At 35.1% G+C, this 72,089-nt stretch overlaps 1 protein-coding gene across 1 annotated transcript; it reads right to left on the bottom strand.

Moving 5' to 3' along the window:
• Positions 1-14,376: 14,376 nt before the first annotated feature.
• On the bottom strand, positions 14,377-68,469 carry LOC127545762 (collagen and calcium-binding EGF domain-containing protein 1-like). The gene is made up of 10 exons (XM_051973250.1): positions 68,465-68,469; positions 66,605-66,657; positions 50,844-50,978; positions 47,202-47,339; positions 39,652-39,755; positions 27,616-27,736; positions 22,762-22,901; positions 22,634-22,669; positions 21,845-21,880; positions 14,377-20,171 (listed from the first exon to the last, which is right to left on the bottom strand). Exons 1-10 carry the CDS (start codon positions 68,467-68,469, stop codon positions 19,938-19,940), a joined length of 1,002 nt encoding a protein of 333 aa, XP_051829210.1. The 3' UTR covers positions 14,377-19,937.
• Between the last annotated feature and the right edge of the window lie 3,620 nt (positions 68,470-72,089).

Below are 72,089 nucleotides of genomic sequence, written 5' to 3'. Positions count from 1 at the left end.
ATCCTCTCCTGGGGTACAATTTTGCATTTTTGGAAAGAACTGGAGCTTACATATTGGGACCAAAAGGAGTCTCAACTTTGAGATCTACCACCTGTTAGTCAGGTTCCTATCTCCAGGGGCCAAAATTTTGATTCCCCTCACTAATACATCTTAACTTGGCCACTACACTTTCCTTCAAATGGCATGTAGTTCAGGTGGGGAGAGAAGAAAAGAAATCTCCCTCTATTAGTCCTACAGCATGTTCTAAGAAACACAAGGAAAAAGGAAAGCAAGTCCTTAAGAGCTTCTTCATGAATTGAATTTTTCCTCTTTTCTTGACTGCTTGATTTAGATTTAAATGTAGTCCACAGGAGGCGTAGCCAAGATGGCGGAGAGCAGACATGACTTTCTCTGACCTCCTCTAACCTTCTCTCAAACCAACAGCAAATTAAGCCTATAAATTGGTTTTGAAGTCAAAGAATCCCCAAATATTTGGAGTACAACACATTCCCAGAAGAAGATACCTTGGAAGAATTTCAGAACAGGTCTGTTTCAAGCTGGCAAGGTGACGGTTTGCTGAGCCCAGATTGCAGCACAGGGAAACAGGGGCAAGGAGCTAGGGTGAAGAGTCAGAGTGTTGCAGCTTCCACACACCTGGAATCTTTTGTAAACCTCTTAGGCTATTCTGTTTTGGTTGCAAGCAGTCAGTTTGGCAGATTTGCTACAAAAGGCAAATTGTAAACCACTGAGTCCCAGAAGAATGCTGGACCTAGTCATGATTACCCAGCACCGAAAATCAATCAGTAGAACTGCCCCAGGGCAAATTAAAGCACCTGCAGCTCCTTTGCATTGAACAGACCTCAAGCCTTAAAAAATGAGTAAAAAACCAAAAAGAACTCTTACCATAGACACCTTTTATGGAGAAAGAGAAGAATAGATCTCACATCCTGAGGTTCCTAAATGCAAAGCAACTCCAGATGAGACTCTAAAGGGAGATATAAGCTGGTCCTTATTTCACAAGACTTTCTTGGAAGATTGCATAAAGATCTTAAAAGAGAGTTAGAAAAAAAATGGGGAAAGGAAATGAGATCATTGCAAGAAGGAATAGAAAAAGCATATAATGACCTACAAAATAGATATGAAAAAGACAACAATTCACTGAAAAACAAAATTTGCAAAATGGAAAAAAATGCAATGAACAAAACTATTCAATTGGCCAATTACAAAAGCAGCTTTAAAAGGTAACTGAAGAAAATAATAACTAAAAATTAGAATTGAATCAATGGAAGTGAATGACTCATTAAGACTTCAAGAATCAGTCAAACAAAAACAAAAAAAGAAAAAATAGAAGAAAATATGAAATACTTCTTAACTAAAACAACTGACCTGGAAAATAGATCTAGGAAAGACAATCTAAGGATTATTGTACTTCCTGAAAGCCATGATAAAAGAAAGAACCTAAACATTATCTTACAGAAAATCATAAAGGAAAACTGCCCTGATATCTTAGACTCAGAAGGTAAAATAGCCATTAAAAGAATTCACAGATCATCTCCTGAAAGAGATCCTGAATTAAATCCCCAAGAATTTATCATGACTAAATTTCAGAACTATTGCAACAAGGAAAAGATATTGCAAGCAGCCAGAAAGAAACAATTTAAATACCAAGGAACCACAATTAGGATTATCCAGGACCTAACATCTTCCACCTTAAAGGATCTAAGGGACTGGAATCTGATATCCCAAAAGGCAAAGAATCCAAAATTCTTGGATTACAGCCTAGAATAAGCTATCTAGATAAAATGAGCATTATCTTTCAGAGAAGAAGATGGATATTCAATAATATAGGTGAATTTCACCTGTTTCTGATGTAAAGACCAAAACTGAACAAAAAATTTGATCTCCAAACACAGAACTCAAGAGAAACATAAAAAGGTAAAAAGTAAAGAACTCTTGAGAATTATATTTCTGTTATGGATATACTTAGAGAGTGCTGGTATAATTTGATTTTATTACAAAATTGTGAAAAAGAAACTAGAGGTGGAAAGGTGGAAAAAGAGGGAAAGGGAGGTAAAGTAAAGGAAATTACATCTCATGAAGAGACAAAGAAGACCTATTATAATTGAGGGAAAGAAGGGAGGGGGTGAGCATTGTGTGAATCTTACTCTCATCAGATCTGGCTCAAAGAAAGAATATCAGACATATTTGGTTTCACAGAGAAACTTGTCTCACCTTATCGGGAAGTGAGAGGGAAAGAGGGAAAAGAAAGGAAAAGACTAATAGAAGAGAAAACAGAAGTATTAGGGGAAAGGTGTAAAAAGGGGGAGGGGCTCTAAAGAGGAAGGACAATTTGAGGGAAGTGGTCATCAAAAGCAAAATACTGGGGAGGAAGAAAGGGGGATAGGAAAGATAAAAGCTTAATGTAGGGTAAATAAGATGGCAGGAAATACAGAATTATTTTAAACTGTGGATGTGAATGGGATGAACTCCCCCATAAAATGGAAGATAGCAGACTGTATTAAAATCTAGAATCCTACAATATGTTGTTTACAAGAAATACATTTAAAGCAGAGTGATACATCCAGAGTGAATGTAAAGGGCTGGAGCAGAATCTGCTATGCTTCAAGTGAAGAAAAAAAAAAAAAAAGCAGAGGTAACAATCCTGATCTCAGATCAAATAAAAGCAAAGATAGATCTAATTAAAAGAGATAAGGAAGGAAACTATATCTTATTAAAAGGTACCATAGATAATGAAGCAATATCAATACTAAAAATATATGCACCAAGTGGAAATTCCTAGAGAAGTTGAGAGATGCAAAAAGAAAAAGACCACAAATCTATACTAGTGGGGGACCACAAAATAAGAAAGAAGTTAAAGAGGTAAACAAAATATTAGAAAAGTTAGGTATGATAGCTTTTTGGAGAAAATTGAATGGAGACAGAAAGTAGCTTACTTTTTTCTGAGCAATTCATGGAACTTATACAAAAATTGACCATGTGTTAGGGCATAAAACCTCAAAATCAAATGCAGAAAGGCAGAAATAGTAAATGCATTTTTTCAGATTGTGATGCAATAAAAATCACATGCAATATAAGACAAGGAGAAAATAGACCAAAAATTAATTGGAAATTAAATAACCTAATTCTAAAGAATGAATGGATGAAACAGCAAATCACAGACACAATCAGTAATTTCATCCAAGAGAATGATAATAATGAGACAACATACCAAAATTTGTGGGATGCAGCCAAAGCGGTAAAAAGGGGGAATTTTATATCGCTAGATGCTTGCTTGTATAAAATAGAGAAAGAGAAGATCAATGAGTTGGGATTACAACTAAAAAAAGCTAGAAAAAGAATAAATTAAAAACCCAGAATTAAATACCACATTTGAAATTCTGAAAATAAAAGGGGAGATTAATAAAATTGAAAATAAGAAAACTATTGAATTATTAAATACAACTAAGAGTTGATTTTATGAAAAAACCTAACAACATAGATAAATCTTTAGTTAATTTGATTAGAAAAAGGAAAGAAAATCAAATTGTTAGTTTCAAAAATGAAAAGGGAGAACTTTCCACCAATGAAGAGGAAATTAGAGCAATAATTAGGAGTTATTTTGCCCAACTATATGCCAAATAAACTTGATAATCTTAAGGAAATGGAGGAATATCTACAAAAATATAGATTGCCCAAGTTAACAGAAGAGGAAATAAATTATTTAAATAATCCCATTTTAGAAAAAGAAATAGAACTAGCTATTAATCAACTTCCTAAGAAAAAATCTCCAGGGCCAGATGGATTTACATATGAATTCTACCAAACATTCAGAGAACAATTAATTCTACTACTATATAAGCTATTTTAAAAATTAGGGAAAAAAGGAGTCCTACCAAATTTCTTTTATGACACAAATACAATGCTGAGAGCTAAGCCAGGTAGTGAAATAGAAAAGCACCCCAAATGGGACTGTGAGAAACATAATCTTGAATCTTTGTAGTTAGAAGTTTATTACTAGTTCTTCACTTCCTAATGCAGATGATATTTTTAACAACCCAGATGTACTGTCCTGAAAGTCCTGAAACCTTGACAACCTGATAAGCTTAAGAAATACTGCTTACTGCTTCCTGAGAATGACTTCCTTAGAGTGATAACTTTTTTTGCCTCTTGTTTAGAATAGAAATTCCTTTATTATGACAAATGTATCAAGAAACATTTTGATGTCTCTCTCTTCTTTCTATAAATATATGTCCCTGAGGCCACTCATTACAGGCAGTCCCCAGGTGATTCCCCAAAGGAGGAGATCGGCTGTTCCTCAGCACAGATGAACCTCATAGAAGTGATTAAAAAGGCTCTCACAAGGGAGCTAGAAGAAAAATGGGAAAAGAGTCTGGAGAAAGTTAAAGAGAGAGTGGATAAAGAAGTAAAATCCTTGAAAAATAGGATTAGTGAACTGGAAACAGAAAACAGCTCTCTAAAAAACAAAATTGGCGAAATGGAAAAAAATTCCACAGAACAAAAGAACTCAATTGGACAATTAGAGAAAGATTTTAAAAAAGTGAGTGAAGAGAATACTTCACTGAAAATCAGAATTGAACAAGTGGAATTGAATGACTCGAGGAGACAAGAAGAATCAGTCAAGCAAATCCAAAAAAATCAAACAATGGAGAAAAATGTGAAATACCTTCTGGGGAAGACAACAGACCTGGAAAACAGATCCAGGAGAGACAATCTGAGAATCATTGGACTCCCAGAAAAACATGATGAAAAAAAGAGCCTGGACACTGTCTTCCAGGAAATTATCAAAGAGAACTGCCCAGAAGTCATAGGAACAGAGGAAAAAATAAACATTGAAAGGATTCATCGATCACCCACTGAAAGGGATCCTAAAATCAAAACACCAAGGAATATAGTGGCCAAATGCCAGAACCCTCAGGTGAAAGAAAAAATATTGCAAGCGGCTAGAAAAACCCAATTCAAGTATCAAGGAGCCACAATAAGGATCACCCAGGATCTGGCAGCATCCACATTAAAAGATCGAAGGGCCTGGAATATGATATTCCGAAAAGCTAAGGAACTTGGTATGCAACCAAAAATAACTTACCCAGCGAGAATGAGCATCTTTTTCCAGGGAAGAAGATGGACATTCAACGAAGTAAGCGAATTCCATCTATTTCTGATGAAAAAACCAGAACTTAACAAAAAGTTTGATCTACAAATATAGAACTCAAGAGAAATCTAAAAAGGTAAAGATTAATCTTGGGAACTATATTTTGACTATATAGATGTATAAAGAATACATGTATACCTTGTTCTAGAAATTGATGTGGAAAGGACATTGTACCAGAAAAAGGGTAAAGTGGGGGTAGTACATCTCATGAAGAGGCATAGGAAACCTATTATATCTGAGAGAAAGAATGGAGGGGGATGAATATAGTGGGTATCTTACTGCCTTCAGAATTGGCTTTAAGTGAAAAATCTTAAGACATATTCAATCTATGGTGAAACTTCTCCCATCTCATTGAAAAGTGAGAAGGGAAAAGTGGAAAGGGAAGGAATAAGCTAAGGGAAGGGAATACGGGAACTGGGAGGGAAAGGGGTAAGATAGGGGGAGGAACTCTAAGGAGGGGGGAGGGATACTAAAAAGGGAGGGCTGTGAGAAGCAAGGGGTGCTCACAAGCTTAATACTTGGAAGGGGGGGAAAGGGGAAAGAAGGGAGGAAAGCATAAACCGGGGTTAACAAGATGGCAAGTAATACAGAATTGGTCATTCTAACCATAAACGTGAACGGGGTAAACTCCCCCATAAAGAGAAAGCGGTTAGCAGAATGGATTAAAAGCCAGAATCCTACAATATGTTGTTTACAGGAAACACACCTGAAGCGGGGAGATACATGCAGGTTAAAGGTAAAAGGTTGGAGCAAAATCTACTATGCTTCAGGTGAAGTCAAAAAAGCAGGGGTAGCCATCCTGATCTCAGATCAAGCTAAAGCAAAAATTGACCTAATTAAAAGAGATAAGGAAGGACACTATATCTTGCTAAAGGGTAGCATGGATAATGAAGCACTATCTATATTAAACATATATGCACCAAGTGGGGTAGCATCTAAATTCTTAAAAGAGAAACTAAGAGAGCTGCAAGAAGAAATAGACAGTAAAACTATAATAGTGGGAGATCTTAACCTTGCACTCTCAGAATTAGATAAATCAAACCAGAAAATAAATAAGAAAGAAGTCAAAGAGGTAAACAGAATACTAGAAAAGCTAGATATGATAGATCTCTGGAGAAAATGTAATGGAGACAGAAAGGAATACACTTTCTTTTCAGCAGTTCATGGAACCTATACAAAAATTGACCATATATTAGGACATAAAAACCTCAAACTCAAATGTAGTAAGGCAGAAATAGTAAATGCATCCTTTTCAGACCACGATGCAATGAAAATTACATTCAACAAAAAAGCAGGGGGAAGTAGACCAAAAAATAATTGGAAACTAAATAATCTCATACTAAAGAATGATTGGGTAAAACAGCAAATCATAGACATAATTAATAACTTCACCCAAGAAAACGATAATAATGAGACATCATACCAAAATGTATGGGATGCAGCCAAAGCGGTAATAAGGGGAAATTTCATATCTCTAGAGGCCTATTTGTATAAAATAGAGAAAGAGAAGGTCAATGAATTGGGTTTGCAACTAAAAATGCTAGAAAAGGAACAAATTAAAAAACCCCCAGTCAAACACTAAACTTGAAATTCTAAAAGTAAAAGGTGAGATCAATAAAATTGAAAGTAAAAAAACTATTGAATTGATTAATAAAACTAAGAGTTGGTTCTATGAAAAAACCAACAAAATAGACAAACCCTTAGTAAATCTGATTAAAAAAAGGAAAGAGGAAAATCAAATTGTTAGTCTTAAAAATGAAAAGGGAGAACTCACCACTAACGAAGAGGAAATTAGAGCAATAATTAGGAGTTACTTTGCCCAACTTTATGCCAATAAATTCGACAACTTAAATGAAATAGAAAAATACCTCCAAAAATACAGCTTGCCCAAACTAACAGAGGAAGAAGTAAATATCCTAAACAGTCCCATCTCAGAAAAAGAAATAGAACAAACTATCAATCAACTCCCTAAGAAAAAATCCCCAGGACCAGATGGATTTACATGTGAATTCTACCAAACATTTAAAGAACAATTAACTCCAATGTTATATAAACTATTTGAAAAAATAGGGATTGAAGGAGTCCTACCAAACTCCTTTTATGACACAGATATGGTACTGATACCTAAACCAGGTAGGCTGAAAACAGAGAAAGAAAATTATAGACCAATCTCCCTAATGAATATTGATGCTAAAATCTTAAATAAAATATTAGCAAAAAGATTACAGAAAATTGTCACCAGGATAATACACTATGACCAAGTAGGATTTATACCAGGAATGCAGGGCTGGTTCAATATTAGGAAAACTATTAGCATAATTGACTATATCAATAACCAAACAAACAAAAACCACATGATCATCTCAATAGATGCAGAAAAAGCATTTGATAAAATCCAACATCCATTCCTAATAAAAACACTTGAGAGCATAGGAATAAATGGACTTTTCCTTAAAATAGTCAGGAGCATATATTTAAAACCATCAGTAAGCATCATATGCAATGGGGAAAAACTGGAACCTTTCCCAGTAAGATCTGGAGTGAAGCAAGGTTGCCCACTATCACCATTATTATTTAATATCGTATTAGAAACACTAGCCTCGGCAATAAGAGTCGAGAAAGATATAAAAGGAATTAGAGTAGGCAATGAGGAAACCAAACTATCACTCTTTGCAGATGATATGATGGTATACCTAGAGAACCCCAGAGATTCTACCAAAAAGCTATTGGAAATAATTCATAATTTTAGCAAAGTAGCTGGCTACAAAATAAATCCCCATAAATCCTCAGCATTTTTATACATCACCAACAAAACCCAACAGCAAGAGATACAAAGAGAAATTCCATTCAGAATAACTGTTGATACCATAAAATATTTGGGAATCTATCTACCAAAGGAAAGTCAGGAATTATATGAGCAAAATTATAAAAAAGTCTCCACACAAATAAAGTCAGACTTAAATAATTGGAAAAATATTAAGTGCTCTTGGATCGGCCGAGCGAACATAATAAAGATGACAATACTCCCTAAACTAATCTATTTATTTAGTGCTATACCAATCAGACTTCCAAGAAAATATTTTATTGATCTAGAAAAAATAACAACAAAATTCATATGGAACAATAAAAAGTCGAGAATCTCAAGGGAATTAATGAAAAAAAAATCAAATGAAGGTGGCCTAGCTGTACCTGATCTAAAATTATATTATAAAGCAGCAGTCACCAAAACCATTTGGTATTGGCTAAGAAATAGATTAGTGGATCAGTGGAAAAGGCTAGGCTCACAAGACAGAATAGTCAACTATAGCAATCTAGTGTTTGACAAACCCAAAGCCCCTAACTTCTGGGAAAAGAATTCATTATTTGATAAAAACTGCTGGGATAATTGGAAATTAAATAACCTAATTCTAAAGAATGAATGGATGAAACAGCAAATCACAGACACAATCAGTAATTTCATCCAAGAGAATGATAATAATGAGACAACATACCAAAATTTGTGGGATGCAGCCAAAGCGGTAAAAAGGGGGAATTTTATATCGCTAGATGCTTGCTTGTATAAAATAGAGAAAGAGAAGATCAATGAGTTGGGATTACAACTAAAAAAAGCTAGAAAAAGAATAAATTAAAAACCCAGAATTAAATACCACATTTGAAATTCTGAAAATAAAAGGGGAGATTAATAAAATTGAAAATAAGAAAACTATTGAATTATTAAATACAACTAAGAGTTGATTTTATGAAAAAACCTAACAACATAGATAAATCTTTAGTTAATTTGATTAGAAAAAGGAAAGAAAATCAAATTGTTAGTTTCAAAAATGAAAAGGGAGAACTTTCCACCAATGAAGAGGAAATTAGAGCAATAATTAGGAGTTATTTTGCCCAACTATATGCCAAATAAACTTGATAATCTTAAGGAAATGGAGGAATATCTACAAAAATATAGATTGCCCAAGTTAACAGAAGAGGAAATAAATTATTTAAATAATCCCATTTTAGAAAAAGAAATAGAACTAGCTATTAATCAACTTCCTAAGAAAAAATCTCCAGGGCCAGATGGATTTACATATGAATTCTACCAAACATTCAGAGAACAATTAATTCTACTACTATATAAGCTATTTTAAAAATTAGGGAAAAAAGGAGTCCTACCAAATTTCTTTTATGACACAAATACAATGCTGAGAGCTAAGCCAGGTAGTGAAATAGAAAAGCACCCCAAATGGGACTGTGAGAAACATAATCTTGAATCTTTGTAGTTAGAAGTTTATTACTAGTTCTTCACTTCCTAATGGAGATGATATTTTTAACAACCCAGATGTACTGTCCTGAGAGTCCTGAAACCTTGACAACTTGATAAGCTTAAGAAATACTGCTTACTGCTTCCTGAGAATGACTTCCTTAGACAAACATTTATTGAGCACTTACTATATGCTAAGCACTATGTCAAGTGCCAGGGATATAAAAAAAAGTCAAAAATGAAACAGTCATTGTTCTCACGGAGTTTACATTCTGGTAGGGCAGACAACATCCTATAAGTATATGCAAAATACAAAGGCCTTTTTGGGGGGGCTCTCACTCTGCTTTGTAGAGCATTCTCCTTCCTGTCATTGCAGAGCAGTTGAGAAGAAAACTCCATAGTGATCATTCAGTCAGATCTCCTCATTTTAATGACACAGAGGAAGGGAAATAATGATGAATGTTGGAGGGGATGCGGGAAAACTGGGACACTAATGCATTGTTGGTGGAGTTGTGAACGAATCCAACCATTCTGGAGAGCAATCTGGAATTATGCCAAAAAATTATCAAAATGTGCATATCCTTTGATCCAGCAGTGTTTCTATTGGGCTTATATCCCAAAGAAATACTAAAGAAGGGAAAGGGACCTGTATGTGCCAAAATGTTTGTAGCAGCCCTGTTTGTAGTGGCTAGAAACTGGAAAATGAATGGATGCCCATCAATTGGAGAATGGCTGGGTAAATTGTGGTATATGAATGTTATGGAATATTATTGTTCTGTAAGAAATGACCAGCAGGATGAATACAGAGAGGCTTGGAGAGACCTACATGAACTGATGCTAAGTGAAATGAGCAGAACCAGGAGATCATTATACACTTCGACAACGATATTGTATGAGGACATATTTTGATGGAAGTGGATTTCTTTGACAAAGAGACCTGAGTTTCAATTGATAAATGACGGACAAAAGCAGCTACACCCAAAGAAAGAACACTGGGAAACGAATGTGAACTATCTGCATTTTTGTTTCTCTTCCCGGATTATTTATATCTTCTGAATCCAATTCTCCCTATGCAACAAGAGAACTGTTCGGTTCTGCAAACATATATTGTATCTAGGATATACTGCAACATATCCAACATATAAAGGACTGCTTGCCATCTAGGGGAGGGGGTGGAGGGAGGGAGGGGAAAAAAATCAGAACAGAAATGAGTGTAAATATAATGTAATTATTAAATAAAAAAATTAAAAATAAAAAAAAAAAAAAAAAAAAAAAAAAAAAAAAGAAATGAAGGAATACCTACAAAAATATAGATTGCCCAGGTTAACAGAAGAGGAAATAAATTATTTAAATAATCCCATTTTAGAAAAAGAAATAGAACAAGCTATTAATCAACTTCCTAAGAAAAAATCTCCAGGGCCAGATGGATTTACATATGAATTCTACCAAACATTCAAAGAACAATTAATTCTACTACTATATAAGCTATTTTAAAAATTAGGGAAAAAAGGAGTCCTACCAAATTTCTTTTATGACACAAATACAATGCTGAGAGCTAAGCCAGGTAGTGAAGTAGAAAAGCACCCCAAATGGGACTGTGAGAAACATAATCTTGAATCTTTGTAGTTAGAAGTTTATTACTAGTTCTTCACTTCCTAATGGAGATGATATTTTTAACAACCCAGATGTACTGTCCTGAAAGTCCTGAAACCTTGACAACCTGATAAGCTTAAGAAATACTGCTTACTGCTTCCTGAGAATGACTTCCTTAGAGTGATAACTTTTTTTGCCTCTTGTTTAGAATAGAAATTCCTTTATTATGACAAATGTATCAAGAAACATTTTGATGTCTCTCTCTTCTTTCTATAAATATATGTCCCTGAGGCCACTCATTACTTACTCCTCCAGTCTTGGTGTTGGGGTTCAGTTGCTAGCTAGCAATAAATGCTCTTAAACTTCATTATTTTGGCTGCCCTGTTTTTCTCTCACCTGGGCACTTCAGTAGGGTGAAAACAGAGAAAAAAAATTACAGACCAATTTCCCTAATGAATATTGATGCTAAAATCTTAAATAAAATATTAGCAACATGATTACAGAAAGTCATACCCAAAATAATGCACTATGACCAAGTAGGATTTATACCAGTAATGCAGGGCTGGTTCAATATTAGGAAAACTATTAGCACAATCAACTATATCAATAACCAAACTAACAAAAATCATATGATTATCTCAATAGAGTCAGAAAAAGCATTTGATAAAATCCAACACCCACCCATTCCTATTAAAACACTAGAGAATATAGGAATAAATGGATATTTCCTTAAAATGATCAGTAGCATCTATTTAAAACTATCAGCAAGCATCATATGTAATGGGGACAAAACTAGAACTATTCCCAATAAGATCAGGAATGAAACAAGCTGTCCACTATCATGATTACTATTCAATATTGTATTAGAAATGCTAGCTTTGGCAATAAGAGAAGAAAAAGAGATTAAAGAAATTAGAGTAGGTCATGAGGAAACCAAATTATCACTCTTTGCAGATGATATGATGGTATACTTAGAGAACCCTAGAGAATCAACTAAAAAACTACTAGAAACAATTCACAACTTTAACAAAGTTGCAGGATACAAAACAAATCCACATATATCATCAGCATTTTTATATATTACCAACAAAGTCCAGCAGCAAGAGATACAAAAAGAAATTCCATTCAAAATAACTGTTGATAGTATGAAATATTTGGGGATCTACCTGCCAAGGGAAAGTCAGGAATTATATGAACACAACTACAAGACACTTTCCACACAAATCAAGTCAGATCTGCAAGTGCTCATGGGTAGGCTGAGCGAATATCATAAAAATGACAATACTACCTAAATTGATCTACTTATTTACTGCCATTCCAATCAAACTCCCAAGAAACTATTTTATAGATGTAGAAAAAATAGTAACAAAGTTCATCTGGAAGAACAAAAGGTCAAGGATTTCAAGGGAATTAATGAAAAAAATGCTAATAAAAGTAGCCTAGCTGTGCCAGACCTAAAACTATATTATAAAGCAGTGGTCATCAAAACCATTTGGTACTGGCTAAGAAATAGAGCAGTTGATCAGTTAGGTTAGGTTAGATTAGGTTAGGTTACGATCACAGGACAAAATCATCAATAATGATAGCAATCTAGTGTTTAACAAACTCCCAAAGCCCAGCTTTTAGATAAGAACTCATTATTTGACAAAAACTGCTGGGATAATTGGAAACTAGTATGGAAGAAATTAGGGCTTGACCCACACCCAACACTGTATTCCAAGATCAGGTTGAAATGGGTTCATGATCTACACATAAAGAATGATATTATAAACAAATTAGAAGACCATAGGATAGTTTACCTCTCAGATCTGTGGAGTAGGAAGGAATTTGTGACCAAAGAGGAATTAGAGATCATTATTGATCACAAAATAGATAATTTTGATTATATTAAGTTAAGAAGTTTTTGTACAAACAAAATTAATGCAGACAAGATTAGAAGGGAAGCAATAAATTGGGAAATCATTTTTATGTTTAAGGGTTTTGATAAAAGCCTCATTTCTAAAATATATAGAGTATTGGCTCAAATTTATAAGAATTCAAGCTGTTCTCCAGTTGATAAATGGTCAAAAGATATGAACAGACAATTTTCAGATGAAGAAATTAAAACTATTTCTAATCACATGAGGAGGTGATCTAAATCACTATTGATCATAGAAATGTAAATTAAGACAATTCTGAGATACTATTACACACCTCTCAGATTGACTAAGATGACAGGAAAATACAAGGAAGAATGTTGGAGGGGATCTGGGAAAACTGGGACACTGATACGTTGTTGGTGGAACAGTGAACGAATCCAGCCATTTTGGAAAGCAATTTGGAATTACGTTCAAAAAGTTATCAAACTGTGCATACCCTTTGACTCAGCAGTATTATTACTGGGCTTATATCCCAAAAAGATCTTAAAGAAGGGAAAGGGACCCACATGTGCAAAAATGTTTGTGGCTGCTCTTTTCATAGTGGCAAGAAACTAGAAACTGAGTGGATGCCCCTCAGTTGGAGAATGATTGAATAAGTTATGGTATATGAATGTTATGGAATATTATTGTTCTGTAAGAAATGACCAGCAGGATGAATACAGAGAGGTTTGGAGAGACTTACATGAATTGATACTAAGTAAAATGAGCAGAAGCAGGAGATCATTGTACGTGGCAACATCAATATCATAAGACAATCAATTCTGATGAACATGACTCCAACAATGAGATGATTGATGGCAGTTCTAATGATCTTGTGACGAAGAGAGCCATCTACACCCAGAGAAAGGACTGTGGATCATAGTATAACATTTCACTCTTTTTGTTGTTGTTTGTTTACATTTTGTTTTCTTACTCATTTACTTTCTTTTTTTGATCTGATTTTTCTTCTGTAGCAAGAAAAATGTATAAATGTGTTTATACATATTGGATTTAACTTATATTTTAACATGTTTAACATATTGCATTGTTTGCCATCTAGAAGGGGGCTGGGAGGAAGGAAGCGAAAATCTGCAATACAAGTCTATGCAAGGGTCAATGTTGTCAAATTATCCATGTATATATTTCGAAAATAAAAAGCTTTATAAATAAAATAAAATAAAATACTTAAAAAAATAAATGTAGGCCAGAGAAGGGCATTGATAATAATTTCATTCACTCATTATCAATTAATTGCCTTTATCCAGAAGTCAACATCCTTTTACAAGGTACAAATGGGCCACTCAGCATCTGAAAGGGATGTTCTCTTCTAGCTTATTGTTATCTAATCATTCCATCCCATAATTTAAACCAACTCGGTGAATCAGTTTGATAAAAGTTCCCTTAACTAACCTTCTTACATATCTTTGTTATAAGCTCAAAATGTGACTCCCCAAAAGAAATGTGTTTTATGACAAAAAAAAACAACTACAAAATATAAGAAAAAATAATTTTGTAATTAAGCATACAGAACAAATGTTCTTCATGAAAATCACATACATAACTGTTTGAAATATCAGCCCTTGTTTTTCATATATCTGTTATAAATAATGAGCAATATGGTTACTGAAGTGAACGACCAGTCACTAGGAGATAACATTCATTATACAATTCCAGGGAACTCTCTCTGAGACATAGTACATATTTATTGACTTGAATTGATTTGAACCTATCAAAGCAGCGATGACCTCCAGCTTTGTCTGGAGTGTGTATATGTATTCACACATGTGTAAGTGCTGGTGGGAGGCAAGGGAGCCAATATGGGAACAAAACATTCTTATCCTCTGATTTTCCTAAAGCAACAGTTTTTCTTCCAATCATGTGTAATAGGAAGGCTACCAAAGCAGATACTCTTATCTCTTGAAATAGTACTGCACTTCTTTGCTAATGGAAACTTGCTATTGATTTTCTGTTATAAAACATGTTGGTGTTTTTTTATTCATCATCAATAATTTTAGACGAAGTCCTACTTAATTTTTTGTAAAAATCTGAATAATTTGTAATAATCTGAATAATTGTTTTGGCAATTCCCATAGATGTGATTTGGAAAATGCCATCCAGATTCAGAGAGATAACTATGAAGACTGAATGTGGATTGAAGCATATTATTTTCACTTTTTTGTTTGTCCATTTGTTTGATTTTTCTTTCTCATGGTTTTTGAGTCATACCTTTTGGTGTGTTTTTTCTTGCACATGACAAATATGAAAATATGTTTAAAAGAATTATACATGTATAAACTATATCAGATTACTGGCTATTTTGAGGAGGGTAATGAGAGGGAGAAAAGGAGAAAAATTTGGATCATGAAGTCTTACAAAAATGTTAAAAACTATCTTTACATATATTTAGAAAAATAATATACTATTGAGAAAAAATTGTCTTTGGGGAAATGTGTGTGTGTGTGTGTGTGTGTGTGTGTGTGTTGTGTGAAACCTTTGTAAAATGTGGTTGACTCACCGTGTGTGCATGTGTGTGCTTGTGTGTGCATGCACACTGTTATGTGGGCATGTGCACATGTGTGATAATTCCAATGGCCAACACTGGAAAAGCGTGAGGAGATAGGGCCCCAAATAGTACTTGGAGTACATTGTTTCCTGGACCTACATGAAGAGATGCTGTGGGTATTGTGGGTTTCCATGGGTGATGCTTTCTTGCATGTTTGTGGCAAAGGGAGTCCCTCTGCCAGGTACATCTTGGACTAGGTATTAATATAGGCAAGTGTAGTCTGGGAAAAGTCAGATAGCATTTAATCTCTAGGGATACTGTTAGCTCACATACACTTACTATGCCTGTAGGGGGATTAAAAAGTTAGTCATCTGAAACTACACAGTGGCCAATTCTTTATTTGGTTTTATTATTAAATTTATCGAGGAAGTTAAGTTAGGTTTTTGCCCTACTCTGGAGCACAGAAGGGCATATTTTTTCACTATACAGATCTCTCTCAAGAGACTAGGAATGTTCTGAAAATAAAATGTAATTCTGCCTGCCTCACAGATAATTTCCATATCACTTTTTTTTCCAGAAAAGAAAAAAAGCTCTTCAAAAAAAAAAAGAAAGAAAAAAATTAAAACAATATCAAATCTTTTAAGCCTGGATTATGTGAATACATACATTTTGAATCCAAATTTATCTTGAAATATTGAAGATGATACTAAACAATTTCTTGACATGAACTATAGAAGATGATTTATTACAGATATACTGTGTCCTACCTACTCTCTATCTAAAACACAGTTGTCCACTAGGTTTAAAACAGAAGTAGTATATTTATATATGTGGAAGTTTATTTTATATGTTGGGAATAAAAGGATTTTCTATTTGATGTCACATATTCTTTGAAAAACATCATTTGAGGAGATGAAATATTCATTTAATATTATGACAGGAGGCTGTGTTTGGGAGATCTGCAGGCTAAAAATTATTTACTAAATTAACCTGATCCAGCAGGTTGAGATTATAAAAGACAAAAAATAGCTGTGTGCTTGCCTACAATTCCCAATATACAATGTTCTTTGAAAGAGGTGTGGAATCTCAGTTTTAACCAGCTTCAATTTATATAATTTGAATATATTATTTTTCTGTGTGCTTAAATTTGTATTTTACAAGAATTTAACAAAAGAGAGCTTTCCAAAAACAAACAATAATTTTGAGGAAAAAGCAATAACATTTCTTATTTTTGCTACATCAAAGACAGATCCAATCATTTCTCACAATCCATGGCACCATTTTCTAAAACATTCATCCATTCACACCCTTTAAATAATGTACTTCACAAACAAGCAAAACATTAAATATATTCCAGGCAAAACCAACAGCTGTTGAGCAAATGTCTTCTGAAACCTAGTATTGAGAAAGGCTAGTACTATATCACTGTAACTGGCTAGACTGAAGGAAGCAGAAAAGATGCTGGAAAAGGAACAAGCATTTGTGAAACCAATGGGCCAAACTAGACTCTTGGTCTGAAAAATTGCTTCCAAGGAGATTTTCTTTTCTCAAAGTTCTGGGACATTCAATGGAAGCTTCACATAAATAAGAGCCAGGCTTAAAGTGTTTATGTTGAGCACAGCTGTTGGCTAATTGGATTGTGGTATCTGATGCATGTGCTAGGGGATGGAGAGCGGGTTATTGCTAATAATCCTTTAGATGGGTATCCAGAGCATCCTTTTCTCTAGCATTCTTAAGATTGAAAAGCAAAAAGAAAAAGGAAATGGAAGAAAAATATAATAGACAAATGTGAAAACAATGAGACATCATCCAAATAGTCCTGTGCTTAATTGAAGACTGTAATTTTAGAACTGGAGGAGACCTCAAAAACCATGGAAGCCAATGCCATCATATTACAGATGAGGAAATCAAGCAACAAACAACCTAAGTGAATTGCTCAAGGTCACATATCTAGGAAATGTCTGAGGCAGAGTTTGAAAACAAGTCTTCTTAACTCTAACTTGAACACCTGGCTTTCTCTACTTACTGCCCATTGGAATGTGCCATTTAGCTACCTCACTTTTCCCATTAGAAAGACAAATCATATAGGCTAGATGAACATAAAAGATCCACAGATAATTGCATTCATGGAATCACAAATTTAGGAACAGCTAAATGGTAAGGTGAATATACTTCTGACCTTGAAGACAGGAAGACCTGAGTTCAAATGTGACTTTGGATACTTCCTAGTTGTGGCTTTGAGCAACTTATTTAACCCCATTTGCCTCAGTTTTCTCATCTGTAAAATGATTTAGAGAAGGGAAAGGCAAATTACTCCTTCATCTTTGCCCAGAAAAACCTAAATAGGGTCATGAAATGTCCACACAACTTATTGACAAAACAATAACAATCACAAATTTAACCACATAAGTCCTTAGAAACTACAGTTTGCATTGCTAAGAATTAGAGGGAAAAGATCCGACCAGGGGAAAAGCAAAGGGGAAGAAAAAGAAGAAAGCAGCGAGTATTTCTAGAATGATGGTGAGGAAGTTATATGACTTTTGCTGAAAATAAATAGCAGCCTCAAGCATTCTCAAGCAAATAACCTTTTGGGGGAAACTTTAAAGGATCTTGGTCTTGATTGATCCTAGGAAGAATAAATCTAAAGAACAAATAGGTTTCTTTTTTAGCTTCCTCAGTGCCTGGCTCAGGATGATTTGACTAGAGGGAACTACAGGGGGAAAGACAGCAATTCAAACAAGTAGAATGACTTGTTTCCTTGAGATAGCTCCTTTTCATTAGAATGAATGCTTATTGGGACCTTGTTAAGGGGCTTCTTCATCCTTTGGCCAAAGGAGTTGACCTAGATGACTTCTAAGGTCTCTTCCAAATTTAAGATCCCAAATTCTATAAACATTTGGTTTTAATTGAATGGTTAGGGGAAAATTCCTTTTGTAAACTGTTTTCTGCAGTTGTGAAGGAAAGGAACTCAAGCAGAAAAACTGAAAGCACAAGAGAAAATACTTTTCCTTATCAAAAACCATAGAATAACAATAGTAGTAACAGGGAAACTTCTACTTACTGGAGAAAGCTCATTTTTGTTCAGCACCCCTCCCCACCAAGTGAAATTTCTTTAACTGCCTTAGCCCCAGTTATATAGACTTATGACAGGCTCTTCTAATATTAAAAGAAAATTTGATTGTAGACTTAGCTGTTTCCTCTTCATTTGACCATCAAAAGAGGAAAACTAACCCCAAATCAGAGTCTTTCACAGTCTGCAGTCCAATCTTAAATTGATTCAAATGCTTCGACTCAAGGGCAGAATGGCCCTCCAGCCAAGGTTTCTTCAGGTGCCAAGTTTGGCCTGGGGAATTTGTAATTCCTTCCCCCCACCAATATGGCCAATGATACTGCTTTGATGAAACTGCAATTTACTGAGGAGAATTCTTCAAAGCCTACTTATCCACATGACCAAAGAGTTAAAAAATCTTCTGGCATATCACTCCTTAGTGGTTTTTGATGTACATCAACACATTTCATCTCTTTACCACATGTAATATTCAATATATTTATATAAAAAAGAGGGAATTTAGTGCAGCACTTTTTACTCTGAATGTCGTATCTACTTAAAAGCAAGATAGGAATACTTTAACAGTCCCATTTGGGGTTTTTAAGACTCCATTTTATATACCAGCAAAGATTGTAATTCTTCTGTTTTTCTCTTTGGTCCCTACTACTTCATCCAGTGACAGCAAGAAAACTCATCTAATTATGGACATTTAAAAATGAAAGGACCTCATTAAGGTTATACAAACAATGTACTATTTTAGAGAATCTCTCTCCTCCAAAATCTTGACCGATCTTCTGCTTAGGAGATTTTGTTCCTTTAGTTCCAACAGTCCTTTCCGTATTAGGAATCACAGAGGATGAGAAGGCATGTTCAAACTATTATCTGGATTAATGAAAGAAGTCTCTTTCTTCACTGATAAAATTATGGTTCCAAATATTAGCTTTATGTCATTTGTATGTATCTATAAATGTGCATGTTGTTTTCCCTATTAAACTATAAAAACTTGAGGGCAGATTCCATTTCACTTTTATCTTTATATCCCTAATGTCTAGCATATAATATAATAGTTGCTTAACTAATTGATCAATTTTTTGTAAATGGCTTTGGAATTTTATCACCTGGCCCATTATCTCATACTTTGGGGACATTCTTATTCACAAAATGAACAGATTTCTTATGTCAAACTCTGGAAGTTTCTTTGAATCCTTTAGTTGAAACAAAAGGAAACTAATGGAGAAATTTTGATTCATTAGCCTAACTGGCTTAGGCTGGGAGACATATGAGTCAGTCACTGGTCTACTTATGAAGAGATAAGGAGGTGGCTTATTAAAAAAGAGTATTTGGAAGCAAGGAGATACAAGGGTAGAAAGTAAGGAGAAGAGTAAATAAAATAAAAATCTATCTTTTAAATCCCCAGTGCATTTTTTCCTTTCCTTCATTCAAATTCAGGAGAGAATCAACCTTTTCATCCTGTACTTTTGGTATGAAATACCTAGCCCCTGCTAAGGATATAAGTCTTTGTCAATTCTTGAGTCTCTTGTCTCAGTTCTCTTTGGATAGTCTTCTCCAGAGCCAAAGTCTAAAACATCTGGATAGTTGGAAAATTCCTGAGGTAATGGGAACTCCTCTGCTGATGAATGAGTCCGGTGCCCAAACACCTTCTCTTGAAGTTCTGCAATGTCATTTCGAATGTCAGCCATCATCAGCAAGAGAAAATCAAAAGAACCAGGAGGTCCCTAAATATTTGGAAGTAGAATTCAGAGTCAGAACATTGTTGTCTCAACACTAGTCAATACAAAAAGTATCCAAAAAGGTTTGGTTTGCTAAAGTCTACTGTTCAATGTCAATTGCTAACTTGATGGGAAATTCATTTGCTGAATTTCATTGCTCAGGCAGGTTGGTTTTGGGGATGATGGTAATCAGAGTTCCCAAACCTTCAAATCACATGTGATCTGGGGGGGGGGGGTGTTATTTAATCCTTCTATCTCTGAGTTTTCTGATTTGTAAAGTGATGGAGGAGTTAGAATGATCATCTCAAGAGACTTACCAGAGTAAAAAGTATTAAAATCCTATTTTAAAAGCTTGTTCTGTGAATGATTTGTGTAATACAGTGATCCAAGACAATCCACAGGACTCACAAAAAATGTCATCCACCTCCAGAGAAAGAACTGAAGGAGTCTGAATGCAGGTCAAAGCAACCTATTTTAAACTTTTAATTTTTATTTTTTTGTTTGTGTTTTCATTTACAACATGGTTAATATGAAAATATGTTTTGTATGACTGCACATGTACAACCTATATGGGGTTGCTTGCCTTTTTTAGGGAGGGGGATAAGAGGATGGAGAGAGAGAATTTGGATGTTAACATTTTGAAAAAAAATGAATGTTACAATTGTTTTAACATTCAATTGGAAAAATAAGATTTACAAATTTAAAGAATAAAAAAACATGTTTTCAGTTCTACATACAAAGAAAATAATATTTTAAAAACCAACAGGAGAGCATATTAAAAAGAAATTAGTCTTTCGATAACCGGGAAAGGATCAAGGGCACATTTTATTTTCCATTATCATTAAATCTACTTAACATCATTTAATCATCACTACCTCTGGTCATGATATAGGGAAGTTTAAACAGGCTTTCTGCCTTCTGGGAAACAATAATCTTAAACACACATTACAGGTGCAGTCTGTTAAATATTGGTTAAATTTATGAATTTTTCCTAAATCTTTGATAACTCTGTTTCTGATGGTAAGAGTGTCACTAGCAGAGTAAGAGGGCATATACTTTGTACAATGCTCCCAAAGAGCACCATCAAGAAGGATTTCTTAATGGAGTAAAGATAGCTTTGTTACATATGGTCAGAGCAGTGGTTAAGTTTATAGAATGTTGGGACTTGGTGGGTTTAAAATTTTTTTTCTTATCTGATTTTTCTTTTTTAGACTTTGTCAATGTTCACAGAGCACTTAGACAAGATGTATAATGATGAATCTCTCAGAGAGGGCCTTCTACCTTAAGGAGAGTTCTTAATTTTTTCATATCACAGATAGCTTCCACCCCCTCTTTTGGCAATCTGGTGATGCCTATGGACTACTCAGAATAATGATCTTAAAATGAACAAAATAAAAAACTTAGGATCATAAATAAATCAATTATACTGGAATATAATTATTAAAGTACTTTCAAAAAGTATTAAAAGTACTGACCTTAAAAATAGTCATGATTTAAGAAAAAAAAAGGAAAAACAGTTACATTGGCTTTAATAGGTCATTTCACAGTAATAAAATGCTATCCAGAAGAAGACAATCATTCTTATCTGAGTTTACACCTTAAATTATTTTTAAATGATTCAAAAAGCCTTTCTAATGAACATTTTACCTTGGTAAGATTAGACAAATAATGCTACTTACTGGAGATCCTTTGGGTCCAGGAGCTCCTCTTTCCCCCTAGAAAAATCAAGAACAGGATTGCTATCTAGAACAAGTGTCTACTATTTCAGTTTTGATTTTAAAAAAAGAAAGAAAAAGAAAAAACAAAACAACAAATACCAAATACCAAGTAACAAGCTTCTGTGATTAAAATCAAATATAATAGTACAGTTGTGCCTCAAGGACCCACTTATTTGCACATAGCTGCCCAGGTCCAATGTCTCAGATTCCCCCCAAGGCCATATATTTCCAAACCAGGTTTGACAAAAGGAACACGCATATCCCCAGGCAGCTCATGCAATTACTTGCAAACTTTGAAAACTAACTTACTTAGACTCTCCACATCATCCCTTTCCTTACCCCATCCCCAATTCCTACCTCATAAAGTGTCATCAATATTAGACAATAGGGACAAAAATAAAACTACCTAATTAGTTCCTTGAGTCAAACACATACATACACACACACACACACACACACACACACATACAAAATGAAAATGCTGAGCAAAATTCTTTGTTGAGAGAAAAGAATGAATTATTATTTCCTAGAGGTGAATTTGAAATAGGACTGGGGAATTTCCTTCAAGATTTATTTGAGCTTTTTCTAATTTCCCTCCCAGCTTTCATATTTCAGAGAAAACATCTTTGCCTCAGTTTTTTTCCCTTTCCCCTGGAAAATGGGATTGTTGAACAGTTATTGAAGTTCACTTGGTACCTATAGTTAGATGACAATATTTAAGCTTGCAAAGACTGAAATTTTAGTACATACCTTGGAACCATCTCTTCCTGGTGCACCTGGTGGACCCTAAAAGACAAAGGAATTCTGTTAAAAAGAAAAGAAAGTGAAAACAGAAAAAGAAAACACCCATAGTAAGTGGATTGAAAAAAAATACTAACCACAGGACCTCTCCGACCTTGCTTAATATGGGAGAGGTCAGGAGATGGTCCAATGGGTCCCATCGAGCCCCTAGGACCAGGTTGTCCAGGAGGCCCAGGTATGCCAGGAAATCCAGGGCTTCCTTTTGGTCCAGGTGATCCTGTAATCCAAAAGTATTTTATTAATCTAACAGCTCAAGAGATAAATACTGTGAGTGGGTAGGCTAATATGCCTCAGAGATCAATTTCAATCCGTTCTCTCTCTCTCTCTCTTTTAGAAGGTAAAAGACTTAGCTACTATTCCATTATGATCTTCTTAGAAGAGGGGTTCATAACCAGTGGATCTGTAAACTTAAAAAATACTTTGATAATTTTATTGATAACTTTAATAATTTAACTTAATTAGATTCATTTATAATCTGGTGTATTTCATTTTACATATTTAAAAATATTTAAAATTTTATTCATTTCTAAGAAGGGGTCCATAGGCTTTATCAGATTGCCAAAAAGGTTCATGACACAAAAAAGTTAATAACCCTTGTTCTAGACTTACCTTCTATTACCTTTTAAGGAGCTTCCATTTTAGCTTATACTTGGTGACATCTAGTGAAATAGTATGAATTTCAGGTCCTTGTGAAAAATTCTAGAATTTTCATATTGTATAGATATTAATTTAGGGCCAGATATGGATCAGAGGAGAGACAAGCCAGTTCAGATTTCATCCAAACTTGTCAATTATAACAATTTTGAATTCCATTTCCAGGAATGTGATTGGGAAGGAAATGAGTTTCTTCTCTGGATTAAAGAATTTCTGCAGTAGCCTAAAGCCAGTCACTTCCAAGATCCAATGCTTTACAAGAGTTTACACAGTGAATAAAATCATCAGGAAGTGTTGCATTATTAGTCAAGCTACAATTACATTTGTAGGATGAGGAATTTCATATCCTTCCATTCTATGGAGGCAATGAGTGCAAGAGACTGGTTTCTAATCCTAAGAAGTGAATTTTGTCAAATATTTAATGATTCCCTGAGGCCTTTTCTTTAATAAATCAGCATATTCTGTAGCTGAATTACCTTAAGATACAGAATCAGAATATTAATTGAATGTTAATTCTTACTAATTAATTGAGCACCAACTAATAATTAATTATTTGTAGAGAAATTTTATTTGCCCTTGAGCTGCCGTAATAAGCCTCAGGAAAAAGTTTTAGAGCAGATGCAAAATAGTCTGTGATGTTAGAAACAAAGAATTAAGATGAATCAAAAATTTATGGAAAAAGCAAAGGTGAACTTCATGAATAGGCTGAATGCATATAATTATTCTCAAGTCAGTCACAAGCTATGCAAACATTTAATGTGTTTGAACCATTATTGTATACAATGATTTCCAATACCAACCACATATAGCATGGTAAAATGAAATCAGATTTTGAGTCAGAGGACCTATACTTAAATGCCATTTCTCACACTTGTTACCTGTACATTCTTGGGTAAGTACTTAATTTCTCTAGGATTCATGATTGCTTAGGATTCCTTCTAATTTTTTTGTGGGTAGAGGTTTTGGAGAACATTTTTAAAAAGTCACAAATCCAGTATCCTGGACAGCTCAAGCCAAGGTTAGAAACAAGAGGACAGAAATGTTTAAAACAATCCAGAAAATTGGACATGGATTCATGAAGGATGTAGTAAAATTTCCTCTTGACTTTATGGCTTGTCCCTGCTATGATTTGTGTATGTGTGTGTGTGTGTGTGAAAGAGAGAGAAAGAGAGAGAGAGAGAGAGAGAGAGAGAGAGAGAGAGAGAGAGAGAGAGAGAGAGAGAGAGGAGGATGATGATGATGATGATGATGATAGAATGAGAGAGAGAAAGAAAGAAAGAGAGAGAATGAGAGAGGAAGAGAAAGAAAGAAAAAGAGAGAAAGACAGAAGAGAGAGGGAGGGAGGGATAAAGAGAAAGAGTAAAAAAGATAAAGAGAGATAAAAAGAGGGGGGGAGGAAGGGAGAGAAAGGAAGGAAGAGAGGGGGAAGGAAGGAAGAGAGGGGGAAGGAAGGAAGAGAGAGAGAGAGGAAGGAAGAGGGGGGGAGGAAGGGAGAGAAAGGAAGGAAGAGAGAGAGAGAGGGAGGGAGGGAGGGAGAGAAAGGAAGGAAGAGAGGGGGAAGGAAGGAAGAGAGGGGGAAGGAAGGAAGAGAGAGAGAGGGAGGGAGGGAGGGAGAGAAAGGGGGGGAGTAAGGGAGAGAGAAGGGGGAGTAACGGAAAGAGACAGAGACAGAGAGAGGAGGGAAAAGGAAAGAGGGAGAGGGAGAATGTATACAAAATCATAAATGACCTCCCTCTATTGAAGCAAGAATATCCCAAGCTTTTGGAGGAGAAGAGAGAAACATATGATAGAAATAAATTCATAAGAAAAGAAACCATATTCATTAATAAATAGCAAGATGCCTATATAAGAGATTTTCTGAAAAGACCAGGAAGTAGATTAGTCATAGGAACTACACTAGGGGAGGAGAGATATATTAAAGATAAAGACCAGAACTAACTCTCATTCTGTGAATAGATGTAGGTGCAAAATTTCTTCTATCACTTTTAAGGAAAAAACAGAATATTAGGACAAAATCAGAGAAGAAAAAATTAGTTTGGCCCTGCCTCTATTTTTTTTTTTTTTTGCTTACTCATTTCCATCTCCCAAATCATAATGATCCTTCAAGGTTCATCTCATGAAGCCTATCTTAACCAATCCCATATATGATAGTTTCTCCTTTTTTTTTTTTTTTTTTTTTTGACCTTTACTATAGTTTATTTTTGTACTTCATGGTAGAATGAAAGAATGTTAGATTTGGAGTCAGAGAACCTGTATTGAAATCCAAATTCTGACACTTACTAACTCTATGTCCTTGGACAAGTCATTTAATTTCTTTGGGACTCAGTTTCCTCACCTGGAACTGTGCTTTATGACTGCATAGGTCCCTTCCAGTTTTAAATCTATGATCACCTCTTCCTCTTAGTTTTCCTGGAAGGGAAGTCTCAGCTCAAGTTCCATGTTTTAGGTCCTTTCCAACTCTACCAGATGCTAATGTATTCCCATTTCAGAGGACTTTCTATCTATGCTAAATAAATGTATGTGATTACTTATTTAAATGTTGTTCCCCATCCCCATTAGAATGTAGGATTCTTGAGGGCAGTGATTGTTTTGTTTTTTGAGTTTTTTTGTCTTTATTTGTATCCCCCCAACATTTAGAACATAGCCTAGCACATAATAAGCATTCAACAAATGCTCACTGATTGGCTGTTTGATCACTATTATATATGATTGCTTAATGTGCATATATCATTAAGTATTTTTTGAAATTTTATTTTATTTTCAGTTCTGAATTCTCTTTCTCAATTATCCTTGTCCCATCTTTTGAGAAATGTCAGGAAAGCAAAATCAATTATACACACACACACACACACACACACACACACACATATACATGTACATAGTTAAGCAAAACAAATTATTGCCTTGGCTACATCCACAATTAGAAAGAAAACATGCTTCAATCTACACTCTGAGTCCATCAATTTTCTTCTGAAGTGGATAGCATCCTTCATCATGAATATCCTTTGGAATTGTGGTTGGTCATAAGGGTGCCTATTTTTTTTGGGGGGGGGGCTGAGCAATTGGGGTTAAGTGACTTGCCCAGGGTCACACAGTTAGGAAGTGTCTGATATCAGATTTGAACTCAGGTCCTCCTCACTTCAGAGCTGGAGTGGATAGAACACCACTCTCCTGAGCCACCTAGGTTCCCAGGGGTGCCTAAGTCTTCCAAAGTTATTTATCTTTATAATATAGTTTTTGATCAGCACAATACTTTTTCATCATATATTCACACATCATATAATTGTTCAGTCATTTCCTAATTGACAAGCACCCCCTGAGCCTCAATTTATTTTCTGCTACAAAAAGGTCTTCTATATACATTTTTGTAAATATGGGTCCTTTTCATCTTTTTTAATCTCTTTGTGATACAAATCTAGTAGTGGTACTGCTAGGTCAAAGGGTATGCACAATTTAAAAGTCTTTTGGAAATATTTCCAAATTACTTTCCAGAATGGTTGGGCAAGTTCACAGATCTACCAACAGTGTAGTATTGACTTTATTATTTTTATTAAATACAGAGCTTTTAATTTCTCAACTAGAATATAAGTTAATGCTACTTTCTATTTCATACTCTCTAACACACCAAGACACAAGACTTACTATATTGTAGATGGCCATTAATAAAAAAATGAATAGAATGGAATATTAGTGGGCTATCAGTGTCCAATAACAAATAATAAAGTTAATATTTTTTAAATGAGCTTCCACACCTCTACTTTTCCTTTTTAACTGATTCAGTAAGAAATAACTATTCAAATGTTTTCATTTGCTTTCTCTGAAAACTACAGTTTATCTTTAGGGAACTTATTCACTTATCTATCATTGATTCTTTACTTCTAAAATGCAGATGGAAATTGGTGACATAAGCTTGAGTACAAACTTCTTTAAATCTATACATTGGGCACTCAGCAAGCAGCTTACGCTCAGTCAATTTACTGTTATCTAAGATCTTCCAGTACTCTCCTCTCACTCCCTACCTCCTGCCCAAATCAACAGCTAGTAGGTGATGCACTGGCTAATTACTTGCTGATATCATTGCAACCTGCTATAATTTTTATTGAAACAAAGGATTACAGAGATACAGAGCTGGAGGAACCCTAGCTGATAACCCCCTCATACAAATCTGGAAACTGAGACAGAGAAGAAATGTGATTTAATGAGTTTTGTTAGAAAGTTTTGCTGTATTTCCCAGAGGTCTTCATTACTCTCTCATCTTTCCCACTCCTTTCACTTACCTGGAGGGCCCTGACCACCAGGTTGCCCAGGGGGTCCTGGTAAGTAGGTGTTTGAAGCCAGCAACTTGTCAACAGTGACATGCTTGCCTAGGTCAGCAGCATTGTTTGGGAGCAGTGCAATCTGCAAAGAGGGTAACATACCATTGTTAGAAAGGAGAGATTGCATGAAAGATCTTGTCACTTGCTTATTTTAAAAGCAGCTGTTTTCCCAGTACAAAGAACCAGAGAGAACCAGGACTAGATAGAGCCTTAGAAATCATACTAGTCCTATGTCTCCATTTTAATTGGTAAGAAAACTGAGTATTAAAAAGGTGGAGTGATTTACTCAGACTCGTACAGTTAAAGATCACCAGAGTTAGTGGTGAAATCTCATAAGCACCAAAGTCTCTTTTGGAAGGAACCTGGAATTCTGGGACTTATCCTCTTTGGTCAGCTGATAGAAACTAATTCTCTTTGGGGCCAGGAGCCCTAAATAACATTTGAACACTCAGTAATAATCTTTGGTAAAACTGTGAAGCAAATGACATTTATTCATAAAATCTTACTATCCTTTGCTTTGTTGTATTCTTCCTTCCTTTTAATCCTAACTTGAAAGATTCAGTGCTTTTCATTCATAGGGTCTCCTCCAACTTTATAATCTACTAGATGAACTAGTAACCTATGTTGTGGATATTCCCCTCCTTACCATATCTGATTGGAGCTAATCTGTCTTATAACTCATTTCATTTGGGTCCTGTTTCCTGCTAGGGCTGATGTGAAAAATTAATCCAAGTAGCAGATTCACTAATTAATAAATATTGCTATTAACATATTGATAAAATACGTTTTAATAATATAACATATTATAATATATATTTACTGACATATATACATATATAACATATATATTACTGACAATAATAAATAATCTGCAGTGCCATTCAATTGTATTACACAAAATAAGTACTAAATTATGTATAATAGGATATAATTTATAATATATATCTTATATTTTCTTATAAGTGTACATGTCATAGCTCCCCTAAGTAAAACATAAGCTCCTTGAAGGCAGGGACTGTAAAATTATCATTTTGTCCCCAGAGATCAGTATAGTGTCTTATGCAGAGTAGGTGCTTAACAGGTGTTTACTGAATTGGATTGACTTAATGTCAGGAAACAGCATGAACCCTTCCAGAAAACAAATAAGGTTCATAAAGCCTTTGTATAGTGTTTAAACTTTGAAATTTGAAATTTTATTAACTCAGCCTGTCATTCCTTTAACATCTCCTCAGAGTTAGCGGTCACCCAGGATTCTCAAATGTTAATCATTAAGTTAAATTATCATATTTGGCACAAGAAAGGACCTCAAAGTTCATTTTGTCCAATTCCTTCATTTTATAGATGAGAAAACCGAGACCCAAAGAGATAAGTGATTTACCAATGTCATGTGTTAAGGCAAAAATTTGAACCTCTGCCTCCTAATTCAGTGCTCTTTCCATTGTTTCACACTACTTCAAACCCCTGTCTTTAAATATGGGGAAACTGAGGTCCAAGGAAGCTGAGACTTGCCAAGATCACACAAGAAGCAAAGTAGTAGATCTGGGATTTGAACCAAGGTTTTATTACTCCAAATCACCATTCCTCACATGGCACCATGTTATCCTGAACCATTAATGTAGTACAAATATGATGTTCCAACCTAGAATGGCTTTGTATGATGACAGATTCCCAGTTACATCCAATCAGAGGATCATCAACCTCCAATTCAGAGAGGACCATGACCAAAAGATGGGTTGCCTGGTGATTTTTTGGCCATTGAAATACAAAAGTTAGCAATCTACATTAGTGAAAGGTTGGCCCACCCATACCAACAGAACCACAAATCTTTCAGTGTATCAAAGTAACATGGATCATATGTATGATAGAAATAATCTATCAATCAGAGAATAGAGAGAAAACAGTTCATAATTTGCTTTTTTACATTATTTATCAAGAATTCCTATCATCTCTATAACCCAAACTCCTCAAGTTTATATGCATATTAGGATTTCCTGAAGACTTTTGTTTGCAATTTGCCATAGACCTTAACATGTAACTTATTGGAGGATGATTGGCTCTTTGGATATAGCACTGGATTTTATTTAAGGTAAACATATCTATATTCAAATCCTGACTCAAACACTAGCAAAGTGATCCTGATTAAGTTATTTAATCTACTTCAGTTTCCTTATCTATAAAATGGGGATAATAATATCTACCCCCCAGGGTTGTTGTGAAGATGAAATGAGCATATCTGTAGAGTGCTTTGTCAACCTTTAAATGCAATAGAATTGTTAGCTATTGTTATTATTAGCTATTAGGAGTAGCAAAAGGGGATAATTCTAGGGGGATTTGTAACCAAGAGGCCAGTAGGGAACACATTTTTGATAAGAGGGCTTTTCAGCCTCTTAAATCACAACAACCAGGTTGCTATATACTCCATATCTACAATATTCTGACATGTTATGGCTAGTCATCAAGAGAATGCCTCATTTTTATGAAAATGGAACTGGTTTTAAATGTTTCAAGCTGTCTTTTGGAGGCACAGATCAGATAATACAGAGGATCATCAGAATGGAGTTTTAATGGACACAGATTTGTTGGGTCAACTTGGACATGAGAAGTCTGAAGGTCAAAGATGCTCCAGGGAGATAACTCCAGACAGCAAGTTCCAAATCTCTTAGGGACTTTTCAAGGAGGGAAAGAGGGAAATGATGAATTCTAGACAGTTCCAGGATAGTGATAAAATAAGCTCTCTCTGAGAACTGATTAATCTTTCTATACTTGGCCTGAGAAATTGGATTGGATATAACTAATAGATTTTTGGAGTCTTCTGGGCCAAGATTTGATACTTGGAAGATGGCTCTAACCTGGACCATATCTAGACCTTCAAGATACCTTAAGCTTCCAAAGTCCCCTTGGAATCTAGGTAAATCACTCTGGATATGTGTGCTTGGTTCAGAGGAGGTTTACATTTCTAACTACAGCAAATATTGTGAAAAAGTGACTAGGCAACAGGGTATCTCATTTGGTGACTTTTGGACAGGGAATTAATGAGAGACAATCTGTTATTTTAAGTGTTGAGTGCTTTCTTTGTAATATTAACCCAAAGCAGAATAAAAATTTCAGAGTGGTCACTTTTCATCTTCCATCTTCTCATTCAGATTATCTCCATTCTCTTTCTTTGTCTCAGATTTCATGCTAATGTTCTGGAAAATTTGTGATGCAATCCATAGGAAAGGTGCTGCATAAAATAAATCTAGAACTAGTCTCCCAGCCTCTATTTCAAATACATTATATACAATATTACATGTTGAAATAATAAATAAAACAACAGGGAAACGCAACCAAAAGATAGCCAGAATATCTTGCATAGAGTTTAGGGAAAAGTATCAAAGATTGTAAAAACATCTGTTGATCCACAGCTAGAATATCAGGGCAGATATTATTAGGTGTGTATAATATAGGTAGAACTGCAAAATTTCTGCTGCCAAAAGATTCACTTTTAACTTGCTAATGTTTGTTTTTGGCATTAAATTCCACAAAGTTTACATTAAATATCTTTATTATGAAACATGATTCTGAGAATTACCACTGGCATTATTATTTTTTCCCCACAGGGGACCTTCTGGGTCTGGTGTTCTTATGATATGTTTTTACGAGCTGACAATTTCCTTTGCTCATGAAAATATACCATTCTGCTAGTGGAATAAACTCAGCATCCATGAAGGGTGAGTCAACCATATTTATATTAAACACCTCTCTTATGAAACATGACTCTGGATATAATAAATGTTTTATGTGTCAAGCTGTCATATAAGGCTGTCATAATTTTTTATGACAGCCTTCCTACTTTGAAGAAGCTAGGGCAAAATGAATTCTAACAGGACTTTTACAAAACTGCAGTCAACTTCAGAGATGATTTAATGATTAACTTGTACTCAAATTCATGGCCATAAGTTAGCCTCCTCACCCTCAGTCAGTCATTTTGCAAATGTGTGCCTTTGGTCTCAAGAATGACAGAAAGAGAATGGGTCGTTTGATCAAGTGAATTCTTTCCCCATTATGGGAAAAACAACTTTAAAACACATGTTCTATTAATAGAGGTGGGACTGAGGGAATAGTGTTACTAGAAAGCACTAAACTCTATCTTTACTTGCTTCTTGGTAAAAGAAACAAATATGAAGAATAAAAAATTTTTGTTGGGTATAGTGGAAAGAGCACTATCCAGTGCATCAGAAGACTTGGGGATCTAGGATTCCACACTTATAGATTTAGAGTTGGAAGCAACTGTGGAGGTCATCTGATCTGATTCCTCCTATTTTATAGATCAGGGCTTCTTAAAGTTTTTTTCTACTCACAATTCCTTTTTGCCCAAGAAATTTTTATACCCCAGGCCTACAGGTATATAAAATAGGTACAAAAATCAAACATTTACTGATAATAAATCATAATTTCACAATCTCATATTCAATTAAGCAACCCTACATGAGATCATGACCCACAGTTTAAGATGTATTATAGATGAGACTGACAGGCAAAATATCTTGTCTGAAGTAAAACAAGTGCTATTCGGCAAAGACTCACTGAGAGTTTTATTTCTATCATTTACTAATAGGCCCATCCCTTCTTCTATCTAATGCCTCACTTCCATCACTAAATAAGGGGATCAAGTCATCAGGGATTCTTAATCTGTAGTCCATTCTTTTTTTTTTTTTTAATATTTTGAAAACTGCATTTCAATACAATTGAATTCTTTCATAATTCTGTGTATTTTATTTTATTCATTTAAAAACATTTGGTAAAAGAGTCTGTAGGCTTCATTTGACTGATACACATAAAAAATTGGGGAACTGTGCTAGATAGACTAAAGAGAGTTTTCTCCTATTTTTAACATTTTATGATTTTGAATTTTTCAGTCAAGACTTTGGATGCCAGAGACAAGGTTATCCTGTTCTTAAAGAAAATCTTCCAGAGTCTCCTTCACCCCTCTTCTAAGAAATCCTCCTGTTCATCCATGCAAAATACACTATGTTGTCATATTCATTGAGTGACATAATGAAAATTAACCTCAGTTTCCTGACTAACCACAACAGGATAAGTATTTTCTGGCTACTTTCAATTTCTCTGGACTTTTAGCAAGTAAAGTTTGGAAATTAGGATTTTGATTTGTTTAAGTGCCGCTGTCCTATATTCTTAATCCCTATAATAGCTATAAAAAGTGTGTAAGGAAGCAAAGTATTTAGGAGGGAAATTATAGCAACATTCTCTCAGTTTTCTTCCATTTCATGGATCCCAACAATCATATCATTAATAGCCATATTCAAAATTTAACATTGCTTTTAATAAAGTGCCTCAAAGTCAATTGGAAATCAATTTTTTCCCTAAGCCTGAGAAATAGGTTGATATTGACTGACTGGTAGCTCATTTTACAGATAATGATATGATACTTGCAGATGAAATGACCAAATTGCAGAGATGCTAAGTAATTTCCCTTAAATTAACTAGTTAGCTGAAGACATGAGTGAGATAGAAATTTGAATCCATCAAACTAGTAGGCTATAAACATTGAACTCTTCTTCCTCTGGCCTTCTATTAAATTCACAATCTTACCATTTATTTGAGTTCTTAGTTAACTACTACATTTAGTTATTATTTAATTATTTCTTGTGATTATCTTTTGGGTTTTAAGGCAGCATAATAATAGAAAGCTGAACTTGGATTAAGGAGAGGCCCTGGTTCAAATTCCATCTCCCATACTTAACTGAATATATGACCACATGCAACTCATTTATACATGGTTTCATATTTATAAAATAGGAATAATTATGTAGTACTTAATCCCTAGAATTGCTTTGAGGGTAAAATGAGGAAATTTATATAAATTGCCTTGTAAATCTTAAAATATAAACTTTTTATTCTTCTACATGTTTCACAGGTAATATTTCTTAGTTAATATTGGTTAAAATAAATTGAATTTTTATTATTCTTACACTGACAGTATAAACTCGCTGAGAATAATATCTAATTTTATATTTTTTCTATACTTAGAGCATTAGCATAATGCTGAGCACAAGCTGATCAATTAATTTTTGAATCTAACTAGATTGTTGTTTGCCCCTTTAAAACATTTAATGCCTGGTTTGTGCTATCAAATTGTAGGGAATGGAGAGCTTGGTTCCCCATCTCTGGGATAGAGTCAGTAACAAAATAAACTATTTCTTGCACTTTTTATCCCTGACTCAGCCTACATCCCTGTGGGCCTTGCAAAATGTTCAAACCATCCTTTCTCTTGTCTTGTTTCCTCTGGAATTATCCTTTGGCAATCACACCTCATCATGTCAAAAGGCTTGTTCTGGAGATTGGCTGATCTCTGAGAAGCCAGCTGAGTTCATGGCTCTAATTTATCTTTGAGGAGTTGGCAGGACAAAGACCTCTGTCTAAAAGATAAATGACCAAGTGCATCATTTGTAAACCAACACCAATTTTTCTTAGCTGGTTTTCCCCACTAGGAATCTGTGTGTGTAGGGGAGGGTGTAGCTATGCTAGCATCCCAGTTGCTTGATTGGACCTTTGTGCCATCTTTTATAGTGGCACGGGTAACTCTCTAGAGTACCAGGTATTGCTGTCTCTGCCAGCCCAGTGTTTATTGTATTAATAATTAACATTTATTTGTGACCACAAGGATCAGATAGTTGATGTTAGAGGCAGAACTATTTGGTGAAGAGTCTTGGGTGAAGTTGGAAGATGTAGTCTTGGCTCTTGTGCCATCTGTGACTTTAGGCAAGTGACCTACTCTGCCTAATCTTCAGTTTCCTTATCTGTCAAAAGCATATCTGTTTCCCTTGGAGGTTTTTGTGAGGATCAAAAGGTCTATATGAGAAAGTTCTCTATAAACCATATGTAGTTATCAGCTAATATTACTTCTAGAATTAGGTTTCACAGTAATACTTATGCAACAGCTGGTGAAAGATCTACTGGAGCATTTTAAAATGACTCCTTATGATGCTCCTTGAATGTCAGTGCTCCTAGAATGTTATTTAGTAAAGAGCAGAATTCAATATAATGTGGATCTGTCTTTGGCTTAATCTAAAGCATTTTTATTGTTGAAGCAACAAAAAGACTTCATGGAAAAGATATGTTTTCATTCTGCCATTTGTTCATAAACAAATATTTCTTAAGTACCTACCATTTATAGACACTATGGTAAGAGCTATTTAAGGAGAACCTTAAAGATGGCATTATGTTAAAGCTTCTTTTTCCTCTTTTTTATATTTCTTCTACCATAGACAATTTTTTAAAAAATTAGTACAGGTCCCTGTTAGAAATGCACTTGACAATGGAACTTCTAAATTTTCTAAGAATTATCTCAGTTGGATGTTCTATTCACTAGGTCATTTGGAGTTGAAAGGAATTTGAGAGATCATTTAGTTCCACTCTCCTCTCCTTTTACAGAAGAGGAAATCGAGATCCAGAGAGATTAAACAACTTGTCCAAGATAATAAAGGTGGTAAGTAGTATATCTATCAGAATCTGGATCAAGTTCTCAACTCTAATTCCAGTGCTCTTACCATTAAACCATAATAGTTTACTCTCCCTCCACCCAATGGGTTTCTTTTTTTTTTTTAATTTTATTTTATTTAATAATAACTTTGTATTGACAGAATCCATGCCAGGATAATTTTTACACAGCATTATCCCTTGCAATCACTTATGTTTCGTTTTTTCCCCTCCCTCCCCCCTCCCCCCCCCAAGATGGCAAGCAGTCCTATATATGTTAAATATGTTGCAGTATATCCTAGATACAATACACATTTGCAGAACCGAACAGTTCTCCCGCTGCACAGGGAGAATTGGATTCAGAAGGTAAAAATAACTCAGGAAGAAAATCAAAAATCATATAGTTCACATTCATTTCCCAATATTCCTTCTTTGGGTGTAGCTGTTTCTGTCCATCATTTATCCAATGAAATCAGTTAAGTCTCTTTGTCAGAGAAATCCACTTCCATCAGAATACATCCTCATACAATATAGTTGTCGAAGTGTATAATGATCTCCTGGTTCTGCTCATTTCACTCAGCATCAGTCCATGTAGGTCTCTCCAAGCCTCTCTGTATTCATCCTGCTGGTCATTCCTTACAGAGCAATAATATTCCATAACATTCATATACCACAATTTACCCACACCCAATGGGTTTCAGTAAGCAAATGTAGCTAGATTTATAATTTGGTAAGCTGAGCAACAACTGAAGTTATTATTGTCTAATCATTAATATGCAATTTGAAAATTAGTTTCCTTGTAAAATTTGCCTTGAATGAACAGACGATGACATGTATTTATCAATCCCAATGCAACTGACTGCTTTCCTTTCCTTACTGGTATATGTTTATATCTGCATATGTATTGGAATATGCACATATACACATACATACATGTTTATCTTCACTTAAAAATTTCATGATTCATATTTTCTTCCTATTTGGATGTTTAAAAATCTACCTATTACTGCTAAAGTCTGTCAATTGACTAGTGTTTACTAATATCCAGCAAACTGGTGGATTAAGCCAAGGAAACTTGCTATCATTAATATTGTTTATTTAAGTGATGGCTAAAATTCTCAGCAGGAACCATTAACATAGATTTCCCTTCTAAACTCACACATTGCACTTTGGTGGTTTCTGTTCCTTTTTTGCAAACATTACTTTTTTATTAGAGTTCAAGACAAATTTAGCTTTCCTTGTTGAAACACAGAAGGCCAAAAATGACTGATCTGATTATCCCATTGTGACAACTCAAAATGAACATAAATAGCCTTTCCTTTCCTGCAAAGGGGAAGTGAAGGCTTATTTTTATTCATACTTGAATCTAGAACAAACCACAACCCTTAACTCCTTAATACTTTTTGCATTATAAGTGTCACGGTAAGATTACAGCTTTCTTAGATGCTGTATTTCAAGTTTCAGCCGAGACAAAATATTTTGTTCTACATATTTCTGACATGCTTAATATTACTTATTAAATTTATGAGTGTTTTGTTCTTTTTTCTTCTATCAGATTGCATGTTACAGGATGGTGGGGACTATATATTATCTAAATATTCTGCTTTCTTTAGCACCGAGCACAGTGCTTGTACTCAGCATACACTTAAGAAATTTTAATGAATTAATGAAATTTTAGTGCCAAAAGGGACCTTAGACATTATTTAAATCAAGAGTTCTTAACATGTTGTATGTGGACTAGAGTATAGAGAGATTTCAAAGGGATTGTAAACTTAGGAGAAAAAAATTACATTTTGATTTTTGTCAAATTCTAACTTAAATTAAGCATTTTCTCAAACATTCATTTTAAAAAATCTCATTAGTCTAAGAAGATGTCCATAGATTTTGTCAGAACTTCATAATACATAAGACCTTAAGGACCCCTAATCTAGATGGAGGGGTAAAGTCATTGTGGAGAAGGGGTCCACTTTGTCTGTCAACACATTTTAATTGCTGACTAGCTGCCATCTACTGTCTTATATGACCAATAACCCCAGAAACAGCAGCACTCTACTGGTACTATCCTACCACTAGTCCAGCTCATACAGCCATCACTCCAGGGAGCAAGCCCTATGGGAAAGGAGCCAGACATCTTTATTAACAAAATTTTCCTGTTCCTGAAAGGAACTAAGCCAGGTTAAAAAGCAAGATATCCCAGAACGAGTGATTGAAAGCAGCCTATTTCAGATGAGTCAAAACAACTTTACCATCTCAATCAAAATTGCCCCTCAGCTCACTGTAGATCAAGACTTGGCAACTACTTTCATGAGTGCTATGTATGATACCTACTGAAGATACTGAAAATAAAAGTTTTAACTCAAAGTCCTTTGGCATTACCAAATGATTCAATCTCAGAAAGAGATATGAATGAATATAAGTGGAAATAACATTAAAGAAAATGTATTATCATATACTTTGCTGTTGTGTACTAAGGATCATGAGATCTATTTATCTAATTTGCAACTGAAAAATGTGTTGTTTACCTGGTAGAATATGACCCGGTACTTGAGAGAGCAAGTACTGCTTTGCTTTTCTATCTATATCTATAGAGCTCTTAGTATAATGGTCTGCACACGGTAAATACTAAATAAATTCTTTTTATTCATTCCTGCATTTGATACATGAGGAAACTGAGGCCCGGAGAAGTTAAACATGGAAACAAAGAAAAAGACCATTAGTTGGGGAATGGCTAAACAAATTATGGCACATGAATATCATGGAATATTATTGTAATAAAAGAAATTATGAATATCATGAATACAAAGAAGCAAGGAAAGATATTAATGCTTACAAAATTGAATAAGTGAAAGCAGAAAAAATAGAGTCTAAAAGAACATATACAATGATTACAAAAATGTAAGTGAAAATCTATCATAAAATAATAAAAAATGAATGTTGTGACCTTATAAAGAATGGGCCTAGCCCCAAAGAAGAGAGACTATTTCTCAATACCTATCTACTCACCACATTTGAATATACCCAGACACCACTTTGATGACATGAGGGGGACCAATACTATACATAATGCCTTTTTTCAATAGATTGTTTAGTTTTGTCTCTTTTCAACAACAACAAAAAATCATTTGTTTTAAGGGATGGTGAGGGGGTTGATTTTACAAAGAAAAATCTAGCCAATGGAAAAACAAAAGCTATCAATCAATACAAATCTATTATTTTAAAAGTTATTTAAAAAAAAAGACTTGTCCAAGATCACATAGCTGAGTAGCTATTGAGCCATGATTGTTTACTAAGCTTAGAAAAATTATATATTTTTATTTACTCTTTTGATCTCAAGGTTAACAGTTTTCTTTTATTATACTAAGAACCCAGGGTAAGACCAATAAGACAAAGTACAATTTTGTCAAAAGTAGATAAAACTACAGATTTGTCATTAACAATATTAGCAGGTCAACAGACCTCAGAAATGACATTTTTCAAAGCTGTATTCATTTATGCATCATTAAACAAACTCTGATTGACTGATTTCTCATGTAAGATTCTGTATTTTCTCAGGAGTTTTTACAACAAGCTGGACTTACAAGGTAAATCCCCAGTATATCAAACATAGTGTAATCATTTACTTTCTGAAATGATCTCTTGTCAGGCTTGTGTGGCAATACTATAAAATGGATTGATCAACTATAACCATTTGTGGTTGGGTGTGCCTTTTGTTAAACATGGCTGCTATCCTGCACATGTGTTCTCCAGATGAAGTTTCATCCCTAAAACTCTGCTTTCCTTTGCTACGCTTTGCATACCACTTGGATATCCTTTGTCAGCTGAAAATCCTTAATAATTATTGAGCTGCAAACTTCAAAAAGCTCATAATGAACTTCAGCAGAAGAAACACTGTTCACATTCAAAAAGCAAATTAGAGCACATGTGGGGGACTTTATATCTGGGGACCATGTGTCAGGAAGAACAGTCATTTCAAACTCAGAGAATACACTGTCACAAATGATGATGGTTGATTTGATCTATAATGTGCTATATGGCCTAAATAAATATGTTCATCACCAAGAAAGTGATTATATTGTACACAATACTCTGGGACTTAACTTTGAAAACTTTAATATAAAACAATGTTCATACTGGAATTTTTCTCATTACTATATTTTATTTGCTTTTTCTTTCTTTCTTTTTTTTTTATTATGAACTCCTAGGGCAAGAGCGTGTATATTTTCCTCAAACACTAATAAAACCCAACAAATTCAAAGTCATTTATAGAGTACCAACTGTACTATGGATAAGACACAGTACTGTTCAAAGGGTGGGAGGTTTCCAAAGAAGAGTATGCAGATACCCTGTCCTCAGGGAACTTAGGTTACACTCATTAGAGGCTCAATACTATTTTGAAAGATGAAATAATTTCCCAAATATGCACCTTAGACACTCTTCTCCTTCCTTTAATAATTGTAACTCCATTTCCACCCCATTGCCCATTAATTCCCTTTTTCAAAATAGGTCCAGAGAACATACCTTTTGCTTCAACTGTAATACCATCTGTTTCATTTGGTGGAACTCCTTACAAGTGGCACAGCAGGTTTCTGCCTTCAATGCATTCTCTACTTTCTCATCATGTCCTGGGAAAGAAGACTGGCTCAGTTAGATCTAAAAGGTTGAAAAGAATCACCTCTTGTGCATGAAGGCAGCAGCAGCCTTCCACTCTGACCCTGAAACGTGCAAGGTATACATGTTAGCAATTTGTACAGCTCTTCACTCACTGATGGGAGGGCCACAGGTCAGGGGAGAATGGTGTGAAAGAGATTTTGCTGCATTTCAAATCCAGCTGTTTCAATTTAGGGATCCCCAGAGCCTTTCCACTTTGGGAAACAAAACTGTTTGCCACTACCCTTTTATCAGTACCTCTCTGAAAGGCAGGTCCTACAAATTTGACATGATTTATACTCAACTAAAAGGGCCAATTATTCATGCATTGTAAATCATACCAAACCCAAGACAATTCTTGTGCAGTTTACACAAAGCTGGTCTTCTTCACTCAAGATTCATCTGCTAGTCAGGAAACACCTCCAGATAGAGCCGGACTGCTAGAGGCACAGTTTGGAATTGGAACTGACATTAATGTAAGGGACTTGAAACCAAGTTAAAAAGGACTGGCAGAAAGTATGAGGAATACTAACCATATTCACAATTATATTATACTCGATGATGTTTCGTTGAAGACATAATACTTGTTCAGATATAGGTTAGATTGATGGTCTCTGAGGTCTTTTCTTACCTTGAAATTCTGTGGAACATTTGAATACACACACACACATACACATGTAGACACATATATGTACACATATGTATACATACATATGCATCATCCAATATATACATTTACATATACAGTATGAATATTTATATATCTTTTCTACATAATCTCTTTCTGCCAGTGATACTAGGGGGATAGAATTGCTTGGTATTCCTATTCCCACTGGCATTTGAGGAGTTCTAGAATTTTTGTAACATCAATCTGTTGACATTACATAAAACTGCGAGTCAACTTGCTTACTCTGTAGAAACCTTAAGTTTTGCAGGAGAACTTTCAATTCAACGAAATATTTATTACACACCTATTATACACAACGCACTGTCTTTAATTCTGAAAAGATATTCCTTTTTTCCTTGAAAATGTATAATTTTGCATTTCAAAGAATTACCATAGGGTAGAGTGTTGACAATGTTATCATGCAAAGAATATATAAAATTCTGTTATTAGCAGTGACAGAAAAGCAGTCAGCACCATGGCCAGCAATAGTAGAGAACTGGAGAGTATTTGACAAGTTCTGCAGGGAAATTGTGGAAAAACAATGGAGCCCCCTGTGGGACTACATGAATTATGGCAATCTGTAGGGATAGCATTACTAGATATGAATAAGGAGAAAGGATTGCTATCCATCCATGGCAGTGCATTCAATTCAACTGCCTCATTCTTATAATTTGGGACAGTGGATTTTTCACAGAATAAAATTTGGATAGTACTCTAGTGTATAGAAAGGTTCTTCACCTTCACTTAAACTGACCAGGATAATTTTACCTAAACACAATTTGTTTCTCTTCATACATCTACAAAGCATTGAGGCAGAAGATAGGAGAGTATTTCTACTATTTTATGATGCTTGGTCTAAATTCCACAAGTCAAGAGGACTGAGCTTTTGATGAAAGGATCTCTCAAAAACAGTTCTGTCTATATTTTTTGGATTGTTGTACTTGAGATAGTCACATCACCTTAAGGGGATGTTTTGAAAGCTATGAAGAACATTTGTTTGTGTTCAGACTGGCTGAGATAGATTAATTTTGAAAACAGAAAATGCTATTCTATTTTCCTTTGAAAGTAGCAGTTTAATATCTGAAAAAAAATTATGTGACTGTCTAAAGGGGAATAATGTTACATGCCTTCCCCTTTTCCCCCCACTGATGTACAGATCTGTCAAATGTTTTCTATATTCTGAGTTAGATTCTATATATTATTCAATCTTCCTGTAAAACTTTCTAAGAATAATGTTTAAAAATAACAGTGTTCTATTCAATGTAAAGTCTTAGGACAAAATACCAACTACTCAGTCCAACATTCAAGTCTCTCCACATTCTGGCTCCAACTATCTTTCAAAGCTGATTTCACATTATTCTGCTTCATGTTTTCTAACATTTTTTTCAACAAAACTAGATGATTAGATGTTCCTAGTTTGAACATCCTCTACTTCCCATCACCACTTATACTATATTATGCCTTTTGTTCAGAATGTACTCTTTCCTTATTTCTACCTTTCAGAAATTTATCTAGTCTTTCTCTTTCTTTAGTACTCAAGTTAGCTGCCAATTCTTCCTTGCAATTGTTTTTCTGATTTCCCTTTTTTCAAGTGCTCAAATCATCTTCTATTATATTTACTTATATGTGTGTTGTAATCTCCCCAAAGAACATGAACTCTTTGAGGATATGGACTGTTTAATTTTTGCCTTCATAGTCTCAGGGCTTACCACACTTTAAACCTAAAAAAGCATTTAGTACTGTTATAGAATAGAATTAGAAAATATCTTCCACATAAAGCAACTTTTAATGGTATTTTTAAATGTAATCTGTGTAAAAATTCAGATTATGTCTACTTCTAACCTCACCAGATGAAGCCTGTGTTGATAATTCTGTTAGAAAAATCTGATTCTTTAAGTTTGATCTAATTCTGTAAAGGTGCTATATTGCTGATTGACCACATGGTGGCATGCAGCTCTATTTTTTTTATATGAAGCCCCAACCTTTCTGTAACATTTCTGGGATTGAGTATTTGAGCTTTTTATCACAGGGCACATTGATATTTTTTAGTAGCACTTTACGAACTTTGTTAAAAAAAATAAAAAGCACAAAATGTTACCAACATCGTGCATGAGGAAAGTCCCACAAATATGCATAGTATGTTAGTTTATTATTTAGCATTGGTCATGCAAACTGGGTTCATGAATTGCTGGGGTTTGGAAACTTCTGAGAGGGCCTGGGATATGTCTGAAACTTGGAATTATAATAAGCCATTCTAGATGTCAGGAACATTTTATCAGAAGACAAACAAAATGGAGAAAATGGAAACTAGGGAAAGCTAATTAGTTGTAAGACATGTCATCATTCCCAATACATTAGTTACCTCAAATCTCTTCCTGTCTCTCTCAAATGTTGCACAAAATTTTAGAAATTGCTAAATTGGCTCTGGCTCTGTATTTCAAAGAGGAGAATGAGTAACTGGTCATAACATTATTGCCACAGGCCATCTTGCCTCTGGCAAGGCTGCAGTCTGTATATTTGCCATTATCTATCAGATGAACTGGCTGCAACCTTTCGATCTTTAACAATATTCAGATCACTCTCCTCTCCTTTCCATTCCATTTACCTTCCTTAACAACCAGCTGCTGCTGTGTTTAATTTAAAACCTCTAAGTTAATTTTATAGACACCAGATAATGTGCAGTAATAAACCATAAAAGGAAGAAAAGACTTTCATACCACATGTGTTTTGACTTAATAATTATCTACTAGCCAGAAAAAAAAAACTGTGATGAAATACTGTAATTTGTTACTCCATAGCAGAGGGAGTATCTACATTGCTTCTTAATGATGCTAATGAGCCCTAAAAAGATTTCTGAAAGTTAAGATTAATAACCAATTAGTTTTTTTTATTCTTATAGTTGAGATTATTAGTTTAATACTTTTTTCTTGTTTAGACCTTGGTTATATTTTTAGGGCTCTCCTGCAGTCTACTGAAACAAATTAGTAACTCCTGTTGAACCTGTGATATTAAATAATTTCTTGGGATTCTGAAAAGTTAAGTGTCTTGTTCATGGTCACTCAGGTAGTATGTATCAGAAACAGAACTTGAACTCAGACATCCCTAACTCTAAGGCTAGCCTTCTGACATCTGTTTTTTTTTTTTTCTTCTTCTTGAGAACATTTAAAGTATTTCATGTTATTTATCTTTCAGGGAAGGAAAGAGGTCATTGTCCTTAATCCTATTCATGGAAAGTAGCCGGTGACAACTAACAATAAGATGGAATTATGGAATCAGTTTTACTTCCTTCTGATTTGCATGCCCAAAGGAATGTTTGTGTTTCAGGTCTACCAGTCACAAGAACTTTCTTTCCCATGTAGACCAAATCACTGTGTTCCACTAAGTGCCATTATAAGTGAACCATTTACTACTAGTGTGATGATGGGCAAATCACCTAACCTCTTTGGACTTCAATTTCCTAATCTACAAAATGAGCAGATTGGATTAGAGAACTCAAAACCCTTTCCCTGCTATTGCAGGCCAGATCTGACAGGAAATATAGATTCAAATTTGGAATGAAATGAGATGCTTGTATTCCATGTACCAGTCTCCAAAAGGAGATTTACTTAGGCATTGCCAGGGAAGGATATTTAATAAAGATACCATATTGATTCAACTGAGTTCAGGTTCTCTGCCTCTGAATTGCCTATGAGGTTCTACTGATCAAACACCAGAGAGGAGTTAACAATATGTACTTTTAGGTCCCTGAGTCACTTTATTTTCTAAGTCAGAGACTTTTTTTTTTAGTTGAGGCAATTGGGGTTAAGTGATTTGCCCAGGGTCACACAGCTAGGAAGTGTCTGAGAGCACATTTGAACTCAGTTCCTTCTGATTCCAGGGCCAGTGCTCTATCCACTGCTCCACCTCGCTGCCCCTAAATCAGGGATTCTTAACCTGAGGTCTTGAAACTCTAAAAACTTTTTTTGATAACCACATTTCAATGTAATTGATTTCTTTTACTTTATTTTATCCTTTTAAAACCATTATTTTGATAAGAGATCAATAGGTTTCACCAGACTACCAAAAGGGTCTATGATCCAAAAAAAGGTTAAGAATCCCTGGGCTAGAGGATAGCATCAATATCTTTTTGAGGAAAAAAAATAATGTGGTAGGGACTATGATAAATATTCTTTTTTCCACACAGGTCTAACTCTATGACTCAGATTTTTGAAATTAGAGAGTCCTCCTAGGCTGAGATTTGTGGGATAGGGATGGGGCAGTTGCTAGTGACCTTCAGGAAGCACCAAAATAGATAACTAGGGTTAAAATACAATTAGCATCAGCTTGCAACTCCCTGAGCCTCCCTCATCTCTACTCTCTCAGACTACTTGCTGTGCTTGTATTGGGCTTCTGGAAGTGTTCCTATATCACTGATGTCTCAGGAACATGGAGCAACGCTTTGCCTATGTTCCTATGGATAGTCCTTCCTCCTTTACTTCCTCTTTTTCACTCAGGTACATGTGAGTCACACCTGAGTCACTTCATCCTAATCCCTGTAAATTTAGGGGGAAATTCACAACATTGATAACTTGATAGTCTCCTATTCTCTTCCCTTCCTGAGGATTTAACTGATACAGTATAATATGTCTAAGACTTCAGCTGACAGATCATAGCAGCTTCTAGACTTAAGAGTACAGGTCATGTGGAATATACACAACACATCTGGGCTCCTTCTGAAGGCTCCACTGGACAATGACCGGCTTTCTAGTGTATTGCAATATGTATGTTCTAATCTTGCAAATTTTTTTCAAACACACACACACACACACACACACACACACACACACACACACGAGCTCGAGCTGAGTAAAATTCGACATGGGCAAACATTACCATGGAGATGGGATTGAAAATCTGATGACCTTTCTTTCCCCTATATTGTGTCATGGTTTTCAAGCCTTCACTGTAACCTTACTTTTCTAGGTCCTGCCTTCTATCTTTTAAGTATCTGAGAATTAATCATTTTTGGCAGAGAGCATTTTGTTTTCATTTTTTTTTCTCACCTGGGAGAATGTATTTAATCACTTGTGTATTGTAATAGAATAGACTTTGTGTTAGGGAGACATCCTTATGAGCAACCTCTGATATTTATTAGCTGTTTGATGATGAGAAAGACACTCAGTTCCTCTTAACCTCATTTTCCTCATCTGTAAAACAGGGATTAATAATATTTGCAGTATCTTCTTCATAGGTTTCTTGTTAACATCAAGGAGATAATAGATGAGTAAAACAATTGGAAAACTTTAAAGTACTATATGAATCTGCTTTTATTACCTTATTAAGACTGTTACTTAAAGTTTATCAGAAAGCAAACCGAATAGTTTAGTTGAATATGTAAACCAGACCTGAGTTTTCTCTACATGTGCTTTCCTCAACTCTGCATATCTTTGCACACTTAACCAGCACATCAAGATAGGTTTAAATAAGCAAATAATCCAAGATCTTGGTTGTTCATTTCCCTGGGTAGCTCAGACATCTGGACTACATATAGCAGATGTGTTATAGATTGGTATTGCTGACCTCGTATGTGAATACTTAATATTTTAATCTAATATTTCAGAAAAGTGGGGCCTCCTTTATCCATATCCTCTCAGAGGATGCAGCATGTGTGCCTGCTCATTCTGTCCTCTATCATTATCAAAGTATAAATGCAAACTTTATTGAATTATGGGCAAGTTTTTAAGTCATAAAAGTACTCCTTTGGCCAGGTATAAAATTTCTTCCCCAAACCTATCAGTCTGAAAACAGAATCACTGAATTATAGTGGGAAGGGACTTCCTAGGCCATTTAGTCCAACCCTCATATTTTACAGATAAGGAAACAGAGATCCAGAGATTTGTTCAAAGTCACACGAATAGTAACAAAATCAGGATGTAAATCCAGTTTTTTTTTTTTAACTGGAACAACACTCTGCATTTTATCATGATGTCTCTCTGTGTATAATGGTAGATATCATTTTTACTAACCCTTTAAACAAAGGTTTCCCTTCCCAATTCACTATCTCCTTGGTGCACTAACTATTAGAAACACTGTTCTCTTCTTTTCCTTCCTCTCCCCCCCTAAAATATCCCCACATGTCCTTGTGGGAAGGGGGTACCACAGTTTAGTTTTTGAGCTCCCAGGTTCTTTAACACTGTTTGTAATTATTGTTCCATTGTTTACCAATATGTCTCAGAAGTTACAAATCTTATGTTTATATATTTATGTTATTACTTTATATTATATACCAATATATGCCACATTAAACAATGGTCCTGAGATTCTGGTTTGGAAAAGTAGTCTAGTATAGTAGACAGAGCCTTGAACTAAAAATTAGAAGACCTGCATTTGAATTTGAATCCTGCCTCAGACTCTCAGACACTTAATAATTGTGTGAATCTGGACAAATCACTTGACCTCCCAAAGCCTGAGTTTTCTCATCTGTAAAATCAGGATAATAATATTTATAATATCTATCTTGCAAGATGGTTGTGAGTCTTAAATAAGGTAATGTATAGAAAGTACTTTATAAATCTTAAACTATTATGCAAATATGAGTTATGGTTTCCCATTTTTAGAAATATGTTCATGTCTACATTTTACTTTTTCTTCCATCCTCTCATATACCCCATATCACCTTTCAATTTTTTTCAGGCCTCTGGTTCTGTGTTTATTTCAATGGATGAGGCTGGAGGATAACAGAACTGGGTTCTCTTTCAAATCAGGCAATGCTTACCTTTGTCTCCTTTAGTACATGTTCTCCCATCTTCTTCTAGGATATAGCCTTCCCGACACTCACAATGATAGCTGCCCACGGAGTTGATGCAGATCTGTGAGCAGAGTGTCTCATTGCTGGTGGCACACTCATCAATATCTGTATTTGAATCAATGTCCAGAAATATTAGAGAGATTTAGAAAATGGATTTCCTATGGAATAGGTTATATCCAGTTGGATATTCTGTCCAAGTGACATTTTTTATACAATCTCAATCAATGTAATTTTGGTTAATCAATTAATGAATCAGTAAACAAGCATTTATTCAATACTCACTATTTACTAAGTGTGTAGCTAGATTGTGCAGTGAATAGAATACCAGGCCTGGAGTTAGGAAGATTCATCTTCTTGAGTTCAAACCTGGCTTCTGACACTTATTAACTGTGTCACCCTGCATGAGTCACTTAACCCTGTTTACTTTACTTCCTCATCTGTAAAATGACCTGGAGAAGGAAATGGCTCAAACACTCCAGTATCTTTGCCAAGAAAACCCCAAATGGAGTCATGAAGAGTTAAACGCAACTGAAAAAGACTGAATAGCAACAACAATATTCCAGTTATCATATTAATGTTTGGGAATACAAAGAAAAAATGAAAATAGATCCTACTTTTTAGGCATGGGCAGTGTAGAAATGTGTTTTGCTTGACTGTGCATATTTTGATGAGGATATTTATATTATTTTTTCTCTTTCTTTTTCTTATTGTTGTTGGAATTGTTCAATTGAGGGAACTTGGTGGGAGGAACAAATTATAAATGTATGTAAAATTTGTTTTTAATAAAAATAAACAAAGATTTAGTTTGTATTAGAAAAAACTAAGGCTAATGTCCAAAGCATCTGGATCTATCTATCTTTTATCTATCTACATATATATATGTATATATATATATATGTACTGATGCTCTATCCAGTGCACTACCTAGCTATCCCTTTCTACCTTTTTAGAAGGCATTGCTACTTAAGAACTAAGTCCCCTCCTAACATTATTTTTCTAAACACATTATTCCATATCACAGAGAGACAACATGGTTTAGAGCAATGGCATCAAACTCTGATACAAAAAGATCCCTGCAATCTACATAGTAAGTTGAAAACTTCAAATTAGCATCATCTACATTGTATTGTATTTTTATTTACTTTTGTTAAACATTTAATTATATTTGAATTTGGTTCTCTTCAGAAAAAAAATAATTCTTGCTTTCATGGAGTTCATATCTCAGGGGGAAATAAAATGGGAAGCCAGAAATATGATCCATCCATGAAAGAAGTTCATTTCAACTGCCCTCATTGCAGTATGTTCTAAGATAGATTCTAATATTAGTTAGCTGTGTGACATAAGCCTGGCCATGTAACTTTCTCATATTTCGATTTCTCCATTTATAGGTCTAGATAATACCTATATTATCTAACCCTATTAGTTGGGAAAATATTTTGAAAGCAAACATATGCCAAAAAAAAATGCAGCATCTCCTTACTACCATTATTTGCAATTCAATTGACATAATTTTTATTTTTAAATGTCCTAGTAAGTTGAAGGTTTTTTAATGTCCTCTTTCAACTAATGTGGAGTCTAAAACACCTAGAACCACTTTTTAGTTTAAAAAAGACTGAGTTACATAGCTGTGAAATATCACTGTCACTAAAAGGAATCTGAGAACCATTGGGAATTCCATGAAGAGTGCTCTTCCTGTGAAATCTGGCCCATCAGTGACCCTAAGCCTGAAAATCCTTCCCTCTGGACTAATAATTCCTCATAAGCTTTGAAAATGAGTCAAGAGGGCTTTCAAAGCCAGGGTCATCTATTCACACCACAGATTCACTCCCCTGCTGAAATGCATGGAAAGGAAATGTTTTCAACCCATGGGAAGGTGGCAGGTGAAGGGTGAGGGAAGTGAAGAGTCTTGAATATGTTTTACGTACATCGTATGTGAACACCAGGTGCCAGCAGACAGAAGCAATGATAGGGTTTCAGACAGTGCACATGTGTTGGACAGACTGAGATTGGGTGTATACTTTAGGAAGCTAATGACATCCAAGTCTGAAGTATGTTCCAGGGCTTTCTTGATGTGCTGCCAAAGGTCCTTTCTCCCCCTCCCTCCATTTCTTAGTGGCTGCAGGTAACTAGTAAAGCCCATCAAAGTGGAAGCTGCACTAGTGAGGTGCCTGCCCTTTGCAATGCACAGGGTAAGGGACATTGTAATATCACAGCCTGGTACTGATTGGCAGTGCTCTAGTATTTCTTTCTTTTTTAATTTTTTCTTATGTCTTCTTTTATTTTATTTTTTTCTTTTAGCTTTTTATTTACAAGACATATAAATGGATAATTTTCCAGCATTGACCCTTGTAAAACCTTAGTACTCTAGTATTTCAAACTGACATCTACCCTCCCTGTCTCCAGCTGCTAATTGAGTGTGGCACTGTCTGAACCTCTAACCTATTGGTGATGTCAAAATAAAGGATGAAGCTGGTTAAAAACAAGCTTCAGACTAAGCTTTACAAGCAACATTTGCAGAGTCCCAAAATTATAAGAATCAAGGGGATAGGAGTAGAGTAGAGAAAAAACTGAAAAATACTGAAAAACTGAAAAAAAAAGTTTTGTGCTTGGAATTTATTGTCCACTTACAGGACCCTAAAGTTCTCCTAGTACCCTGAAAGGATCACAGGCTAGCTCTGTAGGGAGTGTCCCTCAAAAAGTCTTAGTAAGCCTGACAGAGGCAAAGCCAAGCATAATAAGGGTAGGCTACATAGTAAAACTTGGCTTATTTTCCAGCTTGGTTCACTATTACTAGGAGTCTAGAGCATCCTGGACTGAGCACTCAAAGTTATCCAATCTCTCATTTTATATATGAAGAAACAAGGACTTAGAATTTAAGTGACTTAAACACTCAAGGTCACATAGATCATAAGTAACAAAGACAAGACATTAGTTCAGACCCTCCAATTCCAAATTTGGTTCTTTTCTCTTTCTCCTGTTATCCATAAGCTATTTGCCAAAGAGACTTGGGGAGCCAGCAAATGATATCACTGGCATTTAGTCCTTGGGTAGGTTAATGCGACAGTGGGAGGACAAGATGGTGATTTAATGATTTCTTCAGTCACAGCCCAGAATGTTGGCTTCTTTAGCTTCCTTTTCCTTGGTCCCAAGCTGCCTGCCACATGTGAGTCTTCCCCCTTAATGCTGCCTGTGCTCTATAGCTAATATAAGGACAAGCTTGTTTCTATTTGGTTCTCTGGCTCAAAACATTCTTTATCATCTATTTTCAACTTCATAATGAATCTATTGTTTCTTTTTCCTCTTCCCTCTGTTTATTTGTTTTTGAGTAGTTAAGTAGTATCAGCTGTATACATGGAATTTTCCTGGAAGTGATCTGAGAGTCACTGTGGAAACACCCATAATCCATAATCACAAATAATAGTCACAATTAGTATGCTTCCAAGTGAAATGCCATCCTACAGAAACGAAGACTTAGGGAGAGGAGTCAAGGGTTAGTGTGATTTTTAGTCATCAGGGACCTTAGAAAAAAGTATTTAACCAGTGGAGAAGCCTAGTTAAGATGAAGTAATTTCCCTAAAAGTGGCAAACTCAGGTAGTTATCCAACATACCTAAGCAATAAGGCTTCACTTTGTTCCTGTGTCTCTCCCGGTCGTATCGGTACCCTGGATAGCAGGTACATAGAACTCGGCCAAAGTTGTCTGTGCATTGCTGTTCACAAGGAGCCTCAGAACACACATCGTAATCTGGAAGATGGACGAACAAGATACAAAACTCTATGACAATAAGATCTGTGATATTTTGAGAATAGTTAGTTAAAGATAGAAAATGGAGAACTAATATTCTGGAGCAATAATCTCCAAAGTAAAAGTCATAGTCCCCTGGAAGGTTGTGATTTAATTCAAAGGGATAATGGCAGAATCAATGGACAGTGGGAAAGGGAATCAACCAGTCAGAGGATTGGGAAAATGGGTCATATTCTACCCTACCCTGATATCCAATCATGGAATCTATCTCTAAAACAACTACAACTGCTATTATAAACATGTCTATTTTGTCTCTTCCTTTTCATGTGCAAATTTTCAACCTTTCCCCTTCTGCCCCAGAAGTTGGTCTCTTGGGATGGTTACAGCTTAAATTTTTTTGGGTACAGGTTGTACCCAAATAGTTGTACAGGTACTATGGGGGAAATCTCTCTTCCATTTCCCAGATCAATTCTTGCTATAGCAGGCACCCCTTTGAAGGTGGGCTTAGCCTTGGGCCAGTGACTGCTGAAAAGGGGGCCAATTTCCCCAAATTTGAGTGAGACAGAAAAGCAAGGATTTGCAAGCAAGGATAGATTACAAAATACACCACATATTGATTATATTTTATTTCTTCTCAAATTCTTTTTTCATCTGAACTTCCCTATTTCAGTTGAGGGGATTACCACGTTGAGGACACTCTGAAGGGCCCACCCCCCACTCTCTATTCACAAAACCACAACCCTAATTCAAGTCCTCACCCTTCTCATATACACTATTTCAATGGCTTTTGGTTGGTCTCTCTGCTTCCAATCTCTCCCCATTCTAATCTATTTTCCACTCAGCTGACAAAGAGATTTTCCTAAAGAGCAAGTCTGATTGTACCCCAACTCTACTTAAAAAAAATTTCAGTGATCTCATATTAATTCTAGAATCAAATGCTATTTCATTTTCAGTTTTCTGTAATTTTTATAATGGACACAATTATTGGGGCAATGGTGAGTATATGTCTGTATGCATGAGTATATACACACATAATTTAAATATAAGTTAATAAGTAAATATAGTGGAGATCTGTGCTCAGGTTTTTTTTTAACTGATAGGGATACATGATAAAAAATGTTTAGAGATCCCTTGTTTTAAAGTTTGTTTTTCCAGGCTGGTTCTAAATTAGGAAAAGGGAATGAGAAATTCAGTCTAGAAAGGAGGCAGAAATTAAGTTTAACCTGAATTGGTAGTGGTGCTTCAAATACTGTGAGACAGAATTTGTCATATATATCCTACGTAATTTTGCAGATCTCTAATTCTAATAACAATTACTCTGCATTTCTGGTTCCTGGTCCTACCTTGTACAGTTCCTAGGAACCTTTGTTACAGAGACATAGAGTCGGATGAGACCTTAGAGGTTCACTGGTTCTAAACCCTAATTGTACAGAGAAGAAACTGAGGTACTTAGAAAATAGAATCATTCAGTTTCAATTGATCAAAGATGGGCAGAAGCAGCTACACCCAAAGAAAGAACACTGGGAGATGAATATAAACTGCTTGCATTTTTGTTTTTCTTCCCAGATTATTTATACCTTCTGAATTCAATTCTCCCTGTGCAACAAGAAAACTGTTCGGTTCTGCACACATATATTGTATCCAGGATATACTGTAACCTATTCAACATGTAAAGGATTGCTTGCCATCTGGGGGAGGGGGTAGAGGGAGGGAGGGGAAAAATCGGAACAGAAGTGAATGCAAGGGATAATGTTGTAAAAAATTACCCTGGCATGAGTTCTATCAATAAAAAGTTATTTAAAAAAAAAGAAAAGAAAATAGAATCATTTGCTTAAATTCACACAACTAGTAACACACACAAATCCAGGTTGGTTTTTTGTTTGCTTGTTTTTACTGAATACAATGTCTTTCTCTCAATAGAAATTCTATTTGTTTAAATTCTGAAAAACAGAAGACTTCTTCTTGGGTAAGAAGACTGATATAATTTTTCTGGGCACAGATAGCCAGGGGGTAGGCATTTTCCATTTTATGAACCATGACATTGTTTACTGCTTCAATTGACCTTGCCATAAATGGTCTCATTCTCTGACATACCTAAGAGCTGTAAAACTAGCTATTATACTTCTCCTGGGCATGTGAATAGTGAAGAAAATTTAAATTTTTTCAAAATATGGTAGTAGGAAGGAACATGGTACAGTAGAAAAATTACTGTCTTTAAAATCAGAGTACCTAGGTTCAGATGCTGCCTCTAAGAAGATAAAATACTTGTCTGATCTTGGACACATCACTTACCTCAATTACCTGTGCCTCAATTTCCTCACATCTGTAAAATGGGAAGGGAAGGTGAACTAGATAGCTTCTGTGGTACCTTACAGACATATCTATAGTCCTTGCCAATCCTAGTCTCCTCTGATAAGTCTGCGGTGTGCTCCTCTCAGGGGGAAAGGACTGAGAATAGAACACTTTTTGGAGGAAGAATTTGGTATATTTGTAAAGGGTGCCAGTTTGTTAATTTTTAAAAAAAATAACCTGTGGTCTGGAGCCATGGTGCTTTAAGTTGCTAGATAAGGTAATGATGAGCAGCCAGTACCATAGGATGAAGATGCTATTCCAAGCCTATGGTTAGAAGTAATAGCTACCATTTTTATAGCACTTTTAAGGTTTACAAAGCATTTTACATATATGCATTTGTTCCTCATAATAATCCTGAGTTATAGATGGTATTGTCATTTCTATTTTACTTACAAGAAAAATGAAACTGAGAGGTTAAATATTTGCTTGTGGCTAGTAAGTGTCTTAAAGAAAACTGGAAATCAGATCTTGACTCCAAGTTCCACACTCTTCCCCGCACCATCTCAAAGGAGGCCTTCAAAATAAAGATGTCAGTGGGTTCTTGTAAGGAGCTTAGGCTTTTGGGTAGGATAGGGTGACAAGGTTAAAAGAAAGAGGTGACAATGCAGAATTTAATTAGCCCTGGCCTATAGAACTATATTAATCTGAGCAGTTGTTCTAATGGCCTAAGTTAGCACATTGCCTCTCAATTCTCATGAATTTATAGTGGCTAGGCTTTTGCAGGATGCTTGGCTCTAACCCAGGTGATAAATATGAACAATTTACTCCAGACTTATGTCCAAGATCTCATTAATCACTGTACTACCCTCTAGGTGCTGACAGACAAACTGTTCTTGGAAGCTCTAAGTCTGGCTTCATTCTGTTACAGGGGGGAAGGTAATATGGGTGGGCTGCTAGCTATGACATGGGAGGAGAGACTGTTCTAATATTAGAAGATGATTTCAAGATTGGGTAGTATAGTGCAATAGCACTGGGTTTGAAGTCAAGAAGTATGGATTGAGATTTTGATCTGGCCATTTATTACTCAGCTGATACTGTACAAATTACTTTAACTCTTTGTGCCTCAGTTTCCTTATCTGTAAAATAAGGGACTTGGACTCCATGATCTCTAAAATCTTGACATATGATTCTCTAAACAATAGACTAGGAAATTTCCTAGGTTGGATCTTGTTTCTTACAAATATGGATTCTACTGAATCAGTGCCCATTCCAAATGGAGTGCCAATAGTTCCCCTTTCTCTGATTCCAAAGGGGCTCTTCTTTGGGGAGTCCCCAAGTAACTTGTGGGGCTAATTGGTGGGTTTCCATTGGAAGTTTTGGTCCCAGTTAGACTTGTTTAACTCTAACTGTCATTGCCACTTGGACAAAGTTCTGTGCTTTCTCTTTATCTAATGTTATACTTTCTTGTTCTATAGAGCTTTCACTCTTTGCAACCATGCATTACTTTCCATTGCTCTGTAATGCCAGATGTGATCATCAATCGGCATCTGTCAGGGAGTGGGAAGTAAAAAACATTTAGCTGAAGTGTAGCTTTGATGGATCCCTCTCCACTTACGGTGTTATGGCATAGTGGATAGAATGCTGAAGTTGAAGTTAGGAAGGCCTAGATTCAAGTCTTCCTTCCCTTTCTGAGCTTTAAGTAACTCCTGAAGTCTATTAACTTGGAGGCCAAATGGTACAGTTAAAAAACATTGTCTTTAACTTACATGAACTGATGCTAAGTAAAGTGAGCAGAACCAAGAAAACATTGTCCGCAACAACAACGAAATTGAGATGATCAACTTTGATGGACTTGGCTCTTTTCAACAATGAGTGGATCTAAGACAATACCAATAGACTTGGGATGGAAAGAGCCATTTGAATCCAGAGAGAGAACTATGGAGATTAAATATGGAATACAATATAGTATTTTCACCTCTTTTTTGCAGGTTTACTTATTTTTTCTTTCTCATGTTTTTTTCCCCCCATTCGGTCTGATTTTTCTTCTACAGCATGACAAAAATGGAAATGTACTTAAAAGGATTGTATATATTTAACCTATTTCAGACTGCTTGCTCTCTTGAGGAGGTAGGGAAATAAGGAAGGGAAGGAGCAAAAATTATAACACAAAATTTTACAAAAAATAAATGCTGAAAACAATCTTTCTATGTATTTGGAAAAATAAAATAATATTAAAGAATAAAAAAATTGTTTTTGGAACTAGATGATCTGTACTAGGATCTGGCTTCTGTTACTCCTAGTATGATCTTGGCAAAGTTATTTAACTCATCTATAAAGTGAAGAAGTTGGATTGTATGATCACAAAAGTTCTTTTCAGTCCTTTTCAGTCTTTGTTCTTTTAGGCCTATGACATTATAAATGATTTGTCATTGCTTCAGTGGAGAAGGTTTGCACACATCCACAATATCATAGTTCCTTGATGTATACGTGAAGGTGTGACTCTTTATCATATATAAGTAAAAACCAAAAGCATGCGAGGGGATTTAGAGGAAGGAAAACCAACTAAGGCATTTAAATGGAAATTCATGAATAGTGGGATGGATGAAACACCTAATCTGGGCACTTATTTAGCCCATATTTGATGACTACATGCTCTAAAAGGTAAATGAAACTAAAGTTTTCTTATTGGTTTGTCATTCCCTATGGGGCGAGATAGACCAAAGCAGACTGGTTGATAAGAAGTAAGGAAAGATGAGTTTTTGTCTCTTTTGAGATAGCCTCTTTCTTGGGACAGTCAATGCCAACTTTTTCTTGGATTTCCAACAATAGAGGAGAAGATTTTTGTCCCCTTCCCATTGGCTCATTCTTTTCTCCCCCCGTAGCAGTGGAAGTTACATATACATGACAACAAGGATGTATTTTTTGTCTTGGATAGCCTGGTCTGGAGCTGAAATTTCTCGCTACCTCTACTCTAAGTTTCTTTTTCATAGTATATCACTAGAAATGTCCCAACTGCTTACCCAAATCCAAGGGGCATGCTCCAATACACATCCCCACTACATATGAATTCTAATAAGGAATTTATGGTTTTTTAAATTGGATAAGGAGAAAGAAAAAAAGACTGGGGTACTTAAGATGAGTAGAGAAATTCAAGGATCTGAATCCCAGTTGGATAGATTCCTGTAAGAAAGGAAATAACCTTGGATGCTTAACTTGGCTGAATTTGGACATTTTCCACCACCTCATCTAGTATGACTTCTTTCCAATGCTTTCAACACAGTGAAAACATTATTGACAAGTTTGGAATGAGCCACTCTGCTGTCCCATGGAGATGTGTACTGTATCTCTTCCTTCTGGTAGTGGGAGTAGATGATGGGGAGGGAATTCCCAGACCCAAAGATTTGGACATAGCTCTTTTTAAAAAAATGAATTTGTTTTATTTATTGTTTACCTCAGCTTGATGTAATAATAACAACAATAATAACAACTAGCACTTAAATGGTATTTTAAGGTTTTCAAAACACTATATATGTTTCATCATTTAATCTTCATAACAATTCTGTGAAATAGACACTATTATTACCCTTATTTGGTAAATGAGATAACTGAGCAGAGATTTGCCTAGAGTCATAATTAAATGTATGAGGCAAAATTTGAATTCAGGTCCTCCCAGTACCAAATCCAACACTGTTTACTCTACCTCCAGGAAACAGGCAGATCTAGATTCAAGTACAGCCTCTGACAATTACTAGTTGATTTACTACAAGCAAATCAGTTATCGTAGCTTAGTTTCAGGAAAGTTTTAAAAAATTTAGTTACCGAATTATAGGTAATATTGTAATTTATATTAGTGGAAGCAGTTTCTATCTAGTAGAAATCACAGATTTTTGACATCTTGACATAGTCCAGTCTCTTTCATTACTATATTAACATAGTGACTGCCTTCTCCCCTTGGTTCTGTTTTTGCTATCACTATTCCCTATCACTCTGACAAGTGATATCAGTTGCCACTTTAGCAGTAGGAGCCCTAATGTTTGAAGTCTACTGATGTAGGGAGGGACTAGTCATTTTGGTTATGGTGAAAAAAATGGTTTCTAAGCAGTTTCTCTGAAAAAAGATGAGAATTAAGTCTTTTATTGCAGCCCAGAGCAACAAAGCCACACGTAGGCTGCCAGTCAGCAGAATCAGACTAATTAACAATCATTTAGTTTAAGTGTTTCTGTGTGCCAGGTACTATACTAAGCATTGGTGATATAAAGACAAAAATGAAATATTTCCTGCATCAAGGAGCTTTCCAACAAGAGAAGGAAATGATAAACCACTCCATTATCTTTGCCAAGAAAACCCCAAAAGGGTTCATGAAATGACTAAACAACTATAAGAAGTGATTTTAAGAAGTAATGCTGAGGAAGGAATACATTTCAGCCATGGGAGCCAACCAATACAAAGGCGCAGGGAAAGGAGTTGTAGGTCCATATGTAAGCAACCTCAAGAAAGAGTATTCCTGAAACCATAGTATACAGGAAGTGGAGTGGGAGTAATCTGTAGTAAGTACTAAAAGTTGGGGTCAGTTTGTGAAGAGTTTGAAAAAATCTAACAAATTTGTATTTGATCCTTAGATCATAAGAATAGGAAACAGGAAAGTACTGGATCTTATTGGTCAGGGGAGTGAAAGAGCTGTGGTCTAAGAATTGAATTTTGGCAGCAATGTGGAAGAGGGATTGAAGATAACAACTTGCTCACCACCATATACTCTATAATGGAATCATATGAGCCAACTTTCTGCACTGCCCATGTGATGTTCCACTTCCCAAATATGTGCCTGGTGAGTAAGTTGTAAAAAAGGCTGGAATTATAAGAAGGGACCATGCTATGAAGAGTTGTAAATGCCAAATAAAGAATTTTATCTATGATTTTTTAGGTAATTATGAACCAATGGAATTTTGTGGGAAAGAAAAGATAGTAGTAACATGAATAAGTCTGCATATTTTATGAAGATTTTTTTTTTTTTTTTTTTGCTGAGGCAATTGATGTTAAGTGACTTGCCCAAGGTCACACAGCTAGGAAGTGTTAAGTATCTGAGAGCCCACATTTGAACTCAGGTCATCCTGACTTCAGGGCTGGTACTCTATCCACTGTGTCACCTAGCTGCCCCTGAAGATTTCTTTGGCAGCCACCTGAAGGAAGACTGGAAAGTAGAAAGACCTGAGGTAGAGAGACCAATTAGAAGGTTATAGCATTAACCCAGGTGAAAGGTGATAAGGTCTTGAACTGTCAGTTTGGTATCTGTGTAAGTGGAATAAAATATTAGAGAAGAAAACATTATTTAATAAATATTAAGGAAATTGTTCTATGGTGAAAAATTGGTAGCAAACTAAACCTCACATTACCTTTCAATTGGATCAATGATGTAAATATTTGAAAAAACACAAAATTGGAAGATTAAAAAATTACTTGTTCCAGTTATACAAGAGAGAAAATTTCCATTTATCAAACAGTGTGAGAAATTGGAATAAAAACTTTTTAATTTAATTAGAAATAAGAATATTCATAATAATAAAAAGTGGCACATGAAAAACAAAAAGCATAGAAACATTCTGGAGAAAAATCTTTGTTATGAATCTGATAAAAATATCTTATATATAAGTATATAAGTGAATTATCTATCCTCCAAGGGACAAATAATCATAAGCACACACTTTTTAAAAGAAGAAAGTTGCTAAAAAATCACTAGAAAATTGCCTAAAAGAATTGAGAAACATGAAAGAATTTGTATCAAGTTATAGAATGAAGAAAACAGAACCCAAAGAACAATATATACATTTTCTATAATTGTATAAAGACAATATTAAAAGACAACAAACCTCAAATCAAATATAACAATGTTGCTGCCACATTTTCAAAGTCAGAATGTCCATTTTTTTCATTTATGTTGACTGGTAAGTCATAACAGTGAAAAGTGAAATACTAATAATTGCAGTTATACTCTCAGGTGATTTTGTTTAACTATTTTTGAGGCATGTATTTTGTGTGTTGGCAAGGTTGTCTGGGTTTTGGTAAATACATATATATGTATACACACACACACACACACACACACACACACACACACACACACACATATATATATATAACATTAAAACAAAATGCATCCTTTCAAATAAAGTCAATGAATTTTAAAAAGAAAAGTTGTCCTAATGTTATAATAATGTGAAATGAAATCCAAAATGTTTAGCTATTGTCTATACTTTCAAATTGTTATTCTGATAAAACATTTATTGTTTACTATGTTCCAGGTACTATGTTAAGGATGGAGAGATAAATACAAGAAAACAAGACTTTCTACTTTCAAGGAATTTATGTTTTAATAGTGGAAGACAAAATATAAAGGAGAATGGGAAAGTGGTGAGGGTGCAGATGAAGAAAGAAAGAGAGTGCTCATCCAGGGCCAAGACTGCTGTTGAGGAAGTGGCACTTTCCAGAGATGTACTGAGTTGAAAATGAAAGTAGCATAACTGGGACCCTAGTGAAAAATCACGTTTTTGTCTCAGGACTCACTCAATGGGAAAGAACTCCCACTTATTTAGTGTAAAGCATTTCCCTGTGGTCAACGTTGCTTCAGAGGAGATAGAACAAATAATCCAGAGAGGAAGTTGAATTTTTATTAATCTCCCCTTTTATTTTCAGAATTTCAAATTTGGTATTTAATTGGAGGTTTTTATTTTGTTCTTTTTCTAGCTTTTTTAGTTGAATGCCCATTTCATTGATCTTCTCTTTCTTTATTTTATGCAAGCAAGCATCTAGAGATGTAAAAGAACTAAGAACTGCTTTGGCTGTATCCCATAAATTTTGGTATGTTGTCTCATTATTGATATTCTCTTGGATGAAATTATTGTGTCTATGATTTCTTGTTTCACTCATTCATTTTTAGGATTAGATTATTTAGTTTCCAATTAATTTTTGGTCTGTTTTTCCCTAGCTGTTTATTACACGTAATTTTTATTGCATTATGATGTAAAATACATTTACCATTTCTACCCTTCTGCATTTGACTTTGCTCTAATACATGATCAATTTTTTAGTAAGTTCCATGTACCATTGAGAAAAAAGTATAATCCTTTCTGTCTCCATTAAATTTTATTCAAAGGTATGATAGACCTAACTTTTCTAAAAATTCTATTTACTTCCTTAGCTTCTTTCTTATTTATTTTGTGGCTTGATTTGTCTAGATCTGATAGAGCAAGATTGAGATCCCCCACTAGAATAGTTTTGCTGTCTATTTCTTCTTGCAGCTCTTTTAACTTCTTCTCTAGGAATTTGGATGCTATACCACTTGGTGCACATATGTTAAATATTTCTATTACTTCATTATCTATGGTACCTTTTAGCAAAATGTGGTTTCCTTCCTTATCTCTTTTAATTAGATCTATTTTTGCTTTTGCTTGATCTGAGATCAGGAATGCTACCCCTGAATTTTTTTTTTTTTTACACTTCAGCTGAAGCATAATAAATTCTGCGCCAGCCTTTTACCTTTACTCTATATGTTTCATTCTGCTTTAAATGTATTTCTTGTAAACAACATATTTTAGGATTCTGGCTTTTAATCCAGTCTGCTATCTGTTTCTGTTTTATGAAAGAATTCATCCCCTTAATATTCACAGTTAAAATTACTAACTCTGTATTTCCTGCGATCTTATTTTCTCCTTTCTTCCTTTTGCTTCTGATTATCACCTTCCTCAAATAGCCCTCCCCTTTACAGCCCCTCCCTCTTTGTTATTCCTTTCTCCTGCTTCTGTTCTTCCTTCTGTGAGCCTCCCCCTTTCTTTCCCCCTTTTTTCTCCTACTTTGCTCATAGGGTGAGACAAGTTTCTCTGTGAGCTAAATAGATTTAGTCTGATATTTTCTCTTTGAGCCAAATTTGATTAGAATAAGGTTCACACAATACTCAGATTCCTCTTTTCTTTCCCTCAATTGTAATAGGCCTTTTTTGCCTCTTCATGAGATGTAATTAAGTTTACCTCCCTTTTCTCTTCTTTCTAGCTCTAGTTTCTTTTTTTTTTTTATAACATCACAAATAAAATCAAATTGTACCTACACCCTCTAAGTGCACCCATACCAGAGAAATACAGTTCTCAAGAGTTATCATATCATCTTCCCATGAAGGGATATAAAATTTTTAACTTTTAAAAGAAATGATTTTTTTCTTTTCTTTTCACCTTTCTATGCTTCTCTTGAGTTCTTTATTTGAAGATTTTTTCTGTTCAGCTCTGGTCTTTTCATCAAAAATAAATGAAATTCATCTGTTTCATTGAATGTCCATCTTTTCCCTTGAAAAATAATTTTGTTGGATAGTTGATTCTTGGCTGCAATCTAAGTTCCTTTGCCCTTCAGAATATCATATTCCAGGCCCTTTGATCCTTTAAAGTGGAAGTTGCTAGGTCCTGGGTAATCCTGATTGTGCCTCCTTGATATTTGAATTATTTCTTTCTGGCTGCTTGCAATATTTTCTCTTTGATCTGATAATTCTGAAATTTAGCTATGATATTCTTGGAGTTTTCATTTCAGGGTCTCTTTCAGAAGATGATTGGTGAATTCTTTCAATCGCTACTTTACCCTTTGGTTCAAATACATCAGGGCAGTATTCCTTGATGATTTCCTCAAAGAAATTATCTAGGCTTTTTTTTTTAAATCATGTTTTCAGGAAGTCTAATAATAGATCCATTTTCCAGGTCAGTTGTTTTTCCCATGATGCATTTTACATTTTCTTCTATTTTTCTTTTTTTCTTTCTTTCTTTCTTTTTTTTTTTTTTGTTTTGGTGGAATGGTTCTTGAAGTCTCACTGAGTCATTCCATTTGTTCAATTCTAATTTATAGTGAATTATTATCTTTGGTTAGCTTTTTAAAAATCTCCTTTTGCATTTGGCCAATTGAAATTTTAAGTGAGATGTTTTGTTCATTTTTTTTATTTCACAAATTCTGTTTTTAAATGAGTTGGTTTCTTTTTCCATCTTGTCAAATTTATTTTGTAAGGAGCTATAGTCTTTTTCCATTTCTCTATATCTATTTTTAAAGGAGTTTTTGTCAAATAATTTTTGTGTTTTCTTTTCCAAATTCTCCTGCAAAGTTCTCATTTCCTTTCCCCATTTTCCTTCTAATTCTCTTTTAAGATTCTTTTTGAATTCTTCCAAGAGAGCTTTATGAGATGGAGACCAACTCATATCACCCTTTGAGGCTTTGTCTGGAGACAATTTGCCTTTAGTGTCCTTAGGATTTGAGGTCTGTTCTTCTCTGTCTCCATAAAAGCTATCTATGGTCAGAGTTCTTTTTGCTTTTTCTGTTCATTTTTAAAGATTGAAGTCTTCTCTCTGGACAAAAGAAAGATTATTCCAAGCTTTCTCTATAGGTGACAGCAACTTCACACTGCTTTGGGGCCAGTGCTGCTGATTTCCTTCCTGTGATGGGTGGGAATGGGCAAGTCCCATATTATTCTATAGTTCAGAGGCTCACTATTTGCCTTCTGTAGTTACACTGAATGTTTCACAGCTAGTCTGCAGATCCACTGGCTTCTGAACCAGGACAGAATAGACAACTCTGCTGTATTTTGGCTAAAAGCTTCCCAATAGATTCCCTCTGTGTGTGGATGCCACACCATTCTGGGTCCCTGTGCTGTCCTTGTGCTCAGCTGCCTCTCCATGCCTAACTGAAACAGATCTTTTCTGGAGTTCTCCCAAAATATCTTCTGCTGGAAATTTGTTACACTCCAAATATTTGTGTGTTCTGTCACTCCAAAACCAATTTAGAGGCTTGATCTGGTATTGATCTGAGGGAAGCTAGGAAAAGCTCAGAAAAAGATCTGTCAATTCTCTGCTATTTTGGCTCTGCCTCCGAGGAAGCTGAATTTTACATGGTAATAAAACATTGTGACAAAAATTGGCAATTAAACAAAACAAAAACTTAAAATGACAAAATTCAGCATTAAAGAAACAATCAACCATATTGTAAATGGGATATTTATTAGTATGACTTTCTTAGCCGTTAATCTGTCACTCTTTCATATTCAATTACTAATAGATCTTGGATATCTTCAATTTAGAACTTTCTTCCAATAAGACAGATTGAAAATCCTCTATATTTGTGCATTCAGTGTGACTTGTGACTATGTTCTCTGATAAGATTACCACAGATGCATGACCCATTGTGCTGGAGGCCTTCCTTGTTTTGTATTAATAAAGTAAGGATGCTGATTGTTCACTTGTCATCCTCAGGACCAGTCTAAAATAATTTTTTTAATCACATAATTTCTTTTTTTAATTTTAATTTTTTTTTTGTTTAGGCAATTGGGGTTAAGTGACTCGCCCAAGGTCACACAGGAAGTCTTAAGTGTCTGAGATCACATTTGAACTCAGGTCCTTCTGACTTCAGGGCTGGTGTTCTATCCATTGTGCTACCTAGCTGTAGTTGCCCCATTATATAATTTCTTGATGAACATCTTTTACTCTTGACCTTCAGAATCTCCCATTGATTATATATTGTAGTCTGTTCAGACCTACTACACATTTTCCCATTCTCCTTTATGTAGTAATCATTTTAAATTCTATGAAGGCAGTTGTATTATGCTGGCATATAGAATGTTAATACTTTAAAAGTTTGATCTTTGCTTTCATAAGAATCTTGAAGTCACTAAAGGAGTCTTATAGTTTTTCCAAGGTAATATAGTCTGTACTCTTTTTGTCTGCTTCTGGACTAATTTGTTGCCCATCTCTACTGCCTGTCTCAGAATTGCATACCCACTGACAAGATGCATTAGATATTCATAAAAATGCACATTGAAACCTGGTAACAGACATTCTTCATCCACTTGGTCTTTATAGTGAGGATGAACAGGCTAAATCACAAAGATTTACAAAGATCACAAAGATCTTTAGGAAAGTCCAAAATGTTCAAGGGTTTGATGCAACCAACACTGCTATTCCCAAATAGCATCTGGAAGACCTCTTCACTGGCAAGGAATACTTCTTTGACCTGGACTCCACACTGGATCTTTTTCATCAGAGTGAGTATTTTGGTGAGCACATATTTCCCCATTTTATGCCTCACCTGATTTTTATTATTTGACTTGCCAGAAAGAGAAAGCAAGATGACTGCCAAAGCCAATACTGAGTTAGACTATGAACTCATTAATAAAATTTTTCAAAGAGAAATGACAGACAATTTTGAAAGTATCATATCATAAAGCAGAGAGCAGCTGCTGGTTAAAGAAATCATAGAAAAAGATTCAGCTAAGCAAAACCTCTCCCAGGGTATTCAAGGACAAAAATAAGAGGGCTACAAAGATAAGAAAAATGCAAAAAATTAAAGTCATCATAATACATTTTTCTTCATCAAGGGCAATAAAAATACCATGGACTTTTACATCACAATTTCAGATGTGTTTATAAAGGATGCAGAAATATTAGTAAGAAGAACAAAGACAGGAAAAACATCCAGATGGTCCAAGTAGATATGGAGGAGATTGATACTGGAGACAAAATATTTGTGATGATGTTGAAGGACTGATACAAGGTATCTGAAAGTGAGAAGATCTCAAAGGCATGGAGAAAAACAATCCCAGCCTTTATTAGCACTGAAAAAAGATGACCAAAGATAAATAAATAACTACTGATCTATGTGCATTTGTTCCAATTTATGAAACATTTTTAGGAGAATCATCTACAAATGAATTGTTGGAATTTTTATTAAAGGCATTCAAAAGGAACAAACAGTGTTTCATAAGTAATATTCAGCAATGGGCCATGTCTTTACCACTTTACAATTTACTGAAAGTTGTAAAGATTCTAATACTCTTTTTGTTTATCATAAAAAGCATCTGATTCAATCATTATAGACTCTTTTTACAACAAAAGGTCTTTCCTCTATAAATCAAAATTATTCAAGGTTCCTTGTAAGATGTAACCATAGAAATATGAGAAAAAAGAGAATATATAATAAAAATCACACAATTTATATGACTGAGCAATCCTATTTCTTAGATTACATCTTAAGGATCCTATTAAAAGTAAATAAGGACTTAACATTAGAAAAATATTTATAGCTGTTTTATTTATAATTGCCCCAAATCCTGGAAATAATAATAATATGTATATGCATGCATATCTATATCTATAAAAGTAAAAAGCATAAAGAAAAACAAAAAAAAGACTAGTAAATCTATTAAATCTGTCTCCTCTTTTCCATTCTTATTGCCACTTAATCTATGTCTTCCTCACCTTACAACTGGACTATTGCAATTATCTCTTTGTTGACATACTTGTCACTAGTCTCTATTGGTTCCAAATCATCTTAGAAACTATTGACAAATTATTCTTTTCAAACACCATTTTTACACATATAAACCTTGCTCAAGATCTTCAATATATCTTGCTATCTCCAGAATACAATTAATACTATTAATCTGGCATTCAGTGTCTTCTACAATTTGACTCTTAGTTATGACATCATCTCTTTCTACTGTTTATGAAAATCCTCTGCTTCATCTAGAGTATCCCAACTATTATGCCAATTACTATTACTTTTTCTCATTGCACTACCATCCTCTTAGGCAGCCTTCAAATCCTACCTCCTATAGGAAGTCTTTCCTGAGGGTCCTAGATCTCAATGATCATACCCTGAATATATATGCATTTGAGGCAGTTCCCTATTTATGAACCCTTGGCTTTTAGATATAAATGATGATGACAGCCCCGTATTCATTTCTTTACCACCCTGATTGGGAACCTTTTCCCATTCCTTTCCTACATCTCTTTTCTTACTGTCACACATATTTCTCAATCCCATTGTTCCTGCTGCCTCTTCCTCTTTTTGGCATAGCAGAATAGGCACTGATCCTTAAAAAGAAGGAATTGGGTTCAATCTCACCTCTAATAATATCTTCTTCTCCTAGGTATTCAATTTCCTCAACTGTAAAAGGAGATGGGCAGCTAGCTGGTTCAGTGTTGCTGAGCCTGGAGGCAAGACTACTTGACTTCAAATTTGGCCACATTCAAACTCAGAATGTAGATGTTTGTTCTTAAAGAACTAAATCTCCTTATTTATGCATGGAATCCAAAAGACAAGGAAGACTCAATAACATCATTGAGAGGTTGAGAGATAGAGATATTACAAGTAGCCATATAAGACCAATACAGAATGAAATATTATGTTTAATACTAAAAAACCCCAATCCCAAATAATCTTGCTCTCACTATGTATACACACATATATACACATTGTACATATTTCAAATGATCCGTGATGACTAAATCTAAGGGCACTGCGCTTTACTTGAAATTACATACCTTCTGGGATGCATTGTCCAAAGACAAACTTATAACCCTTGCAGCATTTTTTCCTAGAAAACAAACAAGAATGCTATTTAACAAGAAGGTACCTGTAGTTACAATGATATTTTTCTATCAGGTTTTATTTATTTCTATCAGGATTTTAAAAAGAAATTATTTCCCAGAAAGTCTCTGTGGTACAAATACAGTGCTAATGGGTCAAAGAGTTCAAAAAGTACAACATTAACATTAACACCTGACCTTAGGAAATGCATTTATTTAACCTTATTGGGCTTTAGTTTCTTCATCTTTTAAATGTGTAAGTTGGACTGAATGAGTTTTAGGATACTTTTCTAGATCTCTTAATACTAGCATTTTCCCCCCTCTCTAGTTATACTGAAAATAATCCTTCTTAATCTATAAATCAAATACATTGGCTTGAATTCTCACCAATCGCTTCACTATAGAGATATTCATTGAACCTTAGAATCTTGGAACTTTAGGATTACAAAGTACCCTAGCTCATCTCAGCCTACTTATAGATGAGGTAGCTGAAGTGCAAGGAAAAAATTTTCATCCATAGTTCTATGTTTACTTAATGGCACAAATGACACAAAGAGTACTAGCCCTGGAGTCAGGAGAACTTGGGATCAAGTCTGGCCTTAGACACTTTTTAGCTGTCTGATTCCGGGTAAGTCACTCAATCCTGATTACCTTAAATTTTTTTTGAAATATTAAAAAATATGAGACTAGAACCAAAGCCTTCTATATTTTTGCTTGGTGTTCTTTGAACTATATTACTATACTACCCCAAACATAAATTATGGAATGACACCTGAATTATCCAAGTTTATAAATACATTTTGAGGCAGTCTTCCACCTAATGATTGTGAAATGTTAGGTAAAGTGATTACTGCCATGTATTCATTTCTGATTGAAGACATTCTCCTTTCCTTCAGATTTGCTCTTTTTCTTCTTTATATCTCCCAGACTCTTGCCTTCCAAACCCTATCACTATTTCTACCTTTTCCCTTCTCCTCCTTCCCATTAAATTAATATTTATTAATTTTAATATTTATTTCCTTTTCCTCTTTCTCATTGATATAGCATTTTTTTCTAGTCCCATATCATCAGCTTTAGCCCTTTAAAAATTAATGCCATTCCCTTTCACTCAGTACCTTGTACATTATTACAAGGACCCCTTCTTTGGAGGAGGACCATCAGTCACTTTATCTACTTATGACACTCTTTGTTTTTAGGGGCCCAGAAATTCCTTAATACAGCCACCTCCATTCTCCAGGGACTCAATGGCTTCTTTGAAGAGCAACCAATAGGTATAAGAGAAAATGAATCTGCTCCTTTTAACTAAATGTTGAGGCTATCAAGAAATAGATCTGTTTAAAATTTTTTCTGATATGGTTAAATATGAAATCACAGAATCTCTGGTTTGGAAGAAACTTCATAAGTCATCTAATCCAACCTGTAAATGACTGAGAATTCCCTCTACAGTATCTAATAATCATTCAGTCTATACTTGAAGATTTCCAATAAGGAAGAACTCATTATCTCATAGGAGCCCATTTTTGTACAGCTTTAATTGGTTTGAATTTTTTTGCTTCTATGAAGATAAAGTCTTCCTCTTTGCCACTTTCAGCCACTACTCCTGATCAGGACTTCTGAGACTCAGTAGATCAATTATAATCTCCTTTCCATGTAATAACCCTTCAAATATTGGCAGATAGCTTCCATAATTCTCACTTCATACTTCCTTCAAGTATTTTCTACTAATATAAAAAATTATAACCATATAGAATTTCAATTGTATTATAGAACAAATCTATTTGAGTGGGCTAGCCCAGGAGTCTAATAATCATTTACCACATTGTTTCTGTGAAAAAATGCATTCTGAGTCTGATAGGCCTGATTGATAAACAAATCAACTTACTAGTTAGGAGCTAGAAAAGAGAAACATGAGTTACATATAAAAACAAAGTTGGGAAGAATACAAAAATGGATCCCAAAGGGATACTAGAACCCTGCAGTAATTTTCTCTTGTTCTATCCTAAAGAGTGTCCCCATTTAGGCTGAGGGATGTGGACATCTATCTCACTACAACTGAAGCAACACCTGGATTCCATAGTAAAACATTCGGCACTTAGTTATCAATATATTTAGAATGAAATAAGAATGAGCCCCTGACAAAGCTCTTACAGGGTTTAGATCGACAGTTGCTTCTCTCCCAGGAAGATTATTCTGGATCTTTTTTCAGCATATTTTATTAGGTCTTGGGGAACAACAATGTCATTCTTTCCTAAATGCTCTGGAAGACATTTTCTTGAGGACGTGGCAATATCCCACTTTCTGATGAGTAATTTACATTTCCCATTAAAACTGATATATTGACATCAAAAGCCAAATTTGAAGTTTTCTGTGACAAAATATCCCTTCCTCATGGTTCAAAATATTTTTTACACTGGTAAAAGATCCTCAAGTTTCCATCCCAGGGATTTCTCACATTGATGAAATCACGGATCTACCCTTTCATCTCCCAAAAGCTCTACTCCATCCCTTGTCTGCTTTTTAATGTTACCAAAATGAAGTTCTCTGATTGGTTCCCAATACCCCAAACTTACAATAATAGGAAAGAATATTAGTTGAAAAAAAAGGTTCATTTTAATTTTTATGATCATTACTTATTGAAATCTCAGGGTGTCATATAAGAGCTGTGGGGAAAAAAGCAGAACTTCTAAATGATCTGGAACTGTGATTTTTTGGCTTTATAAGAAAGAAAGACAAAGTGTGTGTGTGTGTGTGTGTGTGTGTGTGTGTGTGTGTGTGTGTGTGTAACAGATGTTTCTGATACTCAAGTCAAAAATCACATTTAAACATATGGTTTTATTTTTCTTTCTATTTTGAATAGCATAACTATTCAAGGTACGGGTCTCTGAGATGTTTGATAGCATTTTAACTTCCATAGATATGGATACAATCTTTCCATTCTTCTTCACCATGAAGGAGATAGTAAAGTCAAGAACCTCATGACCCTTTTGAACATTTGAAGGGTTGGGACTGTCAACACCATGGAGCCAATACTAATCTGCCATTGGCCTTCCTTATAAAATTAAATTAAAATGAAGTGATTTGATCTGTTTTCAAAAAGTTATGGAATTCTGTCAGGAGAAGCTCTGGACTCAGAGACTGACCACATGGGCTTTATTTTAAATGCCTGTACAGCAAAGAATTAAATTCCCCTTTGTTATTTCTTCTTAATTGCATAACTAACACCAGAGTGATGTTGAAGGGATGCAAATCAGCGATTCAAACCCATTCCCTACATGACCAACCTACAATTCATTATAAATAGATCATTATTTTGCATGTGAAACATCAATCCATTGCAAGGGACTATTTAAAAATAAACAAAGTATTATTCTAAACTATGGAAAAATAAATCTTGGCTTCACATTTTATACAGTTTCAAAGATTAGCTACAACATAAATTATCTTTAATGAAGTTTAGACAGCCTAAGCAAAAGTTTTGCCTTGCTATGAAAACACTGGTTCTCATTAGACCTCACCACAAACACTGCTGTGGGATGTTATCTTAAAAAAAACAAATCCAGAAGGAAAAAATTCATAGGTGTATCTAGGCAGAGGCCATTCCTAAATTTCAGTTCAGTTCATTAATGCAGACACTCTTCACCAACTCACAGTTAAGAGGTATAGAGTGGTTAACTAACTCTTGCCAACAGAGAGTAACATCTGCTAATCAGGGGACCGATGGGGGTTTTCTCAGACATCCCAGAGGATGAGGACACACATCCACAAAGATAAGCAAAAGCAGTGCAGCCCAGGAAAAATACCCTACTTCGCAGGTGTCCCTGGGAGTTTTTGGAAAAGAAAACAAGATGGAGGAAATGAAGATAGCACAAAAAGAAATCAACATTAGATTGTCCAGTGATCCCTTGCTGTTAGATCCTGGAAGAGAATGATAGAAGGAAAAATAGTTACAGAATCAGAGTTCTGAGAAGACAAAGAGAAATAAGCAGGTTTGGATTAACATAAGGCTTCTCAGTTTGCTTTGCCTCTGACACAAATGGCAAGAGCTTGATTCCAGTGTCTCCAACTCCCTTTGCTTTCTTTACTGTCATCACTCATATAGATGGAACAGTGACTAGAGTATAGGACCTGGAATCAGGAAGAATATGGCTAGTCTGTTATTTAAAGAATTTTTAAAAAATTATTTGCCACCATCATGGAGCATTTCTATCTTGCAGTCCAAAATGAAAAGAGATTAACTATAGATGGGAAAGTTCTCCACATATTACAGATTGTGGACAACTTTTGGGCTGATGGCTCAAAGCCCTGAGATATTTCAGAGTCTCCTAACCATAATCACTCCAAAGAGTCTAGTTTAACTATCCCCTGAGAAAAAGACTTCCTATAGCTGGATAGATATTCTGCAAAGCTGTCAATGCATACTACAAATGGACACTGAAATAGGCTCAGAATTGAGCAGGAAAAGGAGAATGGATTGAGTGGATTTAAGGAAATTATCCAGTCTTTTTTATTAACCCCAAACTTCTGGAAGCTAAAGCCCAACATCTGAATATAAATCTTATTTTATGATGTATGCCCATCAATCATATGTCCAATCAATTATAATCTGGGACTAGCTAAAATTGAGGGTAACCCAAAAGGCAGTGGAGACACACACAGTAAATACAAATAGGCTGCAGTAAGTTAACACTGAATGACTGTAAAAGGTAAAAGATGTAAGAGGTATCATCAGAAATACCAGAAAACAAGTCAAGCTAGTCATATGAAGACAGTTAGAGATAATTGGTGGCCAACCCACAAGATCCACTGGGTTCCATACCATCTTAATAGATCTCTAGGAAAGCCTCCTGCATTTGGAATAAATTTCCTGAATAGAATTTAGAATTCCTAGGAGAACATGGGCAAGAGTTGTACAAGATGAGAAGGAATGGAGGGGATGGATTCGTCGCAAGGATACGGCAATAAATGAGGTCTAGTAGTGGCAAGAGTCCCCAGTAAAAGCATTTATTGGCCAGAAAATCTAGATTGATAAAAGAGATTTATTATGGGGTTTGGACGCAAGGTTAAGGAAATAGGTGAAGGCAGAGATAAGAAGGGCACTGGACAGAAGGTCCAGTGGACAGAGGGTCATGACATGACTAGCATGTTTGGGATCTCTGCAAAGAGGGGGTCCCAGTGTGTCCCTTTTATAATTAGCTAGAGGGGCCTGTGGGTGTAGCCCTTGGTTCAGATCAGAGTGGGGGCTGGAATAGGTCCGGATCTTCTACTGAATTCAAAGGGACCAGGATCTGTTGGGAATCACAAAAAAAGGAATCTTAAAGGGACCACATCCTCATCAAAAGGAGAGAAAGTAGAATATGGAATGAAGGGCAGTCTTTCTGTTATGTTTGTCAAAGGCAGACAAAAGTTTTGCCCTAGTGTGTTAACTGAGTGTTTCCTCCCT

This window comes from Antechinus flavipes, chromosome 1 (assembly GCF_016432865.1).
Source record: "Antechinus flavipes isolate AdamAnt ecotype Samford, QLD, Australia chromosome 1, AdamAnt_v2, whole genome shotgun sequence".
NCBI lineage: Eukaryota > Metazoa > Chordata > Mammalia > Dasyuromorphia > Dasyuridae > Antechinus > Antechinus flavipes.
The sequence above is the reverse complement of the archived record's forward strand: the minus strand, read 5'-3'. Positions and strand labels throughout refer to the sequence as shown.

Excerpts from the sequence above, each read along its gene's own strand:
- LOC127545762 (XM_051973250.1), bottom strand. Across the intron at positions 50,979-66,604 it reads TGGACAATGCATCCCAGAAG|ATTACGATGTGTGTTCTGAG; the intron begins GTATGTAATTTC and ends TCCATCTTCCAG. Across the intron at positions 47,340-50,843 it reads AGTGAAGCCTTATTGCTTAG|ATATTGATGAGTGTGCCACC; the intron begins GTATGTTGGATA and ends ATTCAAATACAG.